The sequence below is a fragment of the Akebia trifoliata genome, chromosome 12 (assembly GCF_017979445.1).
Source record: "Akebia trifoliata isolate Shusen 1 chromosome 12, ASM1797944v1, whole genome shotgun sequence".
NCBI classification, from domain to species: domain Eukaryota; kingdom Viridiplantae; phylum Streptophyta; class Magnoliopsida; order Ranunculales; family Lardizabalaceae; genus Akebia; species Akebia trifoliata.
In genome coordinates, this window is record NC_141386.1 from 8,478,199 (window position 1) to 8,550,287 (window position 72,089).

The window sequence follows — 72,089 nt, forward strand, 5'->3', positions numbered from 1 at the left end:
CTTGGTTAGAGTTATATGGAAATGATTTTGGTGAGCGTATGGTTATTAGGGATGGATCAAGTTTTACGTTAAGGATTAAGGGTGGTGGTTGTGTTTTGACTGTTGTGCTGATGGAAAGAATTACTTTAGAGGTTTGTGAAATATAAGAAATGATGAGTGGTAGTTGTAAAGATGAAGTGTAAGGTATATGAAGGGGTGGTCGAGTCATATACTGAGAATTTGGCAATGTATAGGGTATAATCAAAGGCGGTCGAATAGTGGTATCGAAAATTTTATTAATAAGATAGATGGTGAGGTTAGCCATTCTGAGTGGTGGTTGCGAGCTTCAGGGTGGATTTGTTGTGTACTGGTTGATGGTGTGAACTGTTGGTATCTCTGTTTCTTTTGCTAGATGGATCCTGATTTTCAACCCGATGGGAGATATCAAAGCTGGTGGATTAAAATCGAGTTCCCCGATAATGACATTTACCATGTGCCCATTTTCCCCTCCGTTATGGGTAGGTAGAGGGTTTTAATTGATGTTCTATTGTTGGTGAAATTCGTTGGTCCATCAAGTATGAGTGTTTTCTTGTCTATCAAATTTTGCACTTGGTGTTTGAGTTGGCAACACTGATTTGTAGAATGTCCTAGAGCACCCATATGAAATTCACAAAATAAGTTAGGATTGTACCCTGATCCTTTTTCAATTTCTAGATATGGTGGTCTTTTAGCAAGATACTCTCCCCTGAGTAAGATTGGTAGTAATTCTGATAATGTCATTGGCAACCTGGTAAACATCCTGTTAACTTTGTTAGGCCGTGTATGCTGACCCTGCCCGTACTATGGTGCATGTTATGCTGACATGGCTTGTAGAGGAACCATTCGGAAAGGATTCTACAACGTTGGAGCCCAGGCAGCTCGAGGTACTAGCGTCCAAGGGACTTGTAGTGCCTGTGGCCTTTGGATCGGTGCCTGAATAAAAAGAAGTTAGTTGGGTTGTACATTGTTGACTTGAATCTCTTGTCTTTTCTTGATTAAAGGTACTGATTTCTTCTGTGTCAATATCCCTACTGTTGCATTTAGAGCTGTAAAGTCAAATATTAGACCAGTTCGGATCTCGTCATCGACCCGGTCTACTACTTGAATAAGATTAGAGAAAGTGCTCGTGGTATGCCCCACCAGATGAGTGTAAAATGAATGTCCCAATGTAGAAATAAACGTGATGTTTATCTCTTATTCGATCATAGTGGGTCGTACCTGGGAAGCTAACTCTCGGCACCTTTGAGCGTATTTTTTCACTATTTCCCTTTGTTTCCTCGTCATTCTAGCCATATCATTCCGATCCAGACCAATATTCGTATTAAACATGTAATTGTACCAGAACATTTCAGCCAAGTGCTGCCAGTTCTTGATAAGTGAGTGGTTCAACCCTAAGAACCATTTGAGAGCCAGCCCTATCAGACTTCTCTAAAACAACTGTACAAAAATTTGATGTCCTCACTGTATTGGTACATTGATCCACAGTACAGTTTGAGGTGTGACAAAGGACACCCAACACCATTATATTTATCAAATTTTTGGCATTTGAACTTATCCTGTAGTTGTGTGTTGGGGTAGAAGCAAAGGTCCTTGAATATTGTCCCTCCTAAGGTATTTGTACCCTTCATTTGTCTCATTTCCTATTGAAGATATTCGATCTGTTAGACCATTTTATCATCAATAGCACTCTTAACTTTGGGAATCCTGAAGTCATACTCATCATCTGGGATTACTGCCGGAGGTAATTGATTCTGTGCGATGTAAGGTGGAGGGCCTTGATACACTAGCATAGTAGGAGGTGGGGTGGTTTATTGATCTGGTCGTGGTTGCTCAGGGAGCTCAGGGTTTAACCTAAATGCTTGGTGTTGAGCGACTTATGCTTGTAAAAAATTAGTACTACTTAAGACAGTAGTCAGCAGTCTCTCATACCTTTTCGTTATTTCCAGTAGCTTTACTATCATTGCATTAGCCTCGGTCAACTCATTCATGGTAGGTTGTGGGTCCTCTGAGTTACTCATACTTGATGAAAATCGAAGGAAATACGAAGGCTTCTCAGGATGTTTGTATTTATTTCATTTGGCCACCTGTAGGTACAGAAGACCAAACATTACTATTTTACTTACAAAAAGGAAAATGCATGACATTTTATTGAGTCCGATAATTATTAAGGATAGCACCCAAAAGGAAAATTTAGTTAAGTGAATTTAAAAGAATGTGGTTTGTCAGTGCAAAGCTGGATCGTTTGAAAAAAGAATTACATCAACACGAAGCTGGCATCAGCATCGAGTCGACATCAACACGGAGTTGGATGAACATTTTAAAAAAGAATTACATCAACTGGAGTTGGCATCGACATGGAGTTGATATAATTTAAAAAATGATTACATCAGCACGGAGCTAGCATCAGCACAGAGTTGAAAGAATATTTTGAAAAATAATTAAATCAACTGGAGCTGACATCGACACGGAGTCGGTATAATTAAAAAGCGATTACATCAGTACAAAATTGGCATCAATACGATGTTGGAATAATATTTGTTAAGAATTACATCAGCACGGAGCTGGCATCAACATGGAGTTAGTATAATATTTTGAAAAAGAATTACATCAGCACGGAGCTAGGATAGACAAATAGTTGGTAGAATATTTTGAAAAAGAATTACATCAGTCAGAGTTGGCATCAACACGGAATCGGTATAATTAAAAAGTGATTACATCAACATGGAACTAGCATCAGCACAGAGCTAGTAAAATATTTTTAGAAATGAATTACATCAGCGCAGAGCTGGTATCAACACAGAGTCGGTAAAATATTTTAAAAAAGAAATTACATCAGTATGGAACTGGCATCGACACAAAGTAGGTAAAGTTTTTAAAAAAGAAATTACATCAGCACAGAGCTGGCATCGACACAGAGTCGATAAAATACATTGAAAAAGTAGGTTATCGAAACAAGTTGAGTTGGAAAAACATTTTTTTTATTAGCCCCCAATCCAATTCTCTAAAATCAAAATCGGCTAGTCAAATCTTTAAGGAAGAGGCGACGCACAATGGCACTCGTAAATTACCTTATTTCCTTGAATAAATGTAGTCTATTCCCCTCATATTAACAGGGCAAGATCATTCGTAGGCACCGACTTTGATCAAGAATTGCAATTGGTACTTAAATTTTTATTTTTTTTAATTTTTTTAATTTTTTTAATTTTTTGATTTTTTAATAATTTTTTTCAAACCTAATTTGTTGAAAAAATAAATGAATTCATTTGAATTGATTGCTCGATTGTTGATCTTGACGGACCATATATGAATAATGTTTTGGGTCGAAATTGGAATGGATCTAGTTTGTTTGGGTATAAATTGTGGACTCGACTCAACATAAATATGAGTCGTAGACCCAATTTGAAATGGATATGGGTTATAGACCCATTTGAGATAAATATGGGTTGTGGACTCATTTTGAAACGGATATTGGTGGTTGACCCATTTGAGATGGATATTGGTCGTGGACCCATTTTGAAATGGATAGGGGTCGTAGATTCATTTGGGGTGGATAGGGTTCATAGACCCATTTTGAAACGAATATGGGTCGTGAACCCATTTTGAAAGTGGATATAGGTCATGGACCCATTTGGGGTAGACATGGATCGTGGACCCATTTTTGAAGTAAATATGGGTCGTGAACCCCTTTGAAGTGGATATGGGTCGTGAACCCATTTAAAGTAGATATGGGTCGTAGATCCATTTTTGAAGTGGATATGGATCGTTGACCCATTTAAGGTAGAGTCGTGGACCCATTTTAGAAGTGGGTATGGGTCGTGGACCCATTTTTGAAGTGGGTATGGGTCGTGGATCCATTTGGATTGGATATGGGTCGTAGACCCATTTTTAAAGTGTACACTCGGTGATAGATGATAATAGATTTAATTGTGGCTGAGGTTGATGTTGTGCCACGTTGGATGAGATCAACTTTGATCAATAGAGTATTGGCGAGTTCCATTTTGATCAAATAAAAAATGGTAAGTAGTAGACCCTAAGCTTAACGACAAAAGTAGTTTATTTGACCATTTTTAAGCCTTAAAACTCAAAACAAAAATAAATTCAAAGAGAAAAGTTATCAAGACTAACGTAAAAGATGAAATGAGAAAAAAAAATTTAAGGGTTCGTTTTTCATGTACGGACCTAACACTTTTATGTTGGTCCGTGCTTTAAATATGGTCTAGAACCTTAATTTTCGAGAATTTTTTTTTAGGGTGCCTTCTCATTGGTCCGTGCAGTATGCACGGACCTAAGAAAATTTCTCAAGTCCATGCTTAAAGCACGGACTGAACCACTTTTCTTAAGTCCGTGCATAAAACACGGACCAGAAGCTTTTCTAGCAGGCCAAACTCCTTCTTGCTTTCTGTTTTGGCCCCCATTTTTCTTGATTTTGAGGCATATAGCCTCTGTTTTTTGGCTTGGGCCACAAAAAAAATTTTATGAGTGCAAAACATAAATGACAAGAAACTTCCCCCTTTACCTAGAGGGACATACAACGAAGCATAAAAGGAAAAATTGCCTAGAATCTATACAACTTGCTTTCATGGGCTAAAAGAAAAAATTACATCACATATGAGCATGGGATGGATACACATTCGATTTTAAAAAATTTAGTGTCCTAAGTCTATTATTTACACTTCGATGTATGAGGGTTTGTAGGTGGTTTTTTCGGATACCCATTCTTCAAACCTTAATGAACACTGGAGTGTCCTCGTCTTAGGTTGGTGAATGGGGTGGATGTTCTCCTCCCCGCTACCCAAAATAATGATCTTGGGGGCTGAAAAGTACCGACATTCGGGGCTAGAATTTTAATAAGGGAGGGGGTAGTTTGTGCATTGGAATATGAAACGCGTGTGCACGTGCATTTTTTTTTTTTTTTGAAAAATGTATCCATCCTTACATCATTTGTCTCAAAATAAAAAAATAAATAAAAAATAAAAAACATAAGTAAATAAATATTACATCCATTCTCCCATGATAACCAAAAATAAAAACAAACAAAACAAACTTTAGTAGATAAACGAAAAAGTAAATAAATTCAAACAAGCATTTTTTTTAAACAATGACCGAATCGAAGAAGAGGGTCGGACCTGCAAGTATGATCCCCAGTAGATTCGCCAAGCTGTGGACACGGGATTTTCAATTTTTAAATATCTCAACCACTTTGGGGAGTTTTGGAGTCGCCACCATTCATATTAGAGTCAACACCCGGGTTGCATTTTTAAAAAATTATATTTTTTGACGTTTAGTGACTCTCGTACGGATAAATTTTATCTATCCAATTTTAGATCTAAGTATGGGGGTCCATATTAGAGAGTAGGGAAGGTGTTAGGCACCCTACTTCCTCCACCGTTGGAGGTAATCTTGGATTCGATCCTTTTTTGAAAATAAAATAAAATAATCGGAAAGATCCGTTATGTATCCTCAAGTATAAGGGGCTTTGATATTGATTCAATCCATTGAGGACACTCTTATTAAAAAAAATAGGGTCATTTGATGGTTTAAGCCATTGGTGGTGTGTGCATAGGTGTAGAGAAGGGAAAAAAGTAGAAGGGAGGAAGTTGAAGAGGTGAGAGGGGGTGTTCTTTTGTCCAAAATCCACCTTGTTCTTCTTGACCTTCTTTGACTTTCCTTGATGAATCATTTTTTACCTTCCTTGACTTGTTTGAGAGGAAGTTGAGAGTTGAAAGTTGAAGGTGGAGGGGTGAGTTGAGAGTAGAGGATTGAATATTAAGTATTTTAGAGAGAATGATTTTTTTTTAGTCTTTTAGGTGGTTAGACATTAAATGAGAATTGTGTTGAGGATGGGGGGTTTTATAGAAATTTGGGGGTGTTATTTTAGGAGTAGAGTTGGGTAAAGTGATGGAAAATGATAAAATGGTTATGAGTTTGAGAGAAAGGGTATTTAGGGAATGGGGGTCAAATGGATTGGATCTCTCAACCCATTTGGGTTGAGTGTTAGGTAAAAGGGAATTAATGGTATTTGGTTAAGAGAATGAGATTTTAAGAGGGTGATTGATTAATGAGGTGGAAAATGAGTGATGTTTGATTTAATAGAATGGAGGATGTAAAAGGGTGGTTGATTAGGTTTTAAAAGAGTGAGGGAGATGATGGCATGTGTCAAGATGTGTAAAGATTAGAGATTTAGGTAAGTTGATTGAAGAGAGTGAGTGTTTAATTTGAAAGGAGAGGAGAGGTGTGGGTTTGGAGTGTAAATATGGGTTTGTAGGAAATGATGATGGTAGGTTAGAGGGAGGTATGATAATGTTAGGTTAGGGGGAGGTATGGGTTTGTAGGGAATTATGATGGTAGGTTAAGGGGAGGGTGATGGATTGATGTGATTTTTTAGAGAAAGTGATGGGAGTGGACAATTTGATGAGGGAGGTGAGTTGAGGTGAAGACATGTGCCCCACCTTGATGATTTTGGGTAGTTGGTTATGATGTTGGGCTTGGGTTGAGGATTGGGTAATGGTAATGAGTTGGGCTTAAGTAATGAATTAGGTAGGTATGGTGTTAGGTTGGTCTTAGGTTGTGAGTTTAATACGAGTGGATTTGGGTTGAGTTGAATGGGCTTAGGTAATGGGTAGGATAGGAATGGATTTGGACTTATGTTAAATTGATTTGAGGAGTGTAGAAGGGTGAGGAATTTGGGTCCAAGGGCCACGTGGGTAGCCTTGGGCTATTTATTGAAAAAGAAGGGCAAAATACATCAGATTTTGAAGGTTTGGGCCTTGGGGTTCATTTCGAATTTTACAATTTTTGAGCATTTTGCGTTGAGGGCTGAGTCAAATTTGGGCATCTACTTAAGTTATGTTAGTTATTTTGATTACAATATCACACATTTATATACATATTAGAGGGTCTAAGTAAGCGGATTAGAGATTATTAGACTCTGGCCATGCTTGTATTCAATGGATTGAAAAATTAAGTACCCAATACCACCTTTGTAAGCTCAAGATCAAGGCCCTAAATCTTTTTCTTTGTAGCAGGCCAAATTGACAACCCTAACTATGTTACACAGTTACACTTGAATGTTTGTGATGGATATTAACTATGATATTATTTAGAGTTCTATTTTAAATCGGATTTAGAAATTATATATAACTAGTAGGTAGCATCTACAATTGCACATGTATTACAAAAAAGTTGGGATTTTAAGTGGGCAGTGCCAAGATTTTCTTGTAGTGGAGGCAAATTATTTAGGCTTTTGAATAAAAATTGAAGAAAATGATATTTAGATCATTTTCAATTAGTCTATATGACAAGGTCTATTCAAGAGGCAATGTCATCTTAAAAAAAATTGAGGGGGAGGGGGGATAAATTTGAGGGTTGTAAAGGGGGTGGGGGCAAATGAGGAGGGAGGCGAGGGAGTAGGGGAAAATGGGTTTGTAAATAGTTGAAAATATAGGGACATCTCAAGAATCTGTGGAGGCAATTTACCCGACAAGCTCCTTAATAACTTTACCCCTAATTATAAGAATATTTTTATGATTTAAAATTTTAACTAAGGCTCTCTTACGAATACAATAATATAAATATATATATATATATATATAATGTTAAAAAATTAAAACAAATTAAATTGGTGGGATTATAATTTTATTTATTTTGACAAAGATGATCATAATAAAAGTAATTCTTCCAAATTTTGGTGACAACAAACGCTTATTCAATCAAAATTTGAAAGAATTACTTTGATCACAGACATTTTCATCAACAATAAATAAAATTAGGGAATTTATTTTATTAGAATTGTCTCATTTCGATAATAAACACATCTAAGATGACACATCAACCAATGAAATAGATGAGTGTTGCGACACTGCAGGCGTGTGTAATGGAGTGTGGTCGGTGCGCGTGTCACAATCTGAAAATAAAATTTCTCACAAAAATCTAGTATCGATCAATCACATGTACCCACGTGTATTGATTGTATTTTTAATTTACAAAAATACCCTTATTAATTGACGTGGCAAGCACTGAGTATGTGAGCAAAAAATGACTCGTCACAGTCTTTCTTTCAAAAGCTGACTCAATCAAGTGGTCAAAGCCAATGGAATACAATTATAACATTTACCGCGTCTCTTCACTTTAAGTGGCTAAGCTTTTAACCCAATAATTATTCGCCACATTTCACTTCATCAGTTCCATATTCGATTTTCTAGACTAATAGAACGAATCTTATGGAGACGTTTCAATATGAGAACTTGTCTTAAAAGTTATAAAAAAAAACAAAGACTTAAAAAGATATTAGTCGTTTGACTACGTCCCCCGGAGACTGAGAAAAATTCAAAAGGGTTGAAATCTGCAAGACTTGGATGTTCATCGAGTCAAGTCAATTTATTGACTCCTGAATTAATTTACGCAAGTTAAATAAATATTGGTTTTGTTAGGGTACACGTTAAAATGTATTAAATAAGCATTTGGGGGTATTTCAATTTTTTTTTTTTTTAGGGAGGTGTATTTAATGCATCTTAATGTGTACTCTATTAACGAAATGCTCATAGTATTATATTAACAATTCGGTAATAATAATTCTATTATTTTGCAAAATTAGAATAATTTAATTAATATTGTTTTAATTTCTAACTAATGTTAGATGTTCGTTTTAATTAAAATTAAGTTGGTCTAAGGAGTTTCAAAAATAAATTTAAAGAAAAAAGAATATTTGTTAATAAACCTCTACTTTCATTACGTTATTAGTACTTAGAAACTCAAAATTTGTAATTTAAAATATTGATTAAAGGGTTTTTTTTGAAATTTTTTTAATTTTTTTAAATTAATAGGCCTGTGGGTCGCAAGTTTTTTTTTTTTTTTTTACCAATATCACTTTCAAACTGTTTCCTTACTAACTTAGTAAGATTTCAAATAGTATTAAGGGTCTTTGGGTTCAAAAGAATTACCAAATATGCAATCCAACACTGCCAACCTAGAGTCAGGATTTCATGGAAAAAAACTCACATAAAAAAAAAAAAGAACTACTATTGACACGCCAACTTAAAAGAAGACTTTGAGATATGTAAAACAAGTCCTTGGGATCTATAATAAATCCTAAAGTCTTATTTTATGCATCTCAAGGTCTTTTTGATGGTGGATGAGACTTAGTAAGGCCTTTTTACTCACTATCCTAGTAAGGATATGATTTAAAAAATACAATTAAACATATCAAACATGTAATTTCTGGCGTAAATTTTTAAATAACAAAAGAATTTTATATTTTGGAAATACATCAAAAATTTTCTGATAAAATCCTAAATGCAATTTTCACAATCTACGATTACTAATAGAAATTGAAAGTTCCTTACAATCTCTATGCAAAGGAATTGAAACACGTGCGCGGAAATAGAGGCGAACGGTGTGGAAATCGAGGTAACTCGTACTTCAAGATGACTGATTTTCAAAATGGGCCCGGTGGTTTCGAAGATCTCGATGTCGTCGTCCTTTCTCCCTTCTACGGCGGAGGACGGTTTGACTCGAAACGGATGAAATCCGAGGTCGAAGTTTCGAAATCCCCGTATATACGTACAGTGAATTTTTGACGATACGGGGTGAAAAAGACGAGAAAGGAAGCAATTTGGATGGGTTTTGTAGAGAATATTGCGGATGTTTCTCCTTTCTACGTCGATCGACGACGGTGAACCGTTTGTCGTAAATCTGCGATTGAAATTTAAAGAAAAAATGAATTTTTTTCGTTTAATTTTCATTAGCTGTTGGACGGTTGGAGAAGACGAGTTTTAAAAAAATTAAAATTTTATTTATATAAAATTTGGGACGAAATCGGTATTTTACCAATTATTTTGATCGACGATGACTTGACCATCCGGACTCCAAAAATGACGAATGAATATTCTATTTCGCCTAATTTTTTGTTTCAAATCTAATGGTGTAGTCAATTTCTACAAATTCTGTCTATAACAAAAATCTACATTTTTTGCCTGCGGTGATCCCTAAAATTGATGTCGTTTTTATTTTGAACGATAATTAGACTTTTTGGTCTCCAAAAATGACAAATAAATAGTCCATGTTCAATAATTTTTTGTTACAAACCCAATGGTATAATCAAATCTTAATAATTCTTACTCTAACTAAAAGTCACTATTTTAGCCTAGTCCGACTTGGTAATCGAGGATTTTGCAAGTTTTATATTCGAACTCGCATTTGAGTGTGCTTATAGGTTAAAGTATGTTTTTCGATCATTTTAAATTCAATGGTGAGGTCAAATTCTATTAAAAATGATCAAAAATATCTTAAAGTTTTACCCCTAAGTCCCACTTTCAAGATTTTTTTAAAATTTCAATATTTATTTTTCCTCAAGATACGAATTGAAAACTTGGGGTTTTACACATTCCATCCCCTTATAGCTAGATAGAACTCCATCTTGCAAATCAGATTTTTTTCATAAATTCATGGTTACAAAACTGGATTTCTAACAATTCAGAAGTCGAAATCCATGTAAGATGCAAGTCTTTCATGATAATATGAAATAAAAATAATCAACCACCGCGTAGAATTTAAAAAAAAAAAACAAAAAAAACATACCAATCTTTAGAAGCCAAGTCAACTCAAGTTATACTGATGCAACGAGATCAATAACGGGTCTGCGAATCACAATAAGAAGAATAAGCATGCTAAGATTACAACACAACTTTGTCTCCAACTTCATACAATGAAGAAGGGCATTTCTTGTTTTACTGAGAACCTAAAATGTGCTAAGATTATAACAAATAGTTTAGCTTCCATTGATTGCCTTATTCCTAAGGATGATCTTATCTTAGCCATCCTTGGAGGTTTACCAAAAGAGTACAATACCTTAAATCTTCATGTTGCATCTCAATGAGATTTTACTACTGTTGATGAATTACACAGTCTTCTTCTAAGTTATGGAATGTGCATTGAAGAACAGACGATTGAAGACTCTCCCATTAAAATACCTTATGTACTTGAAAGCGCCTTCGATCCGCGGGGTGCGCGGATCCGCTTTTGACCCTTGAGGTTTGGGAGTCGCCACCTAGTTGTTAAGGTCTAGGAACCAAACTGACTCTAAAAAAGGTAAACTAATCTACGAAAGAGAAAAAAAGTCCGGCGATCACGTTACGGGGTTGGAAGGTGTTAGGCACCAATCTCGTCCAGCCAAAGCCGGTCTCTACTAACTTCCCAAATAAATCACATTGCTAAAAACCTAGATAAAATAAAAATAAAAAATTTCATACATTTTCGATAATAAGGATTTTGTTCCCTCAGATCTGACAAAAATAGCTCCTTGTACCGTACTCCCTTACTTCGTTCTGTCTCCGGATTTGATTTCGGATCTCCGAGGCAAGGTATCTCATTATTTTTGGATCTGAACTCTTCAAGTTTGTCGCGGATTTTAGGATGTTTTTGGAAGGCTTTTAGGCGTTTCTTATGCTAAAATCGAAGGGGGGATGTTAGGTAAGGAGTTGGGGCTCCAAAACTAGGGTTTATGGGAGGTTAGGGGGCTTTTAGACCTACTTCTCTTAGGGTTTATGATTTGATACGAAAATAAGGTGTGAGCACCTCTATTTATAGATGTTTTTAGGGGTTGATTTGGATAGAGTTAGTATTTAATTAGAGTTCTTTTAATTAGAGTTGTGTTTTAGTTAGACTTGTTTTAGGTAGAATTGTGTTTTAATTAGAATTGTTTTTAAGTTAGAACTCTATTAGATTGAGTTATTATTTAATTAGAACTCTATTATGACTTTTGGTCTTATTTGATTGACTTTTAATGTTTTGACTTTAGTCTTAATTGATTGACTTTTAATATCTTGACTTCAGTCTTGCTTAATTGACTTTAATTTTGACTTCAGTTTCACTTGATTGACTTTAATACCTTGACCTTAGTCTTGCTTGATTACTTTTAATTTTTGGAGAACCCCCCTCTAAAATATCTTTAATTCTTTGGACCCCCAAATGGAGGGGTCCTTAAAGAAATATCTCACGAACCCTCAACAATTTTACTTGAAAATCCGATTGATCGATTTCTTCGATTCAAAATTTTAAATTAATTTCATTAATGTTTTACTTTAATTATTTAATGTTTTATTTATTAATTTCGAATTTTTTAATTATGAAAATTGTGAAATTACCGTTTTGCCCCCGAAGAGGACTTTTCACGTTTTAAGTCGGTTTTTAACGTTTTAGGATGTTTTAGAAGCGATTTTTCGTAAGGAATTCAATGGAAGTATTAGTTTGTGTCATTTATGAAATTTTTTGTGTGAAATGGTCATGAACTTTATGAGAGGTATTTTCGTAATTTTGTCGAATTCTGTTAAAATTGGCGAAATGATTTATTCGCTTCCGATTTGTTATTTTATGTGTTCGAGAGAGTTTTCTTAAGCATAACGTAGGCTCTAGGGTTTTTTTGAGGTTAGGGGTATTTTGGTAATTTGATCAATTTTTAATGATTTTTATCGTGAAACTTCTTTTTGGTCTGCAAGATGATGATTTCCATATTTCTGGGGTCGTATTTTCCTAACGTAGCGTGGTTTCTACAGTTTTGTCAGTTCAAGATACCTCATCCAGATTTCTGAAACATATCGGGTAACAAAATAAAGTAATGGAATACACATCCATCATTGGGAATCATTGCGATCGGGTTGACGAGTTGATTAATCAGGCTGATGCAAAAATGGGGTGTCTACAGTACTTTGTCATTATTTTGGGGGACCACTAAGAGGCATGTGAAACATTGAATAGTTATGACTACCTGATCAAATGTCTAACATAGCGTAGGATTGAACATGCGACATCATGTGAAACATTAAATATGCATTTAGAAAAGAGCTATGCCATCAATTTCTTGTACAGTTGTTAACATATCCCAGATTTAATAAAAATAAGCTAGAATTAAACAAAAAAGAGTTTTGTAAGTAAGAACATTTTCCACCAGAATCAACTCAGGTGAAAGATTCTAAATCACAACTCGCATGAGGACATCCTTTGATCTGCAATATATGCAATAAAACAACCATTAGTAACCCTTAAAAGTAGGGAAGAATGACTAACTGAAAGACATCTCCCACAAGCATGTCTTATAAAAAAATATAATAATAGTAGAGGACAAGGCTAATATGTAAGTATCCCTTAAGGTTTGTTTCCTGTCGTTATAATCACTAAATTAACTTTTAATTCTCGCATCTCTTTCGTGGCAACATAGACAGGATCCGATGGTGATACCATTGCAACCCTACAAGTGAAGACAATACAAAATCGGTTAAAAGGAAAGAACTTAAAATGCAAATTTTAGTAGAAGAACTTAAAATAAGGAGGCCAATAACCAATTCATAAATAGGAATAATGGTACTTGGTATTTTCGATGATGATGGTAGACAATGTAAGCATGAATATCCAATCCCTAAGAGTTTTTATGAAATCATATGAGGCTGCAACAAAAACAGACAAAAAAAAAAAAACAAACAATATTGGAACCTATAAATTTGGATTCCCTGAAATTTCAAAAATAGTAAAATAATGGTGATCAAAAACCAATCAAATGGAGGAAAAATGAATAGACAAACTTAGGAGGCCTACCAAGATACACGGGATTCAGCTTCAATTAGTTTCATTATAAAACATGGCCTTTATTATTATTTTTTTTTATAGATTAAAAAACATAACCTTTTAAACTTACTACATGCAAATTTTAAGAAAAACCAGGATATTTTGATCACCATAGAAAGACTCATTAACTATACCCTTATTGATGAACAAATACAAAAGACTGGAACATTGAAAGAATGACCAATAGCATAACAAGGAAAACAAAACTATTTGTTGGGTAGGAGTTGAAAGAATGACCAATAATATAACAAAATAGAGAAAATTATTTGCTAAGAGTATCCATTCCTTATAAGGTATCTAACAAGGACAATCAATTTTCCAAGAAGCATGCTTACTGTATTAAACAGATGCCCAGTCCCTTGTTTAAGCAAATAGCAACCTATCAAAATACTGCTTTGCAGCTATTATTTGACCACAAGTAGACCAATTTTCATGTACATCATCCTTCTAAAAGACATGCTTTCCGTATCATATACTTGAATGAATAAAAATAATCTAATTAAAACATTTCAGAATAATAAAATAAATTGTGCAAACACATCAGCATATCTAATTTGTGGGATTAGTGTGTCAAGACACTTCAATCCAATATTGCATTCAATTGATATGGATAAACTACGTGCAAGTATTCAGATACCACGGATATAAAAATGTTAGATGTATGCACAAACATGCATCAACCACTCCCTACACCTTATTATACCCACCATCACATAACAGGACAAACAAAAAAAAAAAAACTAACCGGAGAAATTTTGTTTATATTACTAGCACTATGTGAATGAATTCATTAATAGCTTGTGTTTAATTCAGATACAATTGCCATATTCATGCTCATAATGGTGTTAATGCTAATATACAAGTAGAACTATATGATGGATAAATGTTTATTCCCATTTGGATGGTCAACTAGCTTTGCTGCATTAATGTTAAAGATTGAATTACTCAATCTCATTTTTTTGTCACGGGGGGCGCGCTTTCTAGTCCACAAAATCCATAACTGCTTGACCCATCAATAAATTGATCTAACATCAAATTGCAGTTTATTAATTGGAGATACTAGCCATTGGATTCATGCATTTTTCTCATCAAGAGTTGCTTTCTAGGTTTGTGTTACTCTCAAAAATGGCTAATGATGTAAACTAAACAACAACCATCCCTTGAAGAATTGTTTAACTACAGAGCTCATATTTACCCCCTCCTTCCTGATTGCAATCGAGGATATTTCCAACACCTTTAAGAAGGGAATAATGCAGATGAAACAACATATTAAAATGGAGATTCCCTACACTAATATGTCAGACTATTCCATGGAGTTAAATAAGCTTATTGTTACTAATGACAATTTAACTAAATATATTATAGATATTATCAATGGTAAGACTTGCACATGAAAGAGGAAATGCCCTTTAGTTTATGTATTATTTTTATTATTACAAAATAAGTTTCAATATCCATGGAGAAAGGAAATGGGAGCAATATGCCTACTAGAAATCCATTTTTCTAGGGAATAACTTAGATGTGGTCATTTAAAAATGCTGAAACATAATGGAACTTTTTTTGTTTTTGATAAGTAAAACGGAATAGAATTTAAACCATGATTAGCACACATAATTATGCATGCAAACACATGTGGCATGTCAAACCTCCCTTACTCATCTATTTGTCATTTTTAATAGAATTCGGGCAATATGGGATTGGCTTAATTAAGTGAAGGTTGCCCTTTACTCAGGAACGTGGTACTATTTTACTGTCGGCAAATAACAAATATTGATTTAGCACATCTTTTTAAGAAATGCACATGACTTAAGACTTGTCACATGATTTACTGCCCATTCATAACCTCAAATGGAGTTGCTACCGTTGTTTCAAGCTATCCAACTTAAAGAAGCTCCTAGTTAAAAAGTGGAAAGCCAATCAAAGGGCAAGGTGAAAGGTAGGGTCCATCCTCTCCTACCTATGTCGAACTGTAGTTCTGATTACTATATGGGCACTCTTATCTATATTTCGGTGCACCAAAGGAGGGATAAAAACTTATTCAAGTTGTAGCATATCCAGCTGCTATCAGAAGGTATAGAATATCAAATCAATTACCACTGTCTAAAACCAAATAAATGAAACATATATTCATCAATGCTCATAGAATATCAAATCAATCAAAATTAATTAACCAAGTTTACCAGATCCATAAGGAAAACTAATTACCATTGTCTAAAAATAAATAAATGAAACTCCAAACCCAATCTTTTGCACACATATCCACCAAGAACAATTAAACATTACACTACAACAAATATAGAAAATCCATAAAAGCTTATATATAAAAAATACCCCATTGAATTAGATCTTATTTACTCAATAATCAAATTAAATGAAATCAAATTAATCCCTTGAGAAAATCAAGTACTAGTCCTAATCTACATGAAATTCAAACTCAAGCACATAATCTATTCATCGAAATGTAGATTTAACATATTGAAAAATAAATTCTATATCAAAATCACAAATGTTAAGAAAAACAAATGTTAACTTTCGATTCTTGTGGCAGATCTAACAAAATCACGAAATCCCTCTTTTTCGGAGTTATTTAGTGGCCTACAGTGTTTTCAACCATCACGTTTCCTAACGTTAAGAAATGTGACCCACGAATCTATCACGTTGTGGCAACCAACCAAGATGTGGACGAGTGCTTGATGGAAGCCTTAATCAAAATTCGGTTATTTAAGTTTCGTTTATTCCCCAAAACGCACGCACTCTCTCAATCGCTCCTTCATTTTACACCATCGATTAAGAGTGAATCAGATTTTGGAAGTGTCAAATCGATATCGAAAGATCCGCAGCGCAAGAGTGTAAAAGTCAATAGCTGGAGGTATGTATTTTATACAGTGTTTTGGGCTTTTACAGATTATGATTCTCCTTAAGTTTTATTTTCGCATTTTTTGATAATTAATTTATGACTAACATTTGGTATTAGAGCCACAAAAATCTCTACCTTGATATTTTTAATTTTTATTTTTATGCATTCAAATATATATATATAATTTTCTATTTTTGGTTGAAATTTTATTTTTAAAATTTGAGTTTGATCCATATTGGAGTTAGAAATCATTGAGAAATTAGACTTCTAATTTTTATGTATTTTTTAAACAATCTTTTGTTGTTAAAATGATGATTTGGAGACCGATTTTGGTTGTTGGATTGTGTCGAATCGAAATCGGATCAGCTGAAGGTTAAAGATGATCAATTTTATAAAATAAAATAAAATAAATAAATTCTAGAAATATTTTGGCATTTATTTAGTACCACGCCTACTTTTTTTATTTTTTTATTTATTTAATTTTACATATGATATTCAGTTTGTTTAATTGTATGTAATTTATTCATATTTATATATATTTGCATGAATTAATTATTCTACTTAAATTAATTATGCGAAATTTTGAATAACTATTTATGCTTGAAATTATATGATTGATTATGCATTATAATGACATGTTAGTTTCAGTTAATTTTTATACAACACAATTTTTTAAGCATAAAAGAATTAATGTGCAAGTGATCCATATAATTTTAGTTAATTAGAAAATAGCCACAGTATCTTTAATTAAATAAAACTATAATTAATTAAGATTGCATAAAGATTATTTAAACATTAATTATAAGTAATTATACTTAATATAATAAAATTTTCCCATAGGAATTTTTATTATATTTATATAATTAATTAGGATAAAATATCAAATTATTAATAACTTACCCACAAAAATTATGAATTAATAATTTGGTAGTTTTATCACAAAGTTTAATCTAAAATAGAATATATATCAAATTTATAATAATTATATACCCTTTATAATTATGAATTAAGTAAATAATTTGATAAATTCTATCATAAAGAATGATTGAATCTTTTGAATTAAAAATTTAGTCCACAGGCAATTTTGATTATTAGATTCAATTTTTAAGCATAATTTACATTGGTAAAATATGAAATTATTTATGTCTCAATTTTAACATAAACATATAAATTTTTTAATTTATGCAACTTCACAAACTGTGAATTTTTCTGATATTCGGTGTGATATTCTTGAATTAAAAGGTGATAATTATAAAGTATAGAAAGAGAGAATTCTCCTTCACTTAGGATGGATGAACATTGATTATACTATTAGGAAAGATCAACCACCTGTAATTTCTGATATCAGTTCTACAACAGACATTACGATTTATGAAAAATGGGAGCGATCTAATCGTCTTAGCGTAATGTTCATTAAGACAAAAATCTCTACTGGTATTCGTGGTTCTGTAGATCAGCATGATAATGTCTGAGATTTGCTAAAGGTCATTGATGATCAATTCGTCACTTCAAAGAATGCACTTACAAGTATCCTAATCATGAAGTTCTCATCCCTTAAGGCTTACCAATGTCAAAGGTGTGCATGAGCATATCATGCATATGAGGGATATTGCGACTCAATTAAAGAATCTCGATGTTGAAATGTCAGAGTTTTTTCTGGTGCACTACATTCTAAATACCCTTCCGCATCAATACGGCCCCTTCAAAATCTCTTACAACACACATAAAGACAAATGGTCAATTAATGAACTCATGACCATGTGTGTTCAAGATGAATGAAGGCTAATGATGGAACTGGGTGAGAGTGCAATGCTGCCTACGCAAGAAAATGACAAATTTCAGACTAATAAAAAATGGAAAGGTAAAATACCTCCCCAAGTTGATATCAAAAAAAATTTCAAGTATTTTTTCTGTAAAAAGATGGGATACCTAAAGAAGGAATGTGCCAAATTTAAGAAATGGCTTGAGGTCAAAGGTAATTCAATCTCATTTGTTTGTTATGAATCTAATATGGTTAATGTAAATATTAACACATGGTGAATTGATTCTGATTCAACAATCCACATTTTGAATTCCTTGTAGTTTGCAAAACCTAAGGAAGTCAGTGGGAAGTGAGCAAAACATCTTATTTAAAATAACATGGACTCACATGTGGAGGCTGTAGGGACATGTTGTTTAACTTTAAGTAGTATTTTTGTTTTAGAATTAGAAAAGACCTTTTATGTTCCAAGTTTTTCTAGAAACTTGATTTCAGTTTCAAAACTTGTACCTTTTGGATATTCATTTTACTTTTCAAAAACATCCTTTAGTTTATTTTACAAATCTGATTGTGTTGGGAATGATATTTTGTCTAATGGTCTTTACTGCATTAATTTACAAAATAATACCACTCATAATACTATGCATGTTAAAACTGGTACTAAAAGATGTGTTATTAATGAGGATTCCTCTACATTATGGTATCGGAGATTAGGTCATATCTCCATAGAAATGATTAAAAGATTAGTAAATGATGGGGTACTTAGTACTCTGGATTTTACTGATTTTAAGATTTGTGTGAACTACATAAAGGGAAAGTAGACCAACAAGTCAAAGAAAAGTGCTAATAAGAGTTCAACCATATTAGAAATCATACACACTGACATATGTAGTCCAGACATGGACTCACATGGTCAAAAATACTTCATCTCATTCATAGATGATTATTCTCGATATATATATATATCACTACATACTTCATAACAAAAACAAAGTATTAGATGCCTTCAAAATCTTTAAGGTTGTAGTAGAGAAACAATACGGCAAGCAACTTAAGATCGTGAGATCAGATAGAGGTGGAAAGTATTATGGTAGATACACAGAAGATGAACAAACACCTGGGCCATTTGCAAAGTTTTTTCAAGAGCATGAGATTGTTACCCAATACATCATGCTTGGCTCACCGAATCAGAATGGTGTAGTAGAAAGAAGAAATTGAACATTATTAGACATGGTGTAGAGTATACTAAGCAACTCCAATCTTTCTAATTCCTTGTGGGTTGAAGCACTTAAAACGACGGTATATATATTAAATTGAGTTCCAACAAAGGCTATTCCTAAAACACCATTTGAATTATGGAAAGGTTGGAAATCGAGTTTGGGACATATGCGCGTTTGGGGATGTCCGTCTGAAGTAAGAATTTAAAATCCACAAGAAAAGAAGTTAGACCGAAGGACCATTAGTAAGTATTTCATTGGATATGCTAAAAGGTCTAAAGGTTATAGATTTTTTTATTCATCTCACAACACTGGGATTGTGGAATCAAGAAATGCAAAGTTTCTTGAAAATGATTTGATCAGTGGGAGCGATCAAATTAGGACTATAGGTTTTGAGAAGGATCATTCAGAATCTCAACCTTCCACTTCAGGTGATAGATTGGTTATTGTTCACAACACCCCTTAAGTACAAACTGGTATTGAATAACCAATCATTGAAGTTCCACAAGCTGTTGACAACATTTTGATGGATCACATTGTTCAAGAGTTGTCCGAGACTTCTGAACAACTAGTTGAACCTCATAATTCCAAGGAAGATGATGGTGCGATATTAAGAATATTTGCTAGAACTAAGAGGTTAACAATTTCTGGTGATTATGTTGTGTATCTGCAAGAATCTGATTACAACATTGGAGCAGAAAATGATCCCGAGAATATTTTCGCAAGCCATGAGTTGTAAAGAATCAGAATTATGGTACAATACCATGGAAGAAGAAATGAATTCTATGAAGAGTAACGGAGTCTAAAACCTTGTTGAGTTGCTTAATAGTGCAAAAGTCATTGGTTGTAAATTAGTCTTTAAGACAAAGAAAGACTCATTAAGCAACATTGAGAGAAAGAAGGAAGCCAAGGGATTCGTTGCCTTAAATGGGTCTTTAAGGCAAGATTCGTTGTTAAGGGATTTACTCGGAAAGAAGGAATCGATTACACGGAGACTTTCTCTCCTGTATCTAAGAAAGATTCCTTACATGCTATTTTGGCATTAGTAGCCCATTTTGACTTGGAGTTGCAACAAATGGATGTGAAAATGGCTTTTCTTAATAGAGATCTAAAATAAGAGATTTACATGAAACAACCTGAAGTATTCCCTTCTAATGATGGTGAGTAATTGGTTTGCAAGCTCAAGAAATCTATATACAGTTTAAAACAAGCATCCCGCCAATGGTATTTGAAATTCCATAATGTAATTTCTTCATTTGGTCTTGTAGAAAATATTATGGATCAATGCATATACCAGAAATTCAGTGGGAGTAAAATTTATTTTCTTGTTTTATATGTGGATAATATTTTGTTAGCAACCAATGATAAGGGTTTGCTACATGAGGTGAAACAATTTCTCTCTAAAAACTTTGATATGAAGGATATGGGTGAAGCGTCTTATGTCATTAGCATTAAGATCCATAGAGATAGATTTCGAGGTATCTTGGGTCTGTCGCAAGAAACCTATATCAATAAGGTTGTACAGAGATTTCGGATGAAGGATTGTTCACCAATGCCCGAAGAACGACCTTGAGAGGGAACAAATGAAAAGCATTTCATATGTTTCTGTTGTTGGAATCCTAATGTATGCTCAGGTTTGCACAAGACCTGACATTGCATTTGTTGTGGGAATGTTGGGACGATATCAGAGTAATCTAGGTTTAGACCACTAGAGAACTGCAAAGAAAGTGATGAGGTACCTTCAAGGAACTAAAAACTATATGCTTATGTATAGACGGACAAACAATCTGGAAGTAATTGGCTACTCAGATTCAAACTTTACTAACTGTGTTGATTCACGCAAATCAACATTAAGTTACATTTTTATGATGGTCGGTGGAGCTGTATCATAGAGAAGTGCCAAGTAGACCTTGACTGTCACTTCCACTATGGAAGCTGAATTTGTTTCTTGTTTTGAGGCTACTTCGTATAATGTATGGCTTAAGAGTTTCATATCTGGACTTAAAATTATGGATTATTTCTCTAAGCCATTGAGATGTATTGCGACAATTCAACTGTTGTTTTCATGACTAAGAATAATAAAAGTGGAAGTCGAAGTAAACACATCGACATTAAGTATTTAACTATAAGGGAATGAATTAAAGAAAAGAAAGTGGTCATTGAACACGTTAGCACTAAATTGATGATCGCTGATCCCTTGACTAAAGGCATGCCACCATTGAAATTCAAGGATCATATAGTGAATATGGGACTTGGTTCCATTATGTAATTTTTCATTGTATGTACAGTGTTATTTAATGAAACTCTTCTAATTGTAATGTTTTCTCATATTTATGTGCACCTTAATTTATTTTGAGAAACTACATTTATGTAAGACCAGAATAAACATAAGGTTTTTTCATTAAGAAATGCTATCACATAAAATATAATATTAAGAAATAAATACATTGTAATACATTGAAGGTAATACTCATCATTAGAGGACTTATCGCCATGATTCATGTATTTATTACTTAATATTGATTATCGATGGGTTTAAGATAAGACATTTGTATTGTGGACCTAGTAGGAGAATGTTAGCTTTCAATTCTTGTCACAGATCTAACAAAACTACGAAATCCCTATTTTTCGGAGTTATTTAGTGGCCCACAGTGTTTTCAACCATCACGTTTCCTGACGTTAAGAAACGTGACCCACGAATCTATCACGTTGTAACAACCAACCGAGATGTGGACGAATGCTTGATGGAAGCCTCGATCAAAATCCGGTTATTTAAGCTCCGTTTGGTCCCCAAAACTTACTCACTCTTTCAATTTCTCCTTCATTTTACACCATCGATTAAGAGTGAATCAGATTTTGGAAGTGCCAAATCGAGATCGAAAGATCTGTAGCGCAAGAGTGTAAAATCAATGGTTGGAGGTATGTATTTTATATAGTTTTTTGGGCTTTTTCAGAATATGATTCTCCTTAAGTTTTATTTCCACATTTTTTGAGAATTAATTTATGACTAACAACAAAATCAACCTCGACTCCACAAATAGATCAAGCAAGAAGAGATTCCTTCTTCTACGAATCAATTTTGACTTGTTTGCTTCTCAAGATCGATTGGAATCTCAAAGAGAAAGAAGTTCACAATCGATCTCATAGAATCATCTGGTTTCAGGAAAAAAACGAAAATAAAATCCCGAAAAATAGTAGATTTTGACAAAAATCCTCGATTAATCCGATTCAGAACTAAAATAAAAAAATCAAAGAAAAATCAATGTTGATTATAGGATTTTTGTTTAAGATCTTACAAGTATGCTAGTTGAGTTCCTTCTTAAAATCGAGGATGAATAGGTTTGAAACGAGCTTCACCTTTTTGAAATCAAAGAAGAATAAGGTTGGAATGAGCTTCATCTTCTCGAAAGGAGGTTTGAAATCGATGGGAGAAATGGAAGATGAGAGTTATGTATGGAAGAATAGAAGATGGGAGATATTCGGCCCTATTCAAATGAGAGACCTAACAGGTTTCCCTCGATTTTTTCCATCTAAAAGCATACATTAAAAATGGATTTTAATGGTGAAACGGTTTAAACCCGATTTTGATTAGAAACGAATAAAATCCGTTTTATAATTTGGTTCCTGATTCACTCTTTTCTTGTAGTGATCGGTTTTGGATCAATCATCTTCTGATTTAATTGCGACCTAAAACGAAAGCACATTTTAAATATTTAGCCAACATAAATCTATATTTTATGTATATAGATGATGTATTTTATATTTTATATACATTTTTATTAAATTATACGAGTTTCTTTCTTTTTGAGAGAAGAGGAAGCCAACTCATTCACCTTTGAGGTGCGAACAACAAGTCTTCTATCTACTATTACTTTGATGAGTCTGATATTTGAACACTAATAATTAGAGATGAGAGTAAAATTGTAGTTTTACAATTTATATTAATTTTAATTAACTTCTTACCCAAAAGTGTATGTGTTCAATATCACGGCCCAAGCCCTTAATCCTAGCCCAATCCGCTGAAATCTGATAACCCTGGCCTGCCATTCCTTTATCGGTTGAATATCAAGGCCAAAGCCCATAAATTTTTAGACAGGCCGGGCTAATGGGCTCAATTTACACCTATCATTTGGTACCAATCTGATCAGAATCCAATCCATTGACAATCAAAATCGTTGGTAAAAGGCCACGTGGCACAATCTTTCGGGATAACTGAAGCGTTAATTTTCTACACACTAAAATCAATTTTCTAAATAGATTAGGCCCATTGGTGTTCAATTATGGCCCAAGATGAAAATGATCAGATGATCTAAAAACAATAAGGCTGATTTTATTGGACTGTCTATGGATCACGTTTGAGTCGGATTGGTGCTAAATTAGTACCAATCCAATAAGAACTTCATTTGATCTAATCTAATTCAATATAATATTTGACGTTCGCTCCTACTATGCTAAGCCACGAACCTATACGAAGTGAAGAAGTGAGTAGGAAGATATAAATGGGTCGAATTGACCCGTTAAGTTATCACACTGGATCCAGTTCGAGGAATATGACATCTTTAGCATTATATGTGCATCTCAATCCCAGCTCCAATTGATTTGAATCTTGCTCAATTGAGGTAACAAACTACTTAGAACCAAAACCTATTATATGAATGTGATTCATTCCGCAAACCTCAAATTTAGATGAGCTTTTGACGATGATGTTGAGGGTTTGTTCAAAATTGGGACGCAAACCCTATAAATTAATTGAAACTGCCAGTTTGAGGTTCCAAAATGTTGTGACACTCATCCTTGGTGGTAGGGTTGCAACTTCGGTGGGCTAACCCATACTCAACCCGGGCTCAACCGATTTGATGGGCAAGCCTTGGTTGGGTTATATGGAAAATGAGTCGAGTCTGGGCTAGGTAATCTCAACCCCAATTCAATTCGGGTTGAGGCTCCGGGTAATCCAACTCTACCCAAACCCGATGCTATATGTTTACATATAAATTCTTTTATTTATTTTTTCTTAAAAAATATTAGTTTTCTTTTCCTAAATATATTTGTAAAAAAAATGCCTATCTTTGATGTAAGGGTCCTTTATTCATAGAGAGTGAATTGCTATTTTGTACGTTTTCCTTCCTTATTCCTTTCTATTTTGGGATGAGAATCGTGTGAGATTCCTTTTCTAAGAATCTTTTCTAATTCAGTTGTCTAAATCTCAAAATCCCAAGGATTTGAATCCTTTCCATTCATGAAATTCTGTTTCCCCGACCTTCATCCAAGCCCCCTCCCTCAATGAACCACCCGAGCAACTGCACACACACATGTCAGACGAATATACCTTGTGAATCCTCTCATTCCTTAGTGACACATATTGTTATCTCATGGGTTGGAGAATTTATACATCCACGATAATCAATGAATTTGTTGGTATATCTTCAAATTCATAGATATTAGAAGTGACGACAAAGTCACGAGTGACTTCATAGGTTAAAAAAAGAGTCATGATTTTCTAACTCTCCTCTCACAGATTCCCCTAATAACCCTACTGATGTAGCCATAAATGTTTTCTTAGGATACACAACTGCAATCCCCATAATACATGTACAATTGTGTATCCCAAGGAAAAAAAATCTAAGATTCTTGCACATGCAGCGTGGATAAGTAAGTCGGTCAAAGTGAGTTAGAAAATCAGCACTCTTTCTTTATTTTAAATAGGAAAGTAATCAATAAAAATTAGGGTGCCAATAGAAGTTCTTTAAAACTAATATAGTTAATTTATAAGAATTTTACTAAATTACCCTTTTAAAAACGTTATTTGCTTTACCTATCTGTGGTTGTAAAATAATCACGTAAGAGGGAGAGAGAGAGATCGGTGCAATACACACCACACATGCCACAATAGGATTTTGTCAGAGTACACACGCAATATCGATTGCTCATGTGGAGGTGCACACATAGCCATAGATGCTTGTGGGTTGATTAATTGCTTTAGTTCTAATCTTTCATTCCTTTTCTGGTCACCCTTGGTCTTCATCCTCAGTGCTTGTTTGCATGCTTCAATCTTAGATCTCTTATCACTAATTCCAAAGTAAAAAAAGGATGGCAGAGGCACTTGTTTCTGCTTTGATAAAGCAATTGATGTCCATCGCTCAAATAGAGATGGAACAAGAAGTGAGACTGGTGGTGGGTGTTGATGAAGATGTTAAAAAGCTACAAACTACACTCAGATACATCCAAGCTGTACTCAATGATGCAGAGGAGAAACAAGTCAACAACGAACATGTGAAGGTTTGGTTAGAAGAACTCAGAAACGTGGCCTACGAAATGGAGGATGTGTTGGATGAGTGGAACACCGAAATTCATCGTTTACAAATCGAGGACGGCAAGAAGAAGGTATTGATCTCCAAATTGTTCTTTCTTTGCAATTCCTTCAGTCAAGTTTCTTTGCGTCATGACATCAGCCATAAGATAAAAGAAATAAAGGGCAGACTAGATGTAATTGCAAAAGACAAGGACCAGTTCCAGCTAATTGATAGTGGGATGAGGACTACTACTACTGAGGAACCACCAACATTTCGAATGACTAGCTCTCTGATTGATGAATTAGATGTATGTGGCCGTGCCGATGACAAAGATATTATACTAAGCAAGTTGTTGAGCGAGAGTAGTCAACAAGAAACACATAATGTTCTTCCTGTTGTTATCTCTATATGTGGAATTGGGGGAATTGGAAAGACTACTCTTGCCCAAATGGTCTTCAATGATCATGAGGTGAATAAACATTTCGAGAAGAGAATGTGGGTGTGTGTATCTGATCCTTTCGATTTAAAAAGGCTTGCCAAATCCATTATTGAAGCTGCTGGTGAAGATGTCCCTAATTCCATTCAGTGGGAAGCTTTGCATCAAAAATTATATACATCTGTCTCGGGAAAGCGGTTTCTACTCGTGCTGGATGACGTGTGGACCGAGAATCGTAACGACTGGAATCCATTGAAGCTTGCTTTTAAGGCTGGTGCACAAGGAAGTAGAATTGTCATTACTACGCGCAGTGAAATAGTTGCATCAATAATGGATTCGGCCTACACTCATGATCTGGGTAAATTGTCCGAGGAGGAATGTCTGGTATTGTTTAAGCGTATTGCTTTTCATGGATGGAGCAACGAAGAGTGTGAGAAAGTGAAAGATATCGGCGTGGACATCGTAAATAAGTGCAAGGGTGTGCCTCTTTTCATCAAGGCTTTGGGAGGTCTCATGTTCTTAAAAAAAACCAGATTGGAGTGGGAACAAGTCTTGAAAAGTGATGCATGGGAATTACAAAATGTTGAAAAAGAAGTTTTGCCTGTTCTCTTGTTGAGTTATTATGCATTGCCCTCAAATGTGAAACGTTGCTTCACATATTGCGCTATCTTTCCAAAAGATCATGAGATAGGAAAGGATGAGTTAATCAAGTTGTGGATGGCAGAAGGTCTCCTTAACTCCACGGGAAGAAGAGAATGGGAAGTAGTGGGTGATGAATATTTCAATGAACTACTGATGCGCTCATTTTTCCAAAACATGGAACGAGATGACGATGGAAACATAATTTACTACAAAATGCATGATCTTATTCATGATTTCGCCCAATTTCTTACGAAGACTGAATGCTTTATCATGGATGGTAACAACACAAAATTCAATAACAATAGTAAGAAGGTCCGCCATTTAAATGTTGCACGGTTTACAGATTTAAGTTCCGTCCTTCCTTCCATTTACGAGGCAAAGAATCTACGCACTCTTATCATGGATAGAGATCCATGGGCATCACACTCTGTTCCAGCTCTTTCTAATTTGTTTCATCAAGTGACATGTCTTAGAGAACTATCTTTGTGCAATTGGGATCTAGAAGAATTGCCAAATGAGGTTGAGAAGTGTATACATCTTAGATACTTTGACTTGTCTGGGACAAGGTTGAAGGAATTGCCTGAAACAATGTGCAGATTGTATAATTTGCAGACATTGAAACTTAACCGTTGTTGGAATCTATGTAAACTACCTCAAGGGATTAGGAAAATGATTAACCTGAGACATCTTGAAATTCAAGGAACTGATGATCTAAGCTACTTGCCTCAAGGAATTGGTAGATTAAACTCCCTTCGAACATTGTCCAAGTTCATTATTGGTGATGTGAGGGGAGGTGAATGCAAAATTGGAGAATTAAAAAATCTCAATCACCTCCAAGGGGATCTAAAAATATATAAGTTGGAAAGAGTGGCGAATGTAAATGAGGCTAATGAAGCACAATTAAAGAATAAGCAACATCTCCATGGTCTAGGCTTGAGCTTCAAGGTTTGGGATCTGGGAAATGTGGGAGAAGGCGAGATAGAGAAGATTGAGGGTGTGCTGGAAGGCCTCCAACCACATCGAAACTTAATGGAATTGCGAATAAAAGGTTACTTTGGTTCTAAGTTTCCTAGGTGGATGGTGGATTCGATATTGTCCAATCTTGTCACTATTGAAATAGTTGATTGTGCGAAATGTGTGCAATTTCCTGCTTTTGGAAAGTTTCAATTTCTTCAAAAACTCATAATAGAAAACATGGATTCGGATTAAAAGTATAGGCCTTGAGTTTTTAGGAATTAAAGTGGATGTTAATGATGATGATACAAAAAGAAGTGGAGAATCAAGAGTTGTGGTAGCATTCCCACAATTGAAGGAGCTACTATTGGGTAGAATGAGACAGTTAGAGGAGTGGGAGATGTTGACAAGGGAAGAAGAAGAAGAACATGATGCTGGAAATGGAGGAGGAAGAGATATAATAATCATTATCATGCCACTTCTCCACACATTATCAATTTTTGATTGCCCCAAGTTAAAGGAGTTGCCTCACCATTTCTTCTCTGCTACACTAAGGAAATTGGATATTGGTAATTGCCCAAAATTGAGTTGGACACCATGCCTTCCTCCACTCCTTGAAGAGTTGACTTTAGAAGGGGATGTAGGTGTTCTTTCAAGGTCATTGCCTACCAACCAAGTTAACAACAACAACAACAATCTCAAGTCTCTGATTATCTTTCGATCACCACATTCATCACTCCCTGAAGGTTTGGCTCATCTTACATCGCTCCAAAAGTTGTCAATCATTTCCTCTGATTCCTTGATGTGCATGTCTGAGGAGCTGAAACAACTCACCTCGCTTCAAAGCTTGGTAATTCGTTTGTGTTCTGTTTTGGGACCACGTTGCGAAAAGGAGGTAGGAGAGGACTGGAGCATCGTATCACACATCCCCAGCATTAGGATCAACTTTTTTCTTTGATAAATAACATCAAGATCAACTTCAGGGACTTTAAAAGAGAGTGAGGGACTTTAATATTAGAGACACGCATGCATCATGACTCCACCAAGATCTAAGAGAGGTAAAGTTCATTTTTAATTAGGATTTTACATTTGAATTTTGAATTTTGAATTAAGAAAATAAACAACTCTACTCCTAACTGGTTGATTTGAGGTTTGCTTTCATCACATCGTATCACATGCCAACGGTTCAGGTGATGGGAGAATATTCTCAAATAGCTAGATTCCCAATACAACACATACATAATATATATGGAATTTATTTATTTTTTACTTCATCTTTCTCGGGAAAATAAATATTTCAATCTTTATTGAAAAAATAAAGGTGAATTTACTATTGCCACACCAATTTAAAATCAATAATAAAAATATGGGGTGTGAGAAGTAACTCCAAAAAAAGCTGGAGCACCCCACCTTCTTCACGATCAAGGGGGAGTGGCATCTCAAACCATGGTAGGTTTTAGAAACTCTCTCTCTCTCTCTCCATGTGTGTGTTGCACTATTGCGATTTGGGTTAGGTTTACCTAGAGCTAAAAATATTTTTTTGTACAATTTTTTTATTTTTTATTTTCAATTTTCATTCCAATCACTAGAGATTCAAGTAACTCCTTATTTGAATCTATGGGTAATATCCAACAAAGAAGGTTTTATGGATAAGTTTTTTACTTTAATCTATGTTGATTTAGTTGGCATCAAATGTGTTTGATGAAATGTGTAAGAAAATGGATGCAACTTGAAAAATCTAAGAAGATGCATAAATGAACTGATTAACACATTTCTTTGTTGTTTTTCTACCTATTGTTGATGTGTTTTTAGTCAAAATACTATATGATTTTAGTTGTGGGAGATACTCTATTGAACAAAGGTTTGTGGTGATGCATTAGTAATGGAGATGCTAACCTGAATCTCATATAGATGTTGTGAGACATTAACATTAGATGTTATCAGCATTGGTGATGGATTCTAGGATGCTAGTTTGAATCTCATTTGCTTTGTTTTGCCCTAAAGAATTATTGGTGTGTAACAAAACAAAATGGTTTGTAAAAAAAATTTCTTCAATAAATGATGCGCACATTTCCTTTTTTGGTGTGGCACATATAATTTAATTAATTGGTGTGGCAAGAGTAAAAATTAGTGTGGCGATAGTAGTTCTAAAAAAAATGAAACACACTTTCTTACCAACTTAGTAAGATTTAAAAATCTTACCAAGGGTCGTTTTGCTCAAATGGATTACAACATTTGCAATCCAACCCCAAAGCGGTCTAGATTTCATAGAGAAACTAAGATCCCAAATAAATAAATAAATAAATAAAATCAATTTTTTTTTTAAGCTTTATCCAATGTTTTGAAAATGGATGTCAACCTTCCACTGATCTCCCAAATTTAAAATACAAATTCAACAATGAATAACTTAGAATTTTTGTCCTCTACAACCATATAGCATCGGATCATGTTTCTGGATGCCACAAGGTGAGCACAAAGACACTTAATAAGACTAGTCTTACTTAAATATAAAAATAAAAACAATTGATATTTAGAAATTGGAATTGGACGGGTATTCTAAATCATTATTCAAATTTGATATATATAATATAAGTATATTATATCTATTCGGGTTTGAATTAAATGTTATTGGAGAGGATATTTCAATATCCAAATTCGAATCCATATCCAAAAACTTAGAATAATATTTTATTATTCAAATATGAATTTGGATAATGAACCATCCATTGATAGACTTACTAAACCATAGTTTTTAAAAATCATCCCTCTTTTTGACATTTTCACTGTTTTAGTGTAGGTTCTGTATTATATCATTCAACTTTCTTGATCTCCTTTTAATAAGGGACATTGTCTAAGAGTTACAGTGGTGACTTCTCTATGTTTAATAGTTTATACTTTTAAAATGTTTTTGTATAGTTTTATAATATGTAATTAACATTCATATAAAATATTTGTTTTGTCCAGGACAAAGAACCAATTAGAAGGATTTGAATTTTATCGAAGACGTTCCTAAAGAAGAAGTAGCCATTGTTGTGAGTTTCATGGCTATTGTGTTCAAGCTTATCTATGATATTTGATATATATTTTGTATTATTATTTTGAAAAACCATGTGTGATTTGATTTGTTACGTGTGTGTCTTGTATTTTATTAGTGGTAATGGATTATAAATCAATTAAGAGAGATTCAACAGAGTCAGCTTGTGATTTCTCCCAATATTATCATAAATTTTTCCCTATGGGCAGCTTTGTAATATTGTATTAGGGATTGTAATATATTTTTTTCATGGAAAATAGTGAAAAAAATCTTATCATTGTCTGTGAATGTAAGCAAATTTTGCTGAACCACTTAAACTCTCTCTCTCTCTCTCTCTCTCACTCAGTTACTAAAATTATTGTTATTTCTCGCAACAATTTTTCTTCTACAACATTCAATTTTGGGAGCAGGTCATTAAACTTTGTTGTTCAATATTTACAACATTCCTTCTTTCTTCTTTGCAAAAATATAGAATTTATTAGAATAAAGAAGTCATATAAAAAAAATATCAATCCTCAACACTTCTCACTTACATTTACATGATGCACTTACAACCATTATTTTGAAAGATTGGTGGCAACAACAATCAAGAACAAAACCAAAATTAGAAAAGAAAAGAAAAAAAAAGAAAAAAAGACTAATGGGTTCATATTTTAAACTGACACCAATCCCTTTACCCAAAACTTAGAAAACCATTAAAATGAAGTTTGTGGTCAGATTCAAATCTGGCAATGAGTCGAGTTCAAATCAAGGGGTGAACTTTTGTAATATCTTTGAATATATGAATGTGCTTGAAATGAGATCTTGCTCAATAGTTTATAGATTAAGTTTGAATCTCACCAAGAATTTGAATCAAAATTTAATCAACTAATGTACATATTGAGAAGCTAAGAAAACACATTTAGTTTCTTCCATATAATTCTTTTCCGATGTCTTGACCTGATGATAAAACCCCAAAGGTAGTGAAGTATAAAATCACACATACAAAAAACAGTAAGATTTATGTGGTTCTACAATGTGTCATCCATTTTGATGAAAGCAACTATTCATAACCCTGACGAAGAAATTATATCTTGAGATGCCTCCAATACACTGACATTTGAAATAATGTGGTCTAATAGAGGAAGGTAGCAACATTAATTGCAGCATCTGAATCTGAATTCCCACCCGAACATTAGGTGCATCACTGAATCCAAATTCTAGCCCAAGTTTTTAATATAAAAAATCCAAAACTCAACCCTTTCTTGTAATAGTCTAATAATAAGAAAGAGAATGAATGTTTTATAATTATACAGTCTATGTTACGATCATTTAAGACTCATTCAGAGATCCATAAATTTATACCAAAAATTTGATATTTTGAACAACCCATAAGAAAATCAACATTACAACTCAAAGAAGAATTGATGCCCTAATGACAACTAATATTCTTGACCTAGATTTATTTCTTCTATCATCACAGTTTGATTTTTTTGGTTGAATGGTTTAGAGTGTCTAAAGGTTTGTTCTTTATAGAAACTGACTTCTAAAAGAAGTAGAAACCCAGAGCCTGAAAAGTCACATCCAACAAAAGCTTGTTCGTTACAAAAGCAAATAAGCTAGAAATTAATGTTTATTTAACAGCTTTTTATTGTTAGATTCTGGTAAAATAACCAGAATACCCTTAATGTTGATAATAACCCAAAATGCACAAAAAATGAGTAGAATACCTTAATAAATATATAATTGCACTATATATATAATAAATTATAAAAATAATTATTTTCAATTTAAATAAATTTTTAAATTTTATAATGTTATCAAAATTTTGACAACATCTCCTCTTAAAAATGAACATATGAAATTTTCTGATAAAGAAAATACCTACATAATACACAATCCAACATCCACATAAAGATGAAAGGTGTTTTGATAATAAAGTAGTGATGATGAATTGCTTTTAATCTTAATAGTAAAGATGAAGGGTATTTTGGTAGTAATCTCATTTTGGAAGATAAAAGGGTATTTTCATAATCCCCTTTTGTTTTTCAAGATTAAGCTTGATTGAAAATTTGATTAAAGATGAAAGATATTTGGTAATTCCCTTTTATTTTTTAAAGTTAAGTTTGGTTGAAAATTTGATTAAAGATGAAAGGTATTTTGATAAAGATGACGGGTACTTTGGAAGATGAATAGTATTTTACTAAAGATGAAGGGTATTTTGGTAAAAATAAAGGGTATTTTGAAAAAATAAAGTGTATTTTGATAAAATTGAAGGGTATCTTGATAATTCCATTTTGTTTTTAAAGTTAAGTTTGGTTAGAAATTTGATTAAAGATGAAATATTTTGGTAATCTCCTTTTGTTTTTTAAGGTTAAGTTTGATTGAAAATTTAATTATAGATGAAGGGTATTTTAGAAGATGAAGGGTATTTTAGTAATCTTATTTCATTTTTTAAGGTTAAGTTTGATTGGAAATTTGATTAAAGATGAAAGGTATTTTTGATAACTACACTTGAGCCATTTTACGTTTTTGGCTTCCCGCAAAAGCCATTTGAAGAAGTCCCTCTTGAATGATTTCTTTTAGGAATTACTTTTAGGTTTCGATTGAAATCCACAGGAGCAAAAAAAATTCAAACGAACATCATTTATCTGAAGCTCAAACGAATAGGGCTTATGCAATTGCAACTTCAAATATATCTCATTCTATAGGGGAAAGAACTATTACATTGACATCTTAATCTAAATGAATATAAAGACATCCCCAACATGTCTTACGGCACACTTTCCTGTCTCACAAAACTTAAGAGTGTTTGGACTACAACTTTCTGGACTGATACACTCAAAAAGAATATTATTTATGACTTTGGAGCCATTTGAATCAAGCATGCCGTTGATATTTCTAACCATTAGATTTCATCACTAGTTAGTTTGATTATCAATAAAAAGATTCACATAGTGTGGGAAAGAAGTGTGAGAGAGAATGAGAAAGCTGCTGAAAGAGAGGGTAAGATAGAGGAGTAATAAAAAATATTCTATGAGATTAACAAAAATATTGAATACTATTAATAATAATAATAATAAAATAAAACATTAAAAAAAAACGCTAAGACCTTATAATTCCACAACCTTAAAGGTGTTAAAACCATAGTAATAAACTATTTTTTTTTATTTATCGGTAAAGATAATTTATTGAAAGAAGAAACAAGGTGGGTCGAGGGGACCAACCCAAAACAAAAGAAACATGGCAAAAGAAAAAGCAAACAACAAACAAAAAGAGGTACAAATTACTCTCTCGATAGAGAGCAAACCCTATGATAATTACTCTCTCAATAGAGAGCAAACCCTATCACAAACCAACCATGATAATACCCACATTATGAGTCATAGATCATCATATATACATAAATTAAGATCTAGAAATCCTTGTATTAAAGCATGGATTTCCTTCTTGAAAAAATATCATACTATGTTCCTCTAGAGAGTAAACGAATGATCAGAAAAACATTAAAAAAAAAAAGACATTTTACTTGAATCTTCATTATGTAAAAGTAAAAACCTTGTAGTAGATGTTTCATCTCCATCCTAGTAACCAGATTGCATTGCTACCAAGGAAATATTCTCTTCTAGAAAATCTGCTAGCTCCTACAATACATTAATATCTATTATGAAGAAATAAAAACTGATATATCCAAACCAAAGTGGTATAGGTGTTTCTTTTCTCTTTATTAGCTTTATTTCAGTCAAACTAAGAAGAATTAAATGGAACTTGGGCTATGTACTCATAATTTTTAAAGAAAATGACTCTCTTGTTTTGCAAATAGTATCTCTATTATAATATTTCAATGGAAAGCTATGAATGTAAGAGACATTACCAGGTTGAATGTGTTGTCATTTAGAAGAATGGCAAAATATCTTCGACATTTTGAACATCTTTTGTGGTGGTATAGTGGGTTGGAGTATTTCATCTACAAAATGTAAAAAGAGGAGGATCGGAATAGAGGAGTCTGACATCAAAAGATAAACAACACTAAGATACTATTAAAAACATAACAGATGATATAATAAAAAAAATCATTTGCAGGGGAAAAAACATTTAACCATGTAATATCAAAACCATTTGCAGGTGAAAAAAAACATTGGAAAATGTATATAGTAACTTGCAAAACCATTTGTAGGTTAAAAATAAAAAACAGATTTGAATTGCCTTTTATCACGTGTGTATGTGCTCTTTACACCTTGGAAAGTTTTCAATGAAGAGTGAAAGACCATTCTCACACCCCAAATAAATGTCCAACACTTTCTAGTCAACCTATCATCTTCAACCTCTTGGCAAACCCATTCCCTTTCTCTTTCCTTCAACCCTATTAATGGTTCTTTTATATTTGTTCAAAACAACACAAAATGAAATGTAACTGCTGATTTAAATAATGTCTAACCATTAAAATGAAACGGTTTGTAACTAGATTACCATTGCAAAAAATATGTAGAAAATGTCTAATGGGTTTAGATTTTACACCATGAATTAGTTGGTATTCAGATTACCATTGTCAAATACATGATTATGATGAAATATAACGTGCAAAACTCTTCGACATAGTAATTAGTCCCAAAACCTAATTTCTACGTGCATTAAGTCCCCAACATATAAAAATCTTATACTAAATCAATGTGTGTCAAAAAAAATTAAAGCAACACTAATGATTGTGTGATAAAAGGGAGTAAAAAGAACCACGAGTTACATACCTGGGGCGATGCTTTTTAGATAATAAGACTAGAAAGAACAAGCAAAAAGTATTGTTTTAAATTACCCTTTCCTAAGACCTCTTTACACTCCAAGGCCATCTCAAATAAGATCCAAAGAAGAAAAAAAAAGAAAGAAAAAACTCAATAAAAACAACATCAACATCAGTAATTATAAAATAAATTTAATCACAAAAAAATTTATAATTTATCATAAATGCACCGTTGAAAAGAAATGGTAGCAAAACACCTCACCTGGGTATATCTTTTTTCCAAATTGATTTGTCTCTAGCAATTTTTAATGGTTTCTGCATCTAGTAGGCAGCAAGGAAAGTTATTTTTCCTAAACCAAAAAATTAACAGTTAAGAATAGAGAAATAAGGACACACACAAAGTTAACCATTTTGGATGGTTTAGTTTTTCACTTTTATCATGTTACAATTTGATTTAGAAGAGATGGTTGTGTTTCTCCAAGACACCCAACTTACAAACCCCATCCCAAATAGACACCAATATAACTAAAAGTACCAATTCTTTATAACATCAACAGTCCAAAAAAAGTTGGGCTTTGAAACATGAACCTGTTCTAAAAAAATATGGCTTTAAACACATAAATATCCCCATGATAAATAGACCCACCAATGACAAATTATCAAAAATAAGAGTTTAAACGAAGTTGTCCCACCTCAATCAATGTCTAAAATGAGAGGAGTGCATACCCAAATGGATGACCCGAACAACTTTTATGAGCGGATCCACTCTAATACACCGAGTTGAGTCAATCCAACAATGGGCACATCAAAAGCTTTTAAAATAACATTAAGTTGACCATTAGGCCAAATACTATTGGGGAAAAATTACATACTAAACCTGAGTCTTAGGCTATTGGAATAATACCATCCATGATTGCTCTCCGATCCTTTGATTATCAAGTATGTATGACAGAAAAGTGCTCCAAAGAGGCCATCAAAACCTGAAAAGCATTAGAACTAAATTCTAATTAAAGTTAAAAAATTAAAATTCAAAAGAAAGGAGTGTACCAATACATGAGATGTGTAACTGTGGTAAAAGATAGAGAAAAATAAAATTAAACTGGGTTTCCCATGAACATGGAGTTTGGAGCTTGCCCTCCAATAGAATATTGGACTTGAAGGAGGTGAGGTCAACTGGAGCCTCTTTTTTAGAATCTAGTCCTCTCACTAAGAAACGGAATGATAGGAAAAATTGACTTACAAAAGGCTTATGATCATGTGAGTTGGGATTTCTTAGAGTATATGATGAGGAGGATGGGTTTTGTGAGACGTGGATCAGTTGGATTATGAAATGTGTTACATCGGTGTCTTACTCGATTCTCGTCAACGGGAGTCCAGCTGGTTTTTTTAGAGGTTCGAGAGGGTTGAGGCAAGGGGATCCATTATCTCCTTTCTTGTTTCTTATTATAGCTGAAACCTTGGGTAGCCTGTTTAGAAGAGCAGTTGGGCTAGGTAGGTTATCAGGATTTAAAGTGACTAACGGGCCACTGATTTCGCATTTACAATTTGCAGACGATACACTAGTTTTTTTGGAGCATTCGAAAACCAAGTGAGGGTGCTTCGTGTCTTATTGAGTTGCTTTGAGGCTATGTCAGGATTGCATATTAATCTGCAGAAGAGTAAGCTTTTTGGGGTAGGGGAGGTTATTGATATTCATTTGATGGCCACAATCTTGGGGTGTGGGTATGAGTCCTTGCCCACGTCCTATTTGGGTTTACCGTTAGGCGCTCCCTACAATAGCATTAAAATTTGGGAGGATGTGATAGAGAGATTGGAGAAAAGGTTAAGTACATGGAAGGCCAATTATTTGTCGAAAGGAGGGAAAATAACTTTGATCAAAAGTACACTTACGAGCATCCCGGTTTACTTTCTCTCGTTGTTTACGCTCCCGAGATCCGTTGAAATGAGATTGGAGAGGCTCATGAGAAACTTCTTGTGGAATGATAAGAGCGGAAAGAGGAAGTATCATTTGGTCAGATGGAAAGTGATTTGTATGCCGAAGAAGAAAGGGGGGTTGGACATTAGGGGGTTGAGATTAACTAATAGGGCGCTTCTAGGAAAATGGCTTTGGAGATTTGGTGAGGAGAAGGAAAATCTGTGAAGGAGGATTATTATGGCTAGGTATGGGGATAGGACTCTAGGTTGGTATAGTGGAGAGTCTAATCATTCTTATGGGTGTAGTGTTTGGAAAGGGATTCTTAGAGTGAGTGAGGATTTTGAGAGTGGGATTAGATTCAAAACGGGTATGGGAAACAAAATCAGATTTTGGAAAGATAGGTGGTGCGGCACATTGCCTCTGGCTACTCAATTTCCGTCTTTGTACGCTTGTTCCGTGAAGAAGAACCGCTCAATCCAGTAGTGTTTGATTCGCAACGAGGCTAATTCTACCTGGAGTTTGGGGTTCAGGAGAAACTTTAATGATTGGGAGTTAACCGAGGTGACATCTTTCCTTGATCTTTTATATACTGTCCATCTCAACGAGAGCGAACAGGATAAGTGGGAATGGATAAGGGCTAAAGATAAGAGATTCTCTGTCAAGTCTTTTCATAAGTGGCTCACTCCTCTTGCAAAGCGATTTCCAGCGAGTTCCATCATTTGGTATAAGTTTGTTCCCTCTAAAATCTCTTTTTTTGTTTGGTTGGCTTCTCTTGGAAGGATCCTTACGTTGGACAATTTGATCGTTCGAGGTTGGATCACTCCCAATTGTTGTCCCCTATGTTTGAGGGAAGGGGAATCAGTTGATCATATTTTCATTCATTGTTCCTTTTCTTATTATATTTGGTCTAATTTCCTTGATCTTTTCCGTATTAATTGGGTCTTTCCACGTAAATTCTCCTCGTTGCTAGTTGAGTGGAACAGTAATACTTTTCATACCAGAAAACGGTTCTTGTGGACAATGCTTCCATCAGCAATTGCTTGGGGGGTTTGGAATGAGCGAAATAACAGAGTTTTCAATAATAAGATCGGTAGTTCTCATGCTGGTTTCTTGGAGATCTTGGGCCTTTTATACTTTTGGTCCAATCAGAACATAGATTTCGTGGGGATTACTTTTGACGATTTTGTTTTTAGATGGGACACTTTTTGTAATCATTGATGTTGTAGCTTTCCTTTTCTTTTGTAGCTCTTTATGAGGCTTTCTCGGCCTCATTGTATCTTGTTTCCCCCGTTTTCAATATATTATACTTATCAAAAAAAACTCTTAGTTAGCGAATGAAATGATGTGGTTTTATGAAACCCATTTGGTAACCAAATGATTATGCTAAATTCCATTCTCAAATAAATATTAATATATTACCCAATAGTTAAAAGTGATTCCCAAGATATAATATATTACACCATTTAAATTGATTTTTTAAGATAGACGATGATGATGAAGCTTTGAGGATGATGACTAAACTTTAATTTCATTTTAAAATTATAGCTTCAATTCTTTAACATTAATCCATACCATTAAATACATAAACACATTAAATACCAAAACAGAAGCTTACAGAGACTGAAGGTTCATAAATGCGTATTGTGACAAATAAAAAGTCTCTGCAGGATTTCGTCAAACGGATGTCAAACGAAGGTATGATTTACTCAAAACTGAATACCCATTGTATACTAAAAGAAGTATAAGATGCATTTTACATCCTTCATATATCTAAGAGAGGAGAAACACATGAAAAGATATAAATTGACACAAATTATGCTTACATGTGCGCATAAAAGAAACACAGAACCATAGTCGTTGTTTGCTTTGACACAAATGTTCCAACAGCCATATCACACCACGTACAACACAATACATGTACTTGAGATGACCATGTTGGGGCTATCCAATAGTTAGGAGAATAATCATCTTTTTCTTGCTCCCAAACAACAAATCTCTTAAAATCAAAAAAATAAAATAAAAAATAAAACAAAAATAGAGAGAAAAGTGTGAGAAGTTTTCACCAGAAGTTAGAGAGAGGGATTCAAAGAACCTCACCTCCAATCTCCAGCACAAAACCATTGATTTTTAGAGAGAATGAGAGCTTTTCTGAAGTTAGAAGGAGAGGGAGTTGCTTGCTTGAAGTTAGAGAGAATGAGAGAGGGTTTCACCCTTGCATGACCTTTTATGCCTTCAAACCCTTGCGGAGAGATCAGATTTCCAGCTAGACATCAAAGACAAAGAGATTTTCTGTTTGATGTTGAAGACGTAAAAGGGTACTATTTTAATTTTTTTTCGAAATAGAGAGAGTTGAGTCACATGCATGGTTTTTAAACTCGGTATTCCGTATCGTCTCGTTCACCGCCTATACCGAGTTGACTCGGACGATACGTCTCGTATCGTCGAGTCGTCTCGTTCAACATTGAAACAATGATTTTTAATCATTTAAAAAATCTGAAAAAATCTGAAAAATTCAGGAAAAATTAAGAATTGATTCCTATTAAAAAATGAATCCCAAAAAAATATAAAATTAAAAACAAAATTCATAATATACATATCAAACTAAATTAATTAAATATTTATATTGTTACGTTGTTTCATTTTCATTCCACAAGTGCACTAAACTTATTTTCCAAACACAATATTTAAAGAGCATCAAACTTACCATCAAAAATATCAATTAAAACACTAATTTCAATTCGATAAAAATTGGTATTATAAAAATTGGATCGACCCTTATTGGAATTGGTTTTTATTCGATATCAATATGATCCAAATATGTTTCAATTGATTTTCATCATATTATAAGTATGATTTGACATATAAAATACAAAGAAGCAACATTCCAAAAAATAAAATACAAAGAAACTTCACAATTATGTAACACAATTGACCTACTTTCTCACATTTTATCGGATAGGGACACGATTGATCCATATTCCATCCGATAGGTTACTGCATCAAATTCTTATCAGATCTAATTTTTATTGGAACCCAAATCTTTAATCAATGTATGAAGTTATCTAATAGGCACAAATTGGATTTTGGATCCATTGACAGCCAAACTATTTTCAGAACCCAAATCTTCAATTGAGATATAAAATTATCGAATTTGAATGGATCGGATTTTGGACCCATTGATTGCCTTACTATTGAGGGGATCATAGTAATTTATGATCCTAAATATCCGATTACATCAGTAAGTAGCAGTTGAGAAGCATCTTATATTTGCGATTTAGGAAAATGGCCCACAATTTAATGGTGTTGATTCAATGTACACCATTGGTCCATCACTAATTTCAAAAATATTCGATAAAACTCGGTTAACTCGGATGAGATTTTGAAAATCTCGTCCGATACAATTCGTTTGTCTCGCGAGTTAACGTAAAATCTGTGATGTCTCGTATATCTCGTTCGTATAGTCCGAGTTTGCGAAAATATCGTCCGAGACGACTTGCATATCTCACGATACGCGGTCGTCTCATGACTCATTATGAGTTGGTCTTGTTAGGCTGCGATACTGAGTTAACTCAGGCGATACGTCTCAGTCTCGGACGAGTTTAAAAACCATGGTCACATGAGATAGAGAAAAAGGGAGATGGGAGGTTTTTAAACTCGTCCGAGACCGAGACGTATCGTCCGAGTTAACTCGGTATCCGAATTGAACGAGACCAACTAACAAAGTCATTTTTTGACCAAGATTTACGAATCACGTTCAATTTTTTTATTTGTCTCACGAGACGTCCCAAACGTAACGGAAAACTCGTCCGAGATGACTCGGTATCGAAGCTGAACGAGACAAGACGAGATACCGAGTTTAAAAACCATCATGGGAGGGAGTAAGCAATGGGAGATTGAATTTTGTTTCTAATTTTCACATCATCGATATTCATAATCGGATTAATTTTCAGCACTATTTATGTGGAGGGATAAAAGTATGGGTCTTACAATTGATTAGACATTTGTATTACACAAAATTATTTTAATTTAATTGGATTTTATGTTATATATATATATATATATATATATAGGGAGGCGTTCGGATGCATGTGTTTTATCAGTTGTTTTAACAAAAGAAACCCGTCCGTTAGATATTATTGAATCGGACGGTCGAGATTGTTGATTTCGTTTAAGTTAAAAGTTATGGGCTTTTTACAGCGCCATCCCTCATCTTTGGCGTTATTAGTGCCACCTCCCTGAATGAAAAACAGCAATCTAACTCGTCTTTTCTCTCCAAACGCTCGAACTATTCTCTCCAAACCCTCGAACACAGAGAGCTCTCGTCTGTTCTCTCTCGTCTATCTCTCTAAACCTTCGAACCCCTCTCTCTCTCTCTCTCGCTCTCGTTCCGCTGAAACCTCGAAACCATCCTCTCTCTCGCTGCAACTCCATCGACGATAACCTCTCTCTCTCCTCTCTCTCTCTCTCTCTCTCTCTCTCTCTCTCTCTCTCGCTCCGCTGAAACCCTCGAACCTCCTCACTCTCGCTCCGACGAAGCACGAACACAAACGACTTCTACTAAGTTGCACTCTCTCGCTCTCACTGCAACTTCGTCTCACGAACACGAACGATCTCGATAGAACTGTAAGTTTGTTTTTATTTTATTTTATTTTTTATTTTGAAATCTCAAACACTGTGGTAAAATTATTTGTATAATTTGATTTCCGATTTTATGAAGACAAAAAAATCTGAAATTATTTAGGTTTTTTTTTCGATTTTTTTTTTTTGGGTTATTTATCACGAACGGCTCCTGCTAAGGTTTGATTTTGATATTCACTTTGATGCATCTATGATCCATGTCTTTTGTTAATGCATTTGATATACATTGATTTCTTTATCAATTTGGGGATCTATATTTTCTTGATTCATTCTATTGATTTACATGTATTATGGTGTTTATTTTACGATTTTGATGATTTTTTTGCCCTTAATGGAGCAAAATTATTTTTTTTCCTTTACAAAATTATGGTGTTTAATTTTTTTTTTTTTAATATATACTTGATTTTGAAAAGTTGGATTACTTTTCCTATTTCAAACTTTGTTAGAAATGGCTGAAGCAAAGCCATTTTTGGGATTCGTGTATCTTTATTGACCAAAAACTATTTTGTGACCTTGCCAATGCCCCCTACCTCTATGTTACAGTTCCAAATTTTACACCCTCGTTTTAAAATATATTGAACATCGATGTGGTCTTACTCAAAAGAAACCATTCCATTGTATTCTTTACAAACGTGAGGGAGGGCATGTTTTGGAACATCGATATGATAAAGTATCTGATCAAACCCTTTTTGGGTTGGCTTTCTATCGGATATCAAGTATCTGAATCCATTTCTTTTTCTTTGATGGTGGTGGTAAGCCATCAACTCAAAGTTGCTTTGCAATGTGTTTAACAAACTAAGCCTCAGATCAAATAAATTTGATATACATAATAAAAATAAAAATTAGGAGTTGAATGATTGAGTTTGATTTAGATTAGGGCATTTGGTGTGGATTATTTGTTGTATGTGTAAGCTTGAGATCGCAAATGGGTTTTAAGGTGTCAGTTTTTGCAGAGCACATGTGAATGTGACACTTTTTTCGTTGTCCTTCAGCTAGCAAGTGTGATCAGAGTACTATTTGGCTAATGTGGGTGGTTTTGAAGGTACTGATATTTGATTATAGATGTTAAGGGGAAGATATTTGTGTTGGAAGTTATAATCTTTAGAAAGGAATGGTTATGACTAGCGATGAAAGTTATGATTATGACTACTGTCGTCTTCTCTCATCACCCAATCTTCCTATATTTTTCCCTTTCTCTGTTGATGGATTGTGTCTGGAGAAGTTCATAAGCAGTTTATGTGGCATGTAACACTTCCTATACTGAAATCTGAGTCCTGGATTTGCTATATCAGAACCATGTGAATCGTATTCATCTTGGTGATGTTTGCTAGGCCGACTGTGTAATTGTTTCTGACACTCCTTAAATCATTTTCATATGTCACTAGACACAATTTTACCTGAAATTTATGCAAGCCTAGACTTGATTTCCGCATTTATAAGTTTGTTGCTTATATGACTCAGTAGTATGTTATATTTATGTAGTTCATCTTGAAGTAATTGCTGTTGAGTATGGATTTAGATCAAGTTTCATGGTGTTTCCTTGTATTCTTTTATTTCTATATATTGGGATCTTTCTCTCAAATGATGACGCATCATATATATCTCTTAATGTAGATTGTCACCTGTGGTAGCATTCCTCTGGAAGCATCGTACCAGAGAATCCCTAGATGTGTATATGTATCCACAGAACTATACACTAAAGGATGTGGTGGGAAGTTGGCAACATCTAAATGCCTTCCCTTCTCATGGGGACTCAGATTTTTTGAGGTCGGTATTTTGAACTCCTTGTATTGAGCCTATCTGGCTGGTTCATCATTCATGTGTGATGAATTGAAAGCCTAACAGAAAATATTATATTTTCAAGTTGCTGCATTGACTTGGTTAAATAGATGCTCATTTCTTCAAATGAAGAATTTCACTACTAACCCTTATAAAGAAATTTAACGGTTATATAGACTAAATGAGTGCACCACGTGGCACCAAATGAAATCGGGATTTGGATTATAATCCAGCTTCCGGGAGTACAGATCTTGCGAAGTATGGTATTGTAGATACCTAATGGTATCTCTCTTCTGTACGCATGGGGTGTATTACGCATCGTTATGTATAGTGATTGGCACTGTCAAGGCTGTTGAATATATCCTGAACTGAAAATTTTGCAACTTTGAACTCTCTTTATGTACTATGATTTTCTTTTCTCTATTTGAATTTACTTTATTCCAAAGATTTTGCCCTCAGCTGGAAAAAAAATGCTAGCAAATATGCTCTGAATAAACCATATTTTTGTAAGCATCGGACCAACGACATTCTGTGAATTTTCCTAGTTAGATCAAGCATATCCAATTCAGTCTATCGTGAAAATCTAACTCATTTTCTTTTCATTTTTTTTTCTGATATGTGTGTTGCCTTGTGCAGGTTGAGGATATTGTCCGTGCAGCCAAGAGGGCATGCTACAGATCGGTTCCAATGGCAGCTGCTGCTTTAGCTTAAAGCATCAGAATCATCATGCCCTATTTTATCTTATTTTTTTGTATGTGATCACGTTCACAACCCAACAGAGAATGTGTAGTTTGGCACATTGTTGAGGTTGGAAAACATTTAAACCAATTATGTGGGATTTGTAAAGTGTACATCATTTGATTGCTCGGAGATTTTGTCAAGCTGTTAAGTAATTCTACAATCACCTGTATAGTTTTCACATATTTTGCACTTTAAAAATGCTAGACAGTGTGTGGAAGAAGCCATGTAACTACAAAAAGTTGGGAAGGAATGAATGGGCCAAGCCTTTAAGGCAAAATAGTTGCCAAATCCTAGTCTTTATTGAGAATTTGAGTTAAACTAGTTTATTTTTGTGGACAGGTACATTTGGTCCAAAACTAAGTTCATGTTTAGAGTTGGTCTAAACTTGTTATTGCAATTTATTTATTTATTTTTTATTTTTGGGATGGGTAGGCTGGAGTTGAACCAACGACTTCGAAGTTGCTTTGCAATGTGTGTATTTCTTCTATAAGGTCCATGAATCTCATGTTGGAGACAATCCAACCATAAAATGGGTCATCCTCACTAAGACATCTTCATTGTCCAAAAATTGTTTGTCAAATCATTAATCTCATGTTGCACAAGGTTTGACAGGCAATTTAACCAATAATTTTGACTAACCATGTGGAAATTACTAACCATGGAATATTTCGTTTAACAATAATTTTGACTGAATAATCAAATTTTAAGTACACAAATAACATTCTTTGTAGCCATGCCAATATCATGATGCATGAACTTACCATGTATGTCTCTTCCAGAAGTTTCACTTATGTATCTTTCAAACCCATTTCTTAATGTCTCGTGAATACCTTCAACCACATCATAACCTGTTCTTCCAAACATTTTTAGTGCGTTTCCGAAATACCCATTAAATATCCTACAACATTCATCTAATCCTGATATTTGGTAATGAAACCACATGACTGAACGTGTTGGAATGCATATTAGTAATGAAATCTGAGAGCGGATAGCTGGTCTCAAACAAACAAGGGGTGGTGATGAGGTTGGGCTAAAGGCAATAAATAATTACATGCAAGATAGACTAAAGGCAATAAATAATTAAAGCCAATATACAATATACATTCACTCATTAAGATCCAAAATCAATTATTCTGTTGAAATCTATTAAGTTCAAAGAAAATACATACCCATGACTAAAGACAATATGAAAATAATTATACAAATTACATGTAATCTCTTAAATACATATGATTTTTTCTTGAATTCCACATGCTCCACTTCATAGAATTCTTGCTTCAAATCATGGAATTGATCATCTACTTCATGGAATTTCTCTTCAACTATATCACGATTACGCCTATCTTCGATAAAGTGTCTTGTGGCTTCCTCATACGATGAAAATGATTTGTAACAAGCTGACGGATATCTATCCACGTACTGGTGACATTCTTCCCAGGTGAAAAATATCCCGGTCTTTCTCCCTACAAAGACAACATAAAACTTGCCCATCTTGATAACAAACCTGACAAAACCAATTGTGAGTGATTTCACAAAATGTGCATCAGAGATATATATCAATGTGAGAATTATAATTTTCTGTGAATTAATAATAAATTCAAATCAGATCAAGTAAACCAATAACAAGAAAATTATCAAAATCACAAGTATATTCATCCAAAACAGCTGGAACTATAAAACAACCTTGTGCTTGAAGAATCCCATAACATTTGTAAAAAAGTTGATCTCATAAGTATTTTGATATGCCATTTTGGAATACTAGGATAGGGTACTTATAAAAAAAAACTCTTAGTTAGCGAATGAAATGATGTGGTTTTATGAAACCCATTTGGTAACCAAATGATTATGCTAAATTCCATTCTCAAATAAATATTAATATATTACCCAATAGTTAAAAGTGATTCCCATAGATAATATATTTACACCATTTAAATTGATTTTTTAAGATAGACGATGATGATGAAGCTTTGAGGATGATGACTAAACTTTAATTTCATTTTAAAATTATAGCTTCAATTCTTTAACATTAATCCATACCATTAAATACATAAACACATTAAATACCAAAACAGAAGCTTACAGAGACTGAAGGTTCATAAATGCGTATTGTGACAAATAAAAAGTCTCTGCAGGATTTCGTCAAACGGATGTCAAACGAAGGTATGATTTACTCAAAACTGAATACCCATTGTATACTAAAAGAAGTATAAGATGCATTTTACATCCTTCATATATCTAAGAGAGGAGAAACACATGAAAAGATATAAATTGACACAAATTATGCTTACATGTGCGCATAAAAGAAACACAGAACCATAGTCGTTGTTTGCTTTGACACAAATGTTCCAACAGCCATATCACACCACCGTACAACACAATACATGTACTTGAGATGACCATGTTGGGGCTATCCAATAGTTAGGAGAATAATCATCTTTTTCTTGCTCCCAAACAACAAATCTCTTAAAATCAAAAGAATAAAATAAAAAATAAAACAAAAATAGAGAGAAAAGTGTGTTTTTCACCAGAAGTTAGAGAGAGGGATTCAAAGAACCTCACCTCCAATCTCCAGCACAAAACCATTGATTTTTAGAGAGAATGAGAGCTTTTCTGAAGTTAGAAGGAGAGGGAGTTGCTTGCTTGAAGTTAGAGAGAATGAGAGAGGGTTTCACCCTTGCATGACCTTTTATGCCTTCAAACCCTTGCGGAGAGATCAGATTTCCAGCTAGACATCAAAGACAAAGAGATTTTCTGTTTGATGTTGAAGACGTAAAAGGGTACTATTTTAGTTTTTTTTCGAAATAGAGAGAGTTGAGTCACATGCATGGTTTTTAAACTCGGTATTTCGTATCGTCTCGTTCACCGCCGATACCGAGTTGACTCGGACGATACGTCTCGTATCGTCGAGTCGTCTCGTTCAACATTGAAACAATGATTTTTAATCATTTAAAAAATTTAAAAAATCTGAAAAATTCAGGAAAATTCAGAATTGATTCCTATTAAAAAATGAATCCCAAAAAAATATAAAATTAAAAATAAAATTCATAATATACATATCAAACTAAATTAATTAAATATTTATATTGTTACGTTGTTTCATTTTCATTGCACAAGTGCACTAAACTTATTTTCCAAACACAATATTTAAAGAGCATCAAACTTACCATCAAAAATATCAATTAAAACACTAATTTCAATTCGATAAAAATTGGTATTATAAAAATTGGATCGACCCTTATTGGAATTGGTTTTTATTCGATCTCAATATGATGTTTCCAAATTGTTTCAATGATTTCATCATATTATAAGTATGATTTGACATATAAAATACAAAGAAGCAACATTCCAAAAAATAAAATACAAAGAAACTTCACAATTATGTAACACAATTGACCTACTTTCTCACATTTTATCGGATAGGGACACGATTGATCCATATTCCATCCGATAGGTTACTGCATCAAATTCTTATCAGATCTAATTTTTATTGGAACCCAAATCTTTAATCAATGTATGAAGTTATCTAATAGGCACAAATTGGATTTTGGATCCATTGACAGCCAAACTATTTTCAGAACCCAAATCTTCAATTGATATGAAATTATCGAATTTGAATGGATCGGATTTTGGACCCATTGATTGCCTTACTATTGAGGGGATCATAGTAATTTATGATCCTAAGTATCCGATTACATCAGTAATTAGCAGTTGAGAAGCATCTTATATTTGCGATTTAGGAAAATGGCCCACAATTTAATGGTGTTGATTCAATGTACACCATTGGTCCATCACTAATTTCAAAAATATTCGATAAAACTCGGTTAACTCGGATGAGATTTTGAAAATCTCGTCCGATACAACTCGTTTGTCTCGCGAGTTAACGTAAAATCTGTGATGTCTCGTATATCTCGTTCGTATCGTCCGAGTTTGTGAAAATATCGTCCGAGACGACTTGCATATCTCACGATACGCGGTCGTCTCATGACTCATTGTGAGTTGGTCTTGTTAGGCTGCGATACTGAGTTAACTCGGGCGATACGTCTCAGTCTCGGACGAGTTTAAAAACCATGGTCACATGAGATAGAGAAAAAGGGAGATGGGAGGTTTTTAAACTTGTCCGAGACCGAGACGTATCGTCCGAGTTAACTCGGTATCCGAATTGAACGAGACCAACTCACAAAGTCATTTTTTGACCAAGATTTACGAATCACATTCAATTTTTTTATTTGTCTCACGAGACGTCCCAAACGTAACGGAAAACTTGTCCGAGATGACTCGGTATCGAAGCTGAACGAGACAAGACGAGATACCGAGTTTAAAAACCATCATGGGAGGGAGTAAGCAATGGGAGATTGAATTTTGTTTCTAATTTTCACATCATCGATATTCATAATCGGATTAATTTTCAGCACTATTTATGTGGAGGGATAAAAGTATGGGTCTTACAATTGATTAGACATTTGTATTATAGAAAATTATTTTAATTTAATTGGATTTTATGTTATATATATATAGGGAAATGTTCAGCAACAAACATTTTGGCAAAACATTTTCAAACATGGTTAGAGGTTTTAGAATGGGCTGATTTTTGGTGAGGATAATCTCTACGGTGAGGAGATCATCATCACCAAAAATCAGCCCATTCCAAAACCTCTAACCCCATCAAAAATGGTTTACAAAAAATGGACGGTCCACGATTTTTCAACTTGTAAACTGGGGCTATAAGTTTTGGAATGGGCTGATTTTTGGTGAGGATGATCTCTGAGATCATCCTCACCAAAAATCAGCCCATTCCAAAACCTCTAACCCATGTTTTGAAAAATGTTTTGCCAAAATTTTTGTTGCTGAACGGGACCCATATATATAGGTTTTGGAATGGGCTTATTTTTGGTGAGGATGATCTCTACGGTGAGGAGATCATCCTCACCAAAAATCAGCCCATTCCAAAACTTCTAGCCCCAGTTTACAAGTTGAAAAATCGTGGACCGTCCATTTTTTGTAAACCATTTTTGATGGGGTTAGAAGTTTTGGAATGGGCTGGTTTTTTGTGATGATGATCTTCTCACCGTAGAGATCATCCTCACCAAAAATCAGCCCATTCCAAAATCTCTAACCCATGTTTTGAAAAATGTTTTGCCAAAATGTTTGTTGCTGAACATTTCCTTATATATATATATATGGTCCCGTTCGCTGGCTAACGGTTTGGCAAACTTTTTGGCAAACTTATATGGGTCGTTGGATATAACGTGATCTGACAGTTTGGATTTAATCTCAGCGAAATATATATTTACACATATATTTGCAGCGCCATCCCTCGAAATATAATCATTTTATTTTGAAGCCCTCCTCTCTTTAAAACTCTCTATTCTGTTCGAACAGAACTCCAAACCCTCTTATCTTCGAACTCTCTCGCTCTCTCTCTTCTCACTCGCTCTCGCTTTCACTCTCACTCTCTCTCACTCTCTCACTCTCTCGCTCGCGCTCTCTCTCTCTCTCACTCACTCACGCTGCCTCTCTCGCTTAAACCTGATCGAACCCTCTCTCTCGCTCTTTCATTCTCTCTCGCTCTCGCTCTATTCCTCGCTGCGACTACCTCTCTCACTCTATCATTCTCTCTTTCTCTCTCTGCCCTATCATCTCCAGGATGCATCATCTGTGGTATGGGAAGCATTAAAAGATCAAATGCAATCACAGGACCTGCTCCTTCACCATTTGGGTGAGATCACTCATTGTTACAGAATTGTAGAATCATTCTTGTTTAAATCAACTACCGTTCACGAATTTGGTTTCTCTTGTTGGATTGTTTATTGAATCAAACAGCATTTTACCTCCCCAAAGCTATTGCAACACGGCCATCTCAGGTTTCTTAGAGGAGCTTAGTAGAGCTGAGGGGGTGGAGTAATCGTTGCGGAATTAGTTTGTATAATGAATTGGTTTGTTCATAGAGTATTTTTTTTTCTGTTTTTTTTTTTCTAATTTATCTTCCCGCCAATATGTTTTTTTGACTTATTTTTGTTGTCCCCAAGTGAACAGAGTTTTTTTTTTCTCTTATTCATGAGAAACTGCAGATAGTTATTTGTATCAATATGTAAGATTGTTAGTGATGTTTGGAATCAATTCCCTGTCTGATTTATCCCGTTATGTTCTAATAGCGTAATATCTCTCGAAACACCTTAGACACCACTTGGTTGTGTTGGGCATTCTTTTCTCAAGGGTCCTTGTGTAGTGCCATGGGTAGTGATCTGCTGATGGGGAGTGCGAAGTAGTATTTTCAAATACAAAACAAGTTGCAACAATTAAATCGCTTAATAAAATGAATGTGTTTTTTGAGTCAATATATGTTGATGATCTAATACAAAAATGGGACAACAGATTCCAAAATGGTGATTACGATGCAGACGGAACTAGTCAATGAATTGTACAAGTATGTTAAAGAAGAGGTCAAGATTCCTATGAAAAATTAGGGATATATGAATAGGGCTATCAATGGATCAAGTCTTGATTGGATCGGCGTTGATTTGGCACTGATCCAATAAGGATTGGATCCAAGATTGATCTGCTAATTATTGGATTGGTTTTTTTTATATATCAAAACTCAATATTAAGATCTAGATCCGATCCATTAACAATTGGATTGAGTAAAACCCGATTTTATATATAAAATCTTAATAAACTTTCACACATCTCAACAAATACATAATATAATTTATATATTTTCTAACATATTATCGGATCGGGACGTGGTTGAATCAGGTCTGATCCAATAAGATATCAGATTGAAACCTTATAGGATTGGATCCTTATCGGAATCCAAAACATCAATTAAGATCTGAAGTTATCAGATCAGTCCAATCATTTGACAGCCCTATGTATGAAGCCCAGAGTGTGTATTATGTGAAGGATGGATCTATTTAACATAGAATCACTTCCAATTCCGAGCAGAGACATGGGAGTGTATCCATATGGCTTTGTTATGTGGGTTACATAAAACAACAGTAAAGGAAAAGAGTGTTTCTTTGTTATTATGAAAGTTAGGAGTTCTTGTAAGAAGAATTGAAGATTCAGCAAACTTGTTAATTCCAAGAAGTGATTACTCATTTTAGTTTGCCACAAATACCTTAATGACCAGCATACCATTTTCTAGATGATTTTGAAGTAACAATCAATTGAGACTTCACCATCAAACAGATGGGTAGAAAGTAGGTAATTGGACAATAGTTCAAATTGTTGAGATGGTATAACCAGCAGAGACCAAGGGTATGGATTGAAAATTAACCATATGTTTCAATATTTGCTACAATTACGACATAGACTACACGATAAGTCACTTTCTGGGGAGGCTATGGCTTGATTTCATTGTCTCCACAAAAATCAAAAACTAAGAAAATGAATCGTGGCCAGTATTGTATTTTGTTTTTTTCCACGGATGGCAGGGCCACTCCACCCCAAATAGGACTCAGATGGCACAACTGCATAATCTGTGCATATGAAGTACTAACTCATTGAGCATCTAATTCAGAAATACAAATACATGCCCAGTTATCTATATGGGCATACTGATCAGATGTAGGACAATAATGTTGTGGGAGAAGTAGAAATGCATCCTAGCTATCCATATGGTTGGAAGTTTGCAAAAGCGCATCTGAGACCCTACTTTCTGATAGTGAAAAGCTTACAAGGAAAGAATAGAAATATGTTTAAGGTTACTTGTTCATCCCTCAACACATACAGTAGGTACCATGCCACCTTTCTGCACCCATAATTGTGCTACTGACACGCATGAATGCCTGAAGGGTGAACGTCATACGTGTATATGAGTATGGTTCTTCTATCCAGTCGTATTTGGGCTAATGTGGAAATACAAAATAAGTTCCACCAGCCGCATGATACAAGATGTATCAATAGATATATAGACGAGGATCTTTGTAGCACCAGAGTGGCAATAGGGTTTGGATCTGCACGCTTTGTAAACTTGCAAGAGATCAGAAAAAAAGGGTATGTAAACAAAACGTAAGGTCACGAAATTGTATGTTATGGGAATTCTATTTTAACTAATACCATAAACACTAATAGTGTGCAATTAAAGAGATTTGGAAAAGGGTGTAAAAGCTAATAATTACTTCATTTTAATTAACCCTTTTGATTAAGAAAAGTTACAACACAAGGGGGCAATTTAGGAGTAGGAGAAACAGCTCTTGTTTGAGACTTTTGCATGAGGATCTGTGGGCCGCTTACAAAAAAGCTTTGTGTGTCTCCCTTTGAAGCACTAGATATCATTGTGGAGTCCTCTATGGCCCTGCCCATGCCCACTAAATGAAATCCAGAAAAATGGTTACCCCAAATGTCGTAAGTGAACTTGTTTCCAAGGCTTTCCTTTTCCTCTACCTTTATGCTTTTCTCCTTGCCGAGATTAGATCCTGGAGCCCGAGCATGGGGAGTGATTGGGGCAGAAGGACTCACCAAACCAGGCACACGATGACCTGTACATGGAAAAGTAGCTGAAGGCAAGCGAGAAAGGCAGCGAGAGTGAGTGTGAGAGTGAGAGCGAGAGTGAGTGTGAGAGTGAGAGCGAGAGTTCGAAGAGAAGAGGGTTTGGAGTTCTATTCGAACAGAATAGAGAGTTTTAAAGAGAGGAGGGCTTCAAAATAAAATGATTATATTTCGAGGGATGGCGCTGCAAATATATGTGTAAATATATATTTCGCTGAGATTAAATCCAAACCGTCAAATCACGTTATATCCAACGACCCATATAAGTTTGCCAAACTGTTAGCCAGCGAACGGGACCTATATGTATATATATATAAACACATAAAGTTACGACATGTTTTGTCTTATACAACCAAAAAGGTTTGAAATGAGCTGTTTTTTTGCAAGGATGATCCTCTCACCATAGAGATCATCCTCACAAAAAATCAGTCATTCCGAATCTTTTTGCCCATATAACGCAAAATATGTTGTAGCTTTATGAGTAGGTTTATGTGTCTACAGATCTTGGCCTTATTTATATATGTGGGGAATGCTAATGTAATTTATAAATTAGGAAATGTGTTTTCATTAATTTAAAAGGATAACATCGACTAACATACAATTAATAAGCATTTTCTTAAATTCATAAATAAGGAAATGTTTAAAAAAAAAATTCCAATTTGTTTCATGTGGAAATGTTTTCGAAACCAAGTGTCATTAAAATAATAAAATAAATAGAGCTTATTTCAAACATTTGATCTTATTAAATATACAAATTAGATAAATTCAAGGCATATATTTAGGTGGGATAAATTAATTATGGTATGTGTCACACCTATTTTACCATAGTTGTTCCTACTAAACCAAACTACGAATCATACTCATTCTAGAGCGGCAAACCATAAATCCAAATTTGAACCAATTAAAAACCATTATCTCGACAAACTTGGCATGAAATACCCATAGTTGGAAGCAAATCAGTTTTAGCTATTGTTTGGAAGCACTAGGTCAGACCCAATACATGATCCAGAGATGTAGGTAATGTATGTTAGGTGCACAACTTATAGAGAAACATATTTACCCTTTTTTAGTTTATAAATAAATATTTCAATTGATTCATAACTGTTTGTTACTTTTGGCAGTGCGCTCATGAAACCGAGACATTGATGCTTAATGATGATGATTTACGTGGATTTCTAAGAGGTGATGTATCTTGTAATGTTTAGTTATGTTTATTTTGAAAGGAATTGTGGTGAGGTGATGTATCTTGTAATGCTTAGTTGTGTTTATTTTGAAAGGAATTGTGGTGAGGTGATACTGTTGTATGTACCCTAACTTCTAAACTGAGGGCTATCATCTCTGTTTTGATGCATTGACTAGTTATCTTTCAATTTAGATGGAGAAGGCATAGAACAAATGCCACATATTATGACTAAAAGTTTGATATTTGAACAATTCTATATATTATGTATCAATCTCAAAATCATGAATGCTTAAGTTAATATTATCTACTTACAACCCATGTATTATGGCATTCTTTGAGTTCACACCAAGCCAATGATTATTGTATGGTTGGAATATATGTGCAATGGTCTCGCCAAAGTTGTGGAACTAGTGTTTTAAAAATTGGATTGGCCTATACGATCTAACTGGGTCGGATTAGGATTTTAATAAATATCGGTTTGGTGCTCTAAGAATTGTTGTTTACTCAAGAATCATTAGTTTGTTTTAACTGGTGGTTCAATTGTCTTCTACTAAGAACTGGTTTTGAAAATTTTATATTTCCAATTTTCAACGAGATTCAATGATTCATTATTAGACTCTCTTGTAAAAAATAAGAAAAATCTTAGAAAATTTGAAAATCAATTATTTTAGATTTGTATTGAATTTTATTACTATCAAATAAATATAAAAATCTACAGAAACTCTAATTATTATATTAATAAATAAAATCTATAACTTTTTTAAATTTTTTAATAGAAATTTTTAAACAAATTCAAAAACCTTCTTAAATCTTAATTAAATAAAAAATTCACAATGATATTTACAATTATTAATGTAAATAATATTGAAACTTAGGATGTTATGCTACTTTAAAATATTTTAGTTTTTAAATCTTATATTTTTAATTTAGTCAGTATATACTAATTTTTAGGGTTCTCTTTTGATGTACATTTTATCATTATATATAATTAGTTAAATTATGAGATAAAACCCATAGCTTAGTTCGTTTGATAGATTGCAATGCAATTTTGATGTCGTGTGTTCAAATCCAGCTTACCTATTGAAGAAAAAAAATATTTGAAGATGCCAACTTAGCCTAAGTTGGTAAAAGCGTATGGAGAGTTGATCCTTCAACCTAAGTTCAAACCCCATTGAACCCATTTCCATGTTGACAACTAACCACCTTGCTAGCCGCAAAATTTCAATCGATCATCGATGCAGTTTTTAAAACATTATGTGGATGTATGTTACCTGAGACATATGTGAGTCTTGATTTTCTATAAGTTGAAAAACAACATCCTCCTGAGACATATCATGAGAATTTGTAGAATTTTCATAGTACATCTAATGTTACTGCCCTACCCGAATAACAATAATAAAAATCTTAGAAAATGAGAGAAAACTCGATTTAATCAAACTAGTGAAAAGTGTCATTTTTGTTTATTATGTTAATGGTATCCCACTTGGATGTATGGTGATGATTCATGTGGTCTTAGAGAGGATGTAATTACGTGCTATTATTCACATAATTTCCATGTTTAAGAGAGGTTTGAGGTAGGCATACATTGTGAGCTCAATGGGACAAATGTGTATGAGTCTCAAAAATTCCATAATGTATGGTAGGGATTCCTTTGGCCTAAAATTCTCATTGTTGTCTAAAGTTGAGCATGGGGTACAATTCTAATCTTGACAGAAGATCCAAGAAAACTAAAAACTAGAATCAGAGCAAACTTAATACACCATACAACCCATAAATAGAAGCAAATCTACTATAGGTTTTAATTGTCATTTGGAGGCATTGGATCAAACCAAACACATGGTCTAGAGATGCATATATTAACTATAAGGTGCATGGCAAAGTAGGGAAACGTACTATATGCAAAGGCATCGATTTTCTCTGGAAGCTCTTTTATATCCACCTCAAACTACTCTTGAACCTGAAAAATGACACAAGTAGTGATATGAAATTACATCTGGAATAGACACCACTAGCATATGAACATATAAGGTAGTTTTGGCTATTATAGGATTTTTGGATTTGGTTAGGAAATAACATTGTAATTCAACTTAGAAAAGATCAAGATTTAAATAAGATAATAGTGAATCTGATTGAGAACATCTGATTTTGAAATAGATGAGACAAAAGTGATAGAAAGTCCTTTGGGACCAAACCAACTGGCCTTACCAACCTACAAGAGAAATTGGTAAGTAATTAGACAGTTTCACAAAAGATGATTAAAGGAGTTAAAAGAATAAAAAAGAATGGTGAATCTACCTTGTGTAAGTAAGTATTTGCATAATCAGGCATGTCATAATTGATAACAATATTGATGCGTTTAATTTGTCCAAGTTGTAGATTATGATCAAATAGAAACAAAATAAAAACCTTGGCAAACAAGGGTCAAACCACAGAGACAACGTTAATCTGATTATCTTTTCACTTTAAATCCAATCCACGTCCAGCAAACGATTTAAAAATAATTTTTGAGATGAAATTATCTAAAATAAACGAATAAAAGAAAAAAATTTATAATACGATAGAGAAGTGTAAATCAGTCGGATCCACTTTCACAAGCTTTATCAATGATTTTTGATCAGTTATTTATTTCGATCCACTAAACAAAGTTAATGTTTGTGGATCAGAAAATCAAATAGTTATAATAGAAACAAAAATGAAAGTATGTGATAAATTAAGCCAAGATTATAGAATAAGTATTAATAGTTCTCTATGAAGCATGATTCATCTTGAACTTATCAAATAATGAATCATCAAAACTTTGAGAGATAATCAATAATAAATCCAAAAAATACATACTTAACAACTATCACAATAAAATGATTAAACAATTATGAGATTATGATAACAATAAAAATATTGATAAAGTCTTGCTCTGGCTTCCTCAATCGATCTAACGAAGAAGTACGCTAATAGTCATTGTAAGAACAATAAAACAAAGTAAAAAAAAAGTATAATATAAAAGAGAGAAGAAAAATAAGAGAAAATGATTCTTTTATTACTTGTTGAACTTCGAAACCGGTAAGGGTTCTTCAATTACAACTCCTTCAAAAACTAAGAACAAAAAAGAAAATAAAAACTACTATTCTTCTAATTCACTAGGTGATTTTAACTCTTAGTTTGGTCTCCTATTTATACAGAGACCAGATTAAGGTTTCTGTGGGAATTAGGATTTCAGAAACATTTTATGCTTATAAAAATTCATAAACCCTAATCCATAACGAATGTTTTTCAACCGCCAGCCTTCAACACAAATTACGAGGCAAGACTCTCTGCTCTGACCGTACCACCCTAGTCAACCTGGGCAACGCGGTCGGCCTGGGCCCACATGACTTGGGTTTTGGTCAATTGACTGCTCCCGATTCCTTGATTGCAATGTATGCTTCAATTATTTTTATTAATTCCAAAAAATTTATGATATTTCCTGTTACACGAAATTAAAAGTAATTAATTCCAAAATACATTATTTAATGGAAATCTATGAGAAATATGGACTAACAATTCATTACGTTTAACAAAGGGATTTAACATGCAATTTATCAGTAAAACTCATGCAATAATGGCTCTAGAAATCATTTTCTAAACCTTAATCAGCGTTCAATGTCAGTTCCCTACCCACCAAATTTGTCACCACAAAAATCCTTTTATGCCCTTCTTTGAATCCCTTGTAATGTGTCAACCTATGCAAATTGCATTCCAATCTAAGAGAAAATTCAATAATGCACTCAAAGATTTCCATCAACTAGTTGCATAAGATTTGCTCGAACCAACTACAAAGATTACTTTTTTACTATATGAATTCAAAATGAAATTTTATGTCACATCCCAAAATCCTAACACGAATTTCAATGATTCCTCTATTTAGAATCTCTAGATGTGAATAACTATCCAACCCATTTTAACACATAACATTAAACAACATATACTATTTAATAGTTACAACTCAGTAAAAATATAACTTATAACTAATATTCAGAGTATGCAGAAACTAACATAAAATCTAAACATGATCCATAATCCTCAATCTCATAAAAGAAATACAATGTCTCTAAACAAGTACAAGTCTCTGAAGATAGAAAGTACAGACAACTACAAAACTCTAAAATCATCATGCAACTCATCCTCATGCTGGCGGAGGTTGCAACTCATCAAAATATTTCTTCATAGGAACATTCTCAAAAGACTCATCATAAACAAGCTCATCAACAGTTGAAATATTTGAAAGAGTGAATGGAAGGGTGAGTAACGAGGAGTTACTCGACAAGATATATATCGTTATAACAATTAGTCACAGCATGCAATATATAATCATGACGAACACTTAAATAATGCATTTTTTTATCATAATATAACATTCAAATAATGATTAAATAAAAATAGTAAAATATTTTTAATACAATTTATCATTTCTGTAGCTACGTGATTTTCGAGTTCAAAGATTGCCATCACGTGGATCTGGAATCCCCACCATTCTTTTTTTTAAATAGTGTGAATGGGCACCTGAAAAATAATTTTAAAAATTAATTTTTTGTAGTGACTCTTGTACGGATTCGAAATGTTAGTCTACCTAAGTCTAGGTAAGGGTTTGATTAGAGACCGGAGAAGGTGTTAGGCACCCCTCTCTCTCCACCAAAATATGGTAATCTTAAAAGACATAGTCATTTTAAAAAAATTAAAAAAAATTAAAAAATACAAGTTGTACCACCTAAACGAAGGAGATTTTAATTTTGGTCTATGTCATGAAAATCACCTCATTGAGAGAGTGAATTTTAATTATGACTTTACTTTAAGATTAAACAATTTTTGAAGAATTTTGGCTTCAATGGTTATGGGCCCATTCTTTTGAAAGAAGAGTCCAAATACCTTGGCCTCAAAATTAGTTTTTTGTGGTGTGTGCAATAAATATTTGAGGGTTTAAAATATTTTTCTTCCGAAAATGGCTACAACCCTTACACTTTAGATCGAATCGGAGCCTGATTTACCAGAGGTAGGGGATGGTATTCATTGCATCCTATGAATTTCTAAACTAAAATTAAATAAAGGAAATGGGGAGATAGAAGAAGAAAATAGAAAGGGAGATTTATGTGATTTAAAATCATATTCTAGATCCATTTTGAAACTTGAACTTTCATTCTTATTCTCATTCTCCTTCTTTTCTTTTCTCGTTATTCTTCTTAGGTCCTTAGTAGAATTGTGTGAGTATTTTTCTTAGAGAAGATGAATGAGAAAAAGAAAGAGGGTTGAGTAAAAATTTTAAGTTTTTAGAGGGATTTAAGAGCATGGGGAATTTTATGGAGAAGATGAGAATTTTATGGGTTTTGAGGATTTAAGGTTAAAAAGTCAAAAATAGAAGGTTAAGAAAAAATGGGATGAGGTTTAGGTATGGGATGTTTGGCATTTTAATGTTGGGAAGGGATAATTAGTAAAAGGAGATATATAGAGTTGTTTTTTACCCATGCCCATGGATAAAATTCAATTAGATTGGTTAGACAACTCAGTCCTAAATTGAATGTTGGTTAATGTCGAAGGGTGTGGGTGTTAGTTTAAAAGAATGATTATGTAAAGAGGACAGGTATTTTGATTTTGAAATGATGAAAGGTATTGTGACATGTGTCCCAAAGTGGTAAACATATCTAACTTTTTAGGAGGTTAGATGAGAAAATTAATGAAAAGGGGTATAGTATTGTATGGGTGTAGCTTGTGATATTTTTTGGATAAAATGATGGCGGTAGATTATGACATGTGGTGTAGGTTGAGGTGTGGGTTGATTAGCTTTTGAGGGTGATGATGAGGTTAGGTAGAATGATTTTGAAAGGGTTGTGGTGGTGACAAGTTCCACCTTGATGATCATATGTAGTGTGAATCTTAATTAATTAAGGTTATGGATATAAATATGGGCTTGGGGTTGAGTAGGGTTTTATTTAAAGTGGGATTTTGCAGGTTGGGCTTATGATTTGGTTGTGACCTAGGTTAGAAATTACATTAGTATTAGCTTAGGTCTAGGGTTAGACTTAGGCTTAGGTTTGGGGATGAGTTGGGATTGGCTTAGGTTAGGGTTTTGTTGAAAATTGATTGGATGAAGGAACTTTGAGATTGAATGAGATTAGATTGATGTATCTTTGACGGGCTTAGGATGAGATGGTGGGTTTGGGGTTAGAATAATAAGGGTTTGAGAAGGTGGCAGGTTTTAAAAACATTATTGTGGGTCCATACGACTTTTAAAGGTCTTACGACCCTTATTTTGAATAAAAGATCTGAGTTTTAAAGACTTGAGCCTCAAGGCCCGTTGACGATTTTTTTGGATAAAAACATATTTTGACCCCTTTTTAGTGGGGGCCTGTTCAAATTGGGGTATCTACAATTTCTATCTTAAAAATAATCTATTACATCTTTAAAATAAAATCATTTATCTATCATCACTAAATAAAGAAAAATGCATAATACAAACACGACGGTATAATTGATAAGAGAATTGAGGAACACGTCGATTTAACAGCCTCGACATGGATAATCAATATTCCAAATTCCTCATGATGTGGAATCCCATCATTTGCATCTAATATTTTTGTCAATCGTTGCTACCATGCTTGGGTGACCATTTATCTAGCTCAAAATTGATTGTTGACCAAGGTTCAAATACTTGGGCCAATTATGTTTGTTATTTATCTGACGACTATACACTAAAAGTAATCACCAACTAGCCCATAAGCAAACTCCACACATTTAAGCCTATCAAGAGATAATACATGTGGACCTCGACTACCTTTACACTATACAAAGATTACATTTATACACAAATGTTCTCAATAAAAAAAATAAAAAATTTTCGGATATCACAAGTTGTACTATGCTCTAAGGTATTCCATAGTATGTGATAGTAAGTGCTATCTAGATTGACCCACCGTTTTCGAAAATATAGCAATGCATCACTTTTTCTAGATTTTGTATGACCATTTTCTAGTAAATAAAAATAGTTCTATTTTGAGTAAATATATATAGTTTCTTGCTATCAAAAATACAAAGAAATGGTAGTGCCCTCCAATCACTTATGTCAAAACATATATCTATTTATCAGTCAAATTCCAATATCTTCACATGGTAATGAGAACATGAGATATTCATCCATTCATCTGTCCATCAATCATACCTCTAAAGCTATTGTCCCATTCAATCAAGAATGAACATAAGTTCTCACTATCCATCTATCAATCAATCATTTATCTTTCTAAGTATCCATTAAAGTATATATATATTTTATAAAAAAATATTTATGATTTAAAGTTATCAATCAATCCCATATGATGTTCTTGATTGAGTAAAAAAGACTTGGAAATTGCAATAAAATTATAAATAGTTAAAGTTGTGAAAAAATTTGACTAAGTGTTGAAAATATGATTTTTTAAAATTTTATCAAAATGAAAAACAACCATTTGAAAAGTGAAGTTAAAATAATTATAAAACATTGTCTAAAATATGAGATTTTATTTCTAAGAATTAGTCCAAATTTGGGGGGGGGGGGGAGGGAATATTTTTCAAGCACAAAAAATAAATGGAAAAATCAAATTAAATATGACATTTACTTAAATGTTTTTAATGAAAGTAAGTGCTGAAATTGGACATACTAAAGGGGAAAACAATGCGAAATGGATTCTTTTGGTGCCACCGACAGAAAATATTCTAGAGATGGAAGAAGAAATTTCTGATGGTGGCAAGGTTAGTGCCATCAACAAATGAAAAACAACATTGATTTTTCTTCAAAAACTTATCCAATTTTGCCACAAATTCATCCAAATTACTTACGATAGCTTTCAAATCCACAATTGATTTATGTAATGATCAATTCATATTACATAACATATGATTTACCGATAGAAATATATTACACAACATATAATCTACCGATAGAAATTAAGAACTTACTAAAATCATCAAATGATGCATGATTTTCTTTAAAGAAATCACTCTAAATTGAAAACATAATCAAAATTATATATCAAAGATTGATTTCTTCAAAAGATTAATCAAATCATGTTTGATCGCGTCTTCTAGGAAAGATCAACTCCAGTTTGGCTCGAGATGATCACTGTCATCTGATCTCAAAACTTTTCCTTTGGCCAAAACAAAATCTTATTGGATCAAAGCGAAGCTCCCAGGAAAGTAAGACTTATTTTCTCCTTCATCAACCTTCGGATCGCTCTCCATGGCTCTAAATATGGTTTTGATCTTGGAGGTTCATCCTCAAATTTTATTGAATCTAATTCCTTGGTTCACCTCAAAGTTTACGACGAAACAATTGACTTTTTCTTTTACGTCAAAGTTTGACAAAATTTTTACCTATATGATAACCTTGATGGAAGGTGGGTGAAAATATGATCTATTTTAGGAGAGGAGAAATAAGAGAAAATCTAGAAATTTCTCGAAGTATTGGTACTTATAGTGTTTCTAAGACACAACTATAATTTTCATATTTGTTTAACCCTTTAGTCAAAACTCGACGCTCCAGACTCGAAACTTTGACAATTTAGACTATATTCTTAATAATTTTTCATCATGAGTATAATAGTATGATCGAATTTCCTGAATTCTAACTCCAACAATCATTCCCCCTTTTGGATACAAATTTGACATGAAATTTGAGGATTTTACCACTTTTTCATTCGACCTCTAATTAAGATGTGTTTACAAGTAAAGTATGTTTTTCAACCCTTTTAAATCTATTGATTAAGTGAGATTTCCTCAGAAGTTTCTAAATCAAAATTCATACTTTTAAACAGTAGTAGAAACTCAAAATTCACAAATCATATCTTCAAATTTCCTCGAGATACAAGTTGAATTTTCTGGTTGTTACATTTTATACCAATCATTGTTTTTTTTAAATTTAAGTGTATGACAACCATTCCATCATTTTAAATATAAAAACTAAACCTATATCAAATTCACCAAGACTTTATTCCCATCAACTATCTCACATTTATTACATAATAGAAATGATAGTTTTTTATAAATGTTTTGCCATCCATCTTCAATTTAACAAGCATAACACAACTTTGTAGTCAATGAAAGTGTCTTAATGTGCCTCAGTGTCACAGCCGTGTTATTTCAATCATGTAGTTGTGCAATACCATCAATGAGACCCGATAGTTGGCCTATCTTATCTTTGAGTAGCTCAATACGTTCCTTGTTTGTATGTAGGGGTGGTGTGGTTGAAACGGGTTGGTCCGAGGTACTTTTCTCTCATCTTGTCATTGTTCGCATGAACTAAATGGAACTGGGGGAAGAGCTTGGTGTTGAAACCAACTTGAACCTGTAACCAATGTAGTTTTGATGCTAACTGTGCTCTGATACCAATTGTCACGGCCATGTTCTTTCAAAGCGAGGTCGTGCGATTCAAGGGGTGCTAATCCACAAGCAAGCTTGTAAAAATAATATCCACACACACAATACGTAGCTAGCAAGCAAGAGAACGGGGTAACACGAGGTAAAGCCCGAAGGCAGCTTTATTGATATAATATTGATTACACGATATAACATGTTACAAAAGCAAATAGGTGCGTTATAACTAACCGATGATCTATGACACGTGGGATTCCACATAGTTTGGCACGAGGGCTTGAAGTTAACGTGGGTGTAGGCTAGGAATTGGGAAATACTGAATACCCTACAAAGTATATGTTAAGTCTTTCCTAGGTTTCCCGAAGGAAATATCAAAAGTAGAGGCCAATCATACTCCCTTATTACTAAAATGCCACTAAGCTAATAGATATGCCCTGGCACGGGACTAATATGGTTTCATATGTGAACCTTACATAGTATTATATAAGTACTCCTGTGGCGCCCCGCTAAACGCTGACACAAATCCCCATGTCAGATCTCGAGGTACTAGGTGGCACCTCGAAATTTCGGCATGGTCTCCTCTGTTTATGTTAGCATTCCAAGGCGTTTCAACCTGCACCTGATAAACGACATACAATCCTGCATATATATATACAAAATATAATACTAGCGGAAACCTATATACATCTAATAACGTACAATAAATCAGAGTGCGGAAGAAGAAAATTTATATACAAAATTATACAGAGATTCCTCACTCTAACAGAATTCCTAACACTCAATATAAAATCCAAAATACCTCTAGACGAACAGACACCACTAGGGGATATAGCCCTAGTACTTACCAAGTGATGGACTCTAGTTGTCTATCTGACCCACCAGATGATTCTCAATAGTTTTCTACACCTACCTCGCTAAGCTTCGAATCTGAAATTAAAAAAATGGAGAAGGAAAGGGTGAGTAACAATGGTTACCCAATAGGGAATCAAACAATTTCTGCCAATAACCTCTCCTAATATGAACGAATAAACATACTGAATCATTTTAAAATATGCAAAGTTTTACAGAAGAAACTATGATTAGCTGGTACATATAGCTAGGGATGAGCAACTAAACATTTTAAAACATACATTACATCAATCAACAGTACTCACTATAACATTTTCTTTATATACAAATATAATTGATCAAATGGAAACATTAAACATGCATTTCATTTTATATATCAAAATAAGACAACAAATACATAATACACAATGGTGGAGTATTGGAATTAGAGACTTGGGATTCACGACTGGATCGCTCCCAGTCGGGACATGATGTTACAATTCTTCTCTGGTTTTTAGTTTCTGATTTTGTGGCTGGTCGCTGTTTACCACGCTTGGTTGACCATTTATCCGGCTCAGGCTGGTCGTTTGACGTGACCGTAAGCAATGGGTCTCTTCGATGTGTCAGAACGTTCGACTACTATAGATTGTTAGTGATCACTGACTAATCATCTTCGTCTATGCCTATCAGGCGTGCATGTGATTCCCAAATATACAAACCATTCGTATACGACCACCTTTACATTACAAGTTCACTGGTAAAGATAGAGAGGAATAATCCGGATTCCAGTTGTGACTCCACTCTCATACGCGTCTCATACCACGTATGAGCTTGGTGGTCCCTACCGTACATCCCAGGATAGTACATCACTCCATATGATATGACGCACTATCCCTTCAGGCATTCACAAACTCTTTAACAGCTCACAAAATAGCTACATATGTATATTATTTTCATTTAAAAATAAAAAAGAAATTAACAATACAAGGTTGAAAATAGATATCCAGTTTCCTACCATGCAAGTGTGGCCACCCGGTCTAAAATAAATAACAAAACGGAAACGTAAACAGCGCCTCGCACTAATAGAAAGTAAATAAACATGCAACCAGTAAAATTATCCCTGGATATCTGTTCACCAACCTACACACAACACAACAACGTAAAATGCAGACATCACCCATCGGGTGTGACTCTGACATTTTACCGTTTCATACCCTTTTTCCCTTTTTTCGATTTTAACAATTTTCAATCTCTTCAATAAAATATCCATTTTCTGATATTCATCAACTCAATATGAGTTCATTGAATATTAAATCACATTTTCCAAATACAGAATTTATTTCTATCAATAATATTGAAAAAGAATACAAATTTCATATCAAAACGGGGTCCGAGCAGTGCACAAGACCCAATTTATGAAAATAACCCGTTAAAATACCCTACCCACGTATAATTTATTAAAAATACAATTAAACATATCAAACATGCAATTTCTGGCGTGAATTTTTTAAATAACAAAAGAATTCTATATTTTAGAAATACATCTAAATTTTTTCGATAAAATCCTAAATGCAATTTTCACAATCTACTAACTACTATAGAAATTGAGTGTTCCTTACAATCTCTAGACGAAAGGATTGAAGCACGTGCACCTACACGGAAATCGAGGTGATCGGCACAGAAATCAAGACGGATTGAATTTCGAGATGACTGATTTTTGAAATCGACCCAGTGGTTTCGAAGATCTCGATGTGGTCGTCATTTCTCCCTTATGAGGCGGAGGACGGTTTGACCCCAAAACGGATGAAAATCGAGGTCAAAGTTACGAAATCTCCGTATCCAAATACGGCTGATTTTTGACGATATTGGATGAAAAAGAAATTGAAATGGAAAGAGGTTGGGTGGGTTTTGTAGAGAACGTAGCTGCGGAGATTTCTCCCTTCTGTGTCGGAAGACGGTTTGACCCAGAAACAGACGAAATCTGATGTCGAAGTTTCGAAACCCCCATATATGTATACGGCTGATTTTTGACGATACCGGGTGAAAGAGAAGATGAAATGAAGAGTTCTTGGGTGGATTTTATAGATGTCAAAGCTGCGGATCTTTTTCTCTTCTGCGGCGATGGTCGACGGCGAGCCGTTTGCGAAGGATCTGAGGTAGAAGATCGGAGGAAAAATAAATTTTTTTTTTCGTTTTTATTTGTCGCGCAGCTGTATGGACGAGTTGGGGAAGATGAGAGAAAAAAGAACTTAAAATATTATTTATATAAAATTTGGGACGAATTCGGTATTTCGCTTATTGTTTTGATCGACGATAACTTGAGCATCCGGACTCCAAAACTGACAAATGAATACTCTATTTTGCCTAATTTTTCATTTCGGATCTAATGGTATAGTCAATTTCTACAAATTATGTCTCCATAAAAAATTTACATTTTTGGCCTGAGGTGACTCCTAAACTTCGTTTTCATTTTTGACGATAATTCGATTTCCTGATCTCCAAAAATGACAAATAAATAGTCCATGTTCAATACTTTTTCGTTACGAACCCAATGGTATGATCGAATCTTAACAATTCTTTCTCTACCAACAAGTCACTATTTTAACCTGGTCCGACCTGGTAATCGAGGATTTTGCAACTTTTATATTCGGACTCGCATTTAAGCGTGCTTACAGGCTAAAATATGTTTTTTGATCATTTTGAATCCAATGGTGAGGTCAGATTCCATTAAAAATGATCAAAAACATCATAAAGTTTTACCCCTAAGTCCCACTTTCAAGATTTTCTTAAAATTCCACTATTTATTTTTCCTCGAGGTACGAATTGAAAATTCGGGGTTTTAGAACTCCCGGGTGACTCCAGGGTGAGCTATACCTAACTCTAGGTGTTAGAATGTATAGCCGTCACACTCAAGCACACCTCAAGGCGGGGTGTACCGAAGATACCTTAAATAAATGTATTTTATTTAAATAAGACTCCAATTTCATATTTGATTCACATCTTTACATATAAAAAAAAGTTATTTAAAAAGTATAGTTTTTTACCATTAACATTGTTGAATTTTACATTTTTTTCATTTTTATTGACATGAACTTAAGCTCAATAAGGGTATAAAGTTGTTCTAAGACAGAGCATATTTCTTTAGGACTGCGTTAGGACTAAACCAAGCTCAGCCTGAACCCGCCCATTGATAGCCCTAGTCATGGTTCATAATTATTGGAACGAATATGCCAATAAAAAAATTAATCCAAAACATTGAATTTTTCAAAAATGTGTGGAAATATATCACCCAATGGAGTATCGATTTGTTCCTTGAGAGAAACATTCCTCTAATATGTCATTTTAAATCTTGACCCTAGTTGTTGTTAGCTTTCTTCTATATTTTTTTATTCCATCTTTTTCCTCTCTAGTTTTTGTGTTATTGCTGATTATTTTTTTCTTCTTGAAGTGCTAAATACTTTAACTTATTTATAAAACTCATGTTTAGACATACTATGATTATAATATATTTATTCATTATGATTATTTTTAATAATTTTATTGTGATTTGCTTCACTTAGGCGTACGCCTCACCTTGTGCCTCAACACTAGGAGCCTTTTGCACCTTTCACCCCTAACTACATTGGAATAAAATACATGCATATATTTTCTCAATATTCATTTACAAGAGGAAGCTCTCATAATAAAATTGGAAAATAAAACACACAGACAACCCTATAGGTATGGAAATCTTAAGGTCTTTATAAATTTTACAAATCGAAATAAAGTTCTTGAAATCCATAAATGGGCCTCACACATCCAAATTAAGCCCATTGGTTAATATAGACCTTTTAAGGATTGGATTTTGGGTTTTCGCAGACAGATAAAGCCCATGATCCAACAAATCTAAGCGATCCATATCAAATATTGGGCCCTACATCCAAATAAATGAGTATGGCCCACCAACAATCCATAGAATCCTTAAAATCGGATTTGGACGAATTTTGTCTTTTAGATAAAGCAATCAAAGCTCTTTAAGTCAGGGCATAATTGAAAAGTTAAATTAACTTTAAGTCTATAAATACCAAAGCCTCCCTCATTTGGAGGGTGTAAACACCCATTTTTGCACTCACCTGATTAATCAACTTATCAACCCGATCGCGACGATTCCCAATGATGGATGATTATTACATGCTTTATTAGTTACTAGATATGTTTCAGAAATTCAGATGAGATATCTCAAACAAACAAAACTGTAGCAACCACGCTACGCTAGAAAAATATGACCCAAAACATATAAATCATTTTTCAAACAAAAAGAAGCTTTACGATAAAAATCACTAAAAAATGACCAAATTACTAAAATACCCCTAACATCAAAATATCCTTAGATCCTACATCATACTTAGGAAAATCTTTTTAAACACATAAAACGACAAAATGAAACCAAATAAACTATTTCGTCAATTTTCACCAAATTCGACAAAATTACAAAAATGTCCCTCATCGGGTTCACAATCATTTCATGCCAAAAAATTCATGAGTGACACAAACCGATAATCCCATCAAATTTATTATGAAAAATTAATTCCAAAACATCAAAAATGACTTTTCAATGCAAAAGTCCTCCTTAGGGACAAAACCATAATTTTTCAATTTTAACAATTTAAAATTCCAAAAATAAAAAATATACTCTTTCATTGTACATAAGAATTAAAACCCTAATATAAAAAAATCTAGTCAATCAAATAAGACTTAAGTCAAAATACTAATTAAAATCTTAATCTAAAAAATCTAGTCAATCAAATAAAACTAAAGTCAAAACCCTAATTCACTTTATCTAAAAGAAACCTAATTAAACACCAACTCTTCTAAAAAATCTATAAATATGAGCCTCCACAACCCAATCTCACAGGTCAAAATAAATCCTAGGAGAAAGAGGTCAGAAACACCCCCGAGCCTTTCCAAAAATCCTAAATCCGAAATCCCAACTTCCTACCTAACATCTAAACCCCAATTTTTGCTAAAAAAACCGCCCAAAAATCCTTCAAAAACACCCATAAATCTTTCCAAAAATATCTATAAAAAAAATACTCAGATTTAGGAGAATGATACCTCGTCTTGTAGATCGAAAGCGGATCTAATGAGGAATAAAAAGTAGGAAAACTCACACGAGGATGCTCTCTGTCAACTCTGAGGGAACCAGTTATCGCAATCACCCAAGTAAATTAGGTATATTTTTATTTTTATTTTTTCTAGGTTATTTTTGCAATGTAATGTTTTGAGAATAGTATAGACCGACATTCACCGGGCGGGGTTGATGTCTAACACCTTCCAACCCCGTAACGTGATCCCCGGATCCGTAATTTCTTTTTCATAGATTAGTGTTATTCATCTGTTTAGAATCATGATTAAGTTCCTAGACCATAATAACTAGGTGGCGACTCCTAACACCCAAAAAAACAGATCCACAACCCGCGGTCGAGGGCATTTTCAGAGGGGCCAGGGAATTACTTTCTTTTAGAAGATGGAAGTTCTCAAGCCTTCCTCCGAAGACGAAGCAAAGCTCTTCAAGAGAGATTCGAATTCTGATTCAAGAGAAAATCAAGTTCAAAAGCCATTCTAAAGAAATCAAAAAATCTTTCTTAGTCGACAAAGTGCGAAGTCTGGAGAGAAGAAAACTACATAAACGTCTAAAGAAAATAAAGCTTAAGAACCTTTCTTCAGAAGTTAAAAAATCATTTTCAACTAATAAAGTGTGAAGTTCAGACAGAAAAAATATATAGAAGCCTCTACAGAAGATCAAGTGTAAACAAAACTATTGTCAAATCAACCTTCTCAACCGATCACATGCAAAACCCAGAGAAAATAAAGCTACACAGGTGTCACCATTATTTTTGTACTTGACTGTTAATCAGAGGAAAATGTTGAGATCTATATCTTCTTTTTATCAAAATCAATATAAAATCGTTTGCGGTCTTATTTCATGAATCTCAAGGTAGATTTGTGAAATTTATTGTTGACAAGCCCCATCAAATAATTTAGAGAAAATTATAAATAGATTCCTACAAGAACGAGCAATATGAATAATATAATTCCAAAACTTTCTACTTGGGACATCCCATAATGGATGCAAATTGATGGGAAGTTACACTCCACAAATAGCTTGTTCAGTTTGGCTGTTTTATCCATACTTTTGACAAAGAGGACAACTTGATTGAAGTCCAATGCATCCAAAAGATCGTTCAACTAGCGGTTTTTTTATAACTCGACCAATTTAATGTAGTGTTGTCAGGAGAACATATACATGTGAGAAAAATGTTCATAAAAATGAAATACAATTCTAGTAATCAAATGTAAAATGATACATGTACGAGACCATGCAATGTCAATTCGGCCTCATTGTCCACACAAATTTTCATTAGCTGAAAGGAAACAAATGTAAGATTAAAGAACATTAGAAGTTGTCCTTCAAGATAAGAGAAAACTCAAAATATATCAAATTATCATTAGGACAATGTAATTTTTTTAAAAATTATGGGGACAAGTGCCGCCATTGTACATCTGCCCTGATGTACCTTAGAGGTTGGTTCAACAATAAAATGAGTGATATGGGTTTGGTCCCTCTGCTCGTGTATTCGAAATTTTGTGGCTTCCTAACTCACCCGATTGTATATTAAGAAACTTTTAAAAAATAAATATATTTTATATTTATTAAGTGTTGATTCAAATAAAATTATTTAATTTAATTTAATTTAAATAGTACTTTTTGAAAATTATTTTAAATTTGTTCAATTTTTTGTTAAAATGAAAAAGTAAGTGATGTGGATTGGAGAAATCGTAGTGGTTGCTGTCTTTTCACTTGGATTGAAGTTTGCTTTATGAACAAAATGGTTTTGGCTCTTTGTTTCAAATATTTTGTAAAATGTCACATTGCTTTCTAAACATTTTTGGAGGGATTTTGAAACCTATAAATAAAAGCTTATTCTCCTCTCTTTCTTCATTCCAGAGATTCTCCTTGAGAGTCCCCAGTGGATATTTAGCTATATGGGAAAAATTAAAATTTTGGTTTATATAATATAAAAAAGAAAAAAAAAAAGGAAAAGGAAAAGAAAAATAAAAAGAAGGGCCCATCCAAATATGGATAGGCTCTAAAATTGGCCCAAGGGGTGTCAAATGGGTCCATGGGTTCTCGGACCCGAACGGGTGCTTAGTGGTTCCATAATGTGCCTATTTGGATTTTGATGTAAAGGGTGCCTTCCAAGGGTTTTCACCAAATGGACACCTTCCAATGGGTTCCTCTGTCCACTTTCCATTGGATGTGACCTTTGAGATTGTTCTCTATATATAAGATCAATTCTGTAAAAAGAGATATAAAAAAGTTTAATCGCTCTTCCTAATTTTCTTCTATTTTAAACTTTTTTACTATTTTCTACAAAAGAGGTTTTTGTGTGATTGATTTTCTTTTAGTTAGTATAAACTTCGAGAGAATATACCATTTTGGTAAAACTGGGCTCTATTGTATCCAGAAGAAAAATTTGCCAATAACCTGATTGCATCTTCAATTTCAAATGGAGTGGGGGCATCTATTGTCTATAAAACAACATAGATTACTACGTGTCTCAAAGCAAT

The 72,089-nt window shown here is 33.8% G+C and overlaps 2 protein-coding genes, 1 long non-coding RNA gene and 1 pseudogene across 5 annotated transcripts; 2 read left to right on the forward strand and 2 right to left on the reverse strand.

Moving 5' to 3' along the window:
- The first annotated feature begins 25,353 nt into the window (after positions 1-25,353).
- On the forward strand, positions 25,354-31,046 carry LOC147388852 (disease resistance protein RGA2-like). The gene is made up of 2 exons (XM_086419386.1): positions 25,354-28,845; positions 30,752-31,046. Exon 1 carries the CDS (start codon positions 25,553-25,555, stop codon positions 28,040-28,042), a length of 2,490 nt encoding a protein of 829 aa, XP_086275512.1. The 5' UTR covers positions 25,354-25,552; the 3' UTR covers positions 28,043-28,845; positions 30,752-31,046.
- Positions 28,164-28,745, forward strand: LOC147388853 (uncharacterized). Its single transcript, XM_086419657.1, has one exon. It carries the CDS (start codon positions 28,164-28,166, stop codon positions 28,743-28,745), a length of 582 nt encoding a protein of 193 aa, XP_086275783.1.
- A 2,435-nt stretch (positions 31,047-33,481) lies between the features above and the next one.
- LOC147388854 (uncharacterized) lies at positions 33,482-39,771 on the reverse strand. Of its 3 annotated transcripts, XR_015170714.1 has the most exons (4): positions 39,548-39,771; positions 35,798-36,515; positions 34,675-34,767; positions 33,482-34,444 (listed from the first exon to the last, which is right to left on the reverse strand). It is a non-coding gene; the product is annotated as an uncharacterized LOC147388854 (long non-coding RNA). The 3 variants fall into 3 exon arrangements; XR_015170713.1 differs by having other exon boundaries at positions 33,482-34,434; positions 34,675-36,515; XR_015170712.1 differs by having other exon boundaries at positions 34,675-36,515.
- Positions 39,772-50,102: 10,331 nt separating this feature from the next.
- LOC147388855 (DEAD-box ATP-dependent RNA helicase 15-like) lies at positions 50,103-70,879 on the reverse strand (annotated as a pseudogene).
- Positions 70,880-72,089: the final 1,210 nt, after the last annotated feature.

Bases quoted from the DNA above. Each gene is read 5' to 3' on its own strand.
- LOC147388852 (XM_086419386.1), top strand. From the start codon at position 25,553: ATGGCAGAGGCACTTGTTTCTGCTTTGATAAAGCAATTGATGTCCATC.
- LOC147388853 (XM_086419657.1), top strand. From the start codon at position 28,164: ATGAGACAGTTAGAGGAGTGGGAGATGTTGACAAGGGAAGAAGAAGAA.